Genomic DNA, 72,089 nt, shown 5'->3' with positions numbered 1-72,089 from the left:
TTTATGCAAAACCAAAAGTACAATTAACTTCAATTTAATTTCATCAACAGCAGAGTTTATTTATTCAAATTTATGCAAAACCAAAAGTACAATTAACTTCAATTTAATTTCATCAACAGCAGAGTTTATTTATTCAAATTTATGCAAACCAAAAGTACAATTAACTTCAATTTAATTTTATCAACAGCAGAGTTTATTTATTCAAATTTATGCAAACCACAGTAAAGTTAACTTCAATTTAACTTTATTAGAAATTTCAATTTAAGAGACAGAACTAAAAAATAAGAGATTAATAACAATACTCACAATTTAGCACATAGAAAAGTTTTGCTTGAGCTGCCACAAATCTAATAACTTTAATCTAAGGCGGCAATTTAGAAAGTTAACAAATTAATAAAAAACCCCTAATTAGAGAAAACTCTTTTGCTGAATTTAATTTATAGCCAGAGGCGTTACAGTTTTTAATTTTCTTTTAATATTTTGTAAAAGATATTAGATAAACATTTTGGTTAAAAATATAAGTTTCAAAGTATTAAAACTTCTTTCGACGTCAAAATCGTCTGTTTAAGACAAAAGTTTTGCAATAAACATTGTTTATCGTACATTATTTGAGTTATTTAGGTTTTTGGTTATAATATTATTGTATTAATTCGTAAAGGTAATTAAATAAAAATCTTAGTTTAAAAATATTAGTTTTAAAGTATTAAAACTTTATTTGACGTCAAAATCGGCTGTTTAAGATAAATATACTTACAATAAACATTGTTTATCGTACATTATTTAAGTTAATTCGATTTTTGGTTATAATATCCTTCATATACTTCGTACAACTAATTTAATAAACGTCTTTTATTAGTAATCTATTTCTAAATGCATAAGAAGCACTTTAGATGTCATAATAGGCTGTTTTAAACAAAATAAATGTATTAAACCCTTTTTTATCGTACACTATTTGAATTATTTTGATTATTGGGGTTAAAATTCTTGTAATAAATCATATATCTAATTAAATAAACCTTTTCGGTTAGAAATATTAGTTTAAATGTATTAAAACTCCGTTTAACGTCAAAATCGGCAGTTTAAGACGGAAAAATTAAAATAAACATTGTTTATTGTACATTTTTTGAGTTATTTAGAAATATAGCTAAAATATTCTTGTAATATTTTGTACAGCTAATTCAATAAACGTCTTTAGTTAATAATCTAACTTTAAACATACTAAAAGTACTAAGATGCTATAATACGCTGTTTTAAACAAAATACTTGTAATAAACACTTTTTTATCGTGCACTATTTGAATTATTTTGATTCATAGTATTAATAATCTTGTAATATATCATACAGCTAGTTATATGAACCTCTTCGGTCAGGAATATTTGTTTTAAAGTATTAAAACTCCTTTTGACGTCAAAATCGGCTGTTTGAAACGAAATACCTGCAATGAACATTGTTTATCGTACATTATTTGAATTTTTCGATTTTTGGTTATAATATTCTTGTAATGTTGGTACAGCTAATTTAATAAACGTCTTTGGTTAGTAATCTAACTTTAAAGACATTAAAAGTACTAGAGACAATATAATAGGCTGTTTCAAACATGATAGTTCTATTAAACCTTTTTTTATCGTACACTATTTGAATTATTTTTTATATAGGTATTAATATTCTTGTAATATATCATATAGATGTTAATATGAACCTCTTCGGGTAAGAAAATTAGTTTTAAAGTATTGAAACTCCTTTTAACGTCAAAATCTGCTTCTTAAGACAAAATACTTGCAAAAGACATTGTTTATCGTACATTGTTTGAGTTATTTCGATTTTTATTTATAAAACTCCGTATATTTCGTACAGGTAATTTAAATAACGTCTTTAATTAGTCTTTAAATAAACGTTCTTAGTTAGTAATGTATTTTTAAAGACATTAAATGTACTATAGACGTTTTAATAGTCTGTTAAAAAAAAAACGTGTATTAAACCCTTTTTATCGTACACTATTTGATTTATTTTGATTATTGGAATTAACTTTCTTCTAATATATTATACATCTAATTTGAAAAACCTCTTCGGTTAGGAATATTAGTTTTAATGTATTAAAACTCCTTTTGATGTCAAAATCGGCAGTTTAAGACGAAATACTTGCAATAAAATTGTTTATCGTACATTATTTGAGTTATTTTGATTTTTAGTTATTATATTTTTGTAATATTAGTAATAATAAACGTCTTTGGTTAGAAATCTAACTCCAAACATATTAAAAGTACTCTAGATGTTATACTAGGCTGTTTTAAACAAAATATTTGCAAAAAAACCTTTTTTTCTGTACACTAGTTGAATTATTTTTAGTATTGATATTAACATTCTTGTAATATATCATACAGCTAGTTATATGAACCTCTTCGGTTAGAAATATTAGTTTTAAAGTATTGAAACTCCTTTTAACGTCAAAATCTGCTTCTTAAGACGAAATACTTACAAAAAACATTGTTTATCGTACATTATTTATGTCTTTAGTTAGTAATCTAATTTTAAACACATTAAAAGTACTATAGACGTTTGATAGGCTGTTTTAAACAAAATACTTGTATTAAATCATTTTTTATCGTGCACTATTTAATTATTTTGATTAAGGTATTAATATTCTCGTAATATATCATACATATAATTTAATAGACCCCTTCGGTTAGGAATATTAGTTTTAAAGTATTTTAACTCCTTTTGACGACAACATCGGTTGATTAAGACGAAATACTTGCAATAAACATTGTTTATCGTATATTATTTGAGTTATTTCGATTTTCTCTTATTTTTTATTCTTGTAATTTTTCGTAAAGCAAATTTAATTATTGTCTTTGGTTAGTAATCTAATTTTAAACATATTAAAAATACTATAGACGTTATACTAGGCTGTTTTTAACAAAATACTTGTAATAAACCCTTTTTTATCGTACAATATTTGAATTTAATTAAGTATTGGTATTAATACTCTTGAAATAAATGAGACAGCTTATTAAATACACCTCGTCGGTTAAAAATATTAGTTTTAAAGTATTAAAACTCCTTTTGACGTCAAGATCGGCTGTTTTAAACAAAATACTTGTAATAAACATTGTTTTTCGTACATTATTTGAGTTATTTCAATTTTTGGTTCTAATATTCTTGTAATATTTCGTAAAGGTAATTTAATAAACATTTTCGGTTGAAAATATTACTTTTAATGTATTAGAACTCCTTTTGACGTCAAATTGGCTGATTAAGACGGTATACTTGCAGTAAAAATTGTTTATCGTACATTAAATGAGTTTTATTGATTATTGGTTCTAAAATTATTGTAGTATTTCGTAAAGGTAATGTAATAAACGTCTTTTGTTGAAAGTATTAGTTTTAAACTATTTTAACCTTATTTGTCGTCTAAGTCGGCTGTTTGAGACGAAATACTTGTTTTAAACTCTTTTTTATCGTACATTAATTTAGTTTTTTTCGATATTAATCATAATTCTCTCGTAATACTCGTACAGCCAATTCATTTACCGTCTTTCGTTAGTAATCTAACTTAAAACATATTAAAAGTACTATAGACGTTATATAAGGTTGTTTTAAACAAAATTCTTGTAATAAACCTTTTTTTATCGTACAATAGTTGAATCATTTTGAGTATAGATATTATTAGTGATGTAATATATCAGACAGCTAATTAAATATAACTCTTCGGTAAGTAATATGAGTTTAAAGTATTAAGACTACTTTTGACGTCAAAATCGGCCGTTTAATACGTATTACTTGCAACAAACATTGTTTAGCGTACATTTATTTAGTTTTTTCGGTTTTCCGTTTTAATATTCTCGTAATATTTCTTAAAGCTAATTTAAAAACGTCTTTTGTTAGTAATCTAAATTTAAACATTTTAAAAGTACTAAAGACGTTTTTAAAGGCTGTTTTAAACAAAATACTTGTAATAAATCCTTTTTTATCGTACACTATTTGATTATTTAGATTATTGGTATAATTAATATTGTTATATATTATACATATTTTTAAATAAACCTCTTCGGTTAGGAATATTAGTTTTAAAGTATTAAGACTCCTTTTAACGTCAAAACCGGCTGTTTAAGACGAAATACTTACATTAACATTGTTTATCGTACATTATTTGAGTTATTTTGATTTAAATTTATAATATTGTTGTAATATTTCATAAAGGTAATTTAATAAACGTCTTTAATTAGTATTCTAACTTTAATCATATTAAAAGTGCTGTAGACGTGATAAAAGGCTGTTTAAAACAAAATACTTGTATGAAATCATTTTTCATTGTACAATACTAAAATTGGTTTTTGTATTGATATTAATAATGTTGTAATAAATCAGACATAATTGTAATATATCAGACAGCTAATTAAATACACCTCTCGGTGAATATTAGTTCTTAAGTATTAAAACTATTTTTGACGTCAAAATCGTCTTTTTACGACGAAATACTTGCAATAAATATTGTTTATCGTACATTTTTTGAGTAATATTGATTTTTTGTTATAATATTCTTGTAATATTTTGTAATATAATATAATAAACGTCTACGGTTAAAAATATTATTTTAAAGTATTAAAACTCCTTTTGATGTCAAAATCGGCAGTTTAAGACGGATAATTTGCAAAAAACATTGTTTATCGTACATTATTTAAGATATTTGGATTTTTAGTTATAATATTATTAAAATATTTCGAAAACGTATCTTGATAAACGTTTAAGTTTAAAAATATTAGTTTTAAAATATTAAAACTTCATTTGACGTCAAAATTAGCTATTTAACGCTAATTACTTGAATAAAACAATGTTAATCGTACATTATTCGCTTTATTTTAAAATGTGGTTATAATATTCTTGTAATATTTTGTACAGCTGTATCATTAAACGTCTTTGGTTAGTAATTTAACTTTAAACATTTTAAAAGTATTATAGACGTCATAAAGAGCTGTTTTAAACAAAATACTTGTAATAAACTCTTTGTTATCGTTCACTATTTGAATTTATTCAAGTATTGGTATTAATATTTTTGTAATATATCAAATATCTAATTAAATAAACCTCTTCGGTTAGGAAAATTAGTTTTAAAGTATTAAAACTCCCATTGATGTCGAATTCGGCTGTTCAAGTAGAAATCTTTTCAATAAACATTGTTTATCGAACATTATTTAAGTTATTTTGATTTCTGGTTATAATATTCTTTTAATATTTTGTAAAGGTATCTTAATAAAGTTTTTAGTTAAAAATATTAGTTTTAAAGTATTGAACTTCAATTGACGTCAAAATTAGCTATTTAACGCTAAATACAGGCAAAAAACATTGTTTATCGTACATTACTTGAGTCATTTCGAATTGTGGTTATAATATTCGAGTAATATTTCTTACAGCTATTTCATTAAACGTTAGTAATCTAACTTTAAACCTATTAAAAGTACTATAGACGTTATAATGGGCTGCTTTAAACAAAATACTTGTAATAAACCCTTTTTTATCGTACTCTAGATGAATTATTTTGAGTTTTAGTATTAATATTCTTTAAATGTATTACATAGCTGATAATATGAATGTCTTCGGTTAGTAATATTAGTTTTAAATTATTAAAACTCCTTTTGACGTCAAAATCGGCTTTTTATGATGAAATACTTGCAATAAACCTTTTTTATCGTAAATTATTAAAAGACGTTTATTAAATTAGCTGTACAAAATATTACAAGGATAATATAACCAAAAATCGAAAAAACTAAAATAATGTCAGATAAACAATGTTTATTGCACGTATTTCATCTTTAACAGCCAATTTTGACGTCAAATGAGATTATAATACTTTAAAACTTATATTGTTAACTAAAGACTTTTATTAAATTACATTTACGAATTACTACAATAAAATTACAACCAAAAATCAAAATAACTCATGATAAGTTAACTAATGTTTGTTGAAAGTATTACGTCTTTAACAGATGATTTGACGTCAAAAGGAGTTTTAATACTTTAAAACTAATATTCCTGACTGAAGAGGTTCATATAATTAGCTGTATGATATATTACAAGAATAATAATACTAATAATCAAAATATTTCAAATAGTGTAAGATAAAAACAGGTTTAATACAAGTATTTTGTTTAAAACAGCCTTTTATAACTCAAAAAATGTACGTTAAACAATATTTATTCAAAGTATTTCGTCTTAAACAGCCGATTATGACATTAAAAGTAGTTTTAATACTTTAAAACTATTATTTTCAACCGAAAACGTTTATTAAACTACATTAACGAAATATTACAAGAATATTATAGCTAAAAATCGAAATTACTCTAATAATGTACGATAGACAATGTTTATTGCAGGTATTTCGTCTTAAACAGCCGAATTTGACGTCTAATGTAGTTTTAATACTTTAAAACTTATATTCCTGACTGAAGAGGTTCATATAGTTAGGTGTATGATATATTAAAGAATAATAATACTAATAATCAAAATAATTCGAACAGTGTAAGCTAAAAAGGGTTTAGTACAAGTATTTTGATTGAAACAGCCTATTATAGCGTCTAGAATACTTTTAATATCTTTAGAAATAGATTACTAACCGAAGACGTTTATTAATTAGCTGTAAAAAATATTACAAGGATATTATAACCAAAAATCAAAATAACTCAAATAATGTCAGATAAACAATGTTTATTGCAAGTATTTCGTCTTAAACAGCCGATTTTGACGTCAAAAAAGGTTTTAATACTTTAAAACTAAATTTTTTAACAAAGACTTTTATTAAATTATCGTTACAAATTACTACAATAATATTACAACCAAAAATCAAAAAAACTCAAATAATGTACGACAAACAATGTTTATTGCAAGTATTTCGTCTTTAACAGCCGATTTTGATGTCAAAAAGAGTTTTAGTACTTTAAGACTAATATCTTTTACCAAAAACATTTACTTAATTACCTTTACGAAATATTACATCAATATTATAACCAAAAATAGAAATAGTTCAAATAATGTACGATAAACAATGTTTCTTACAGGTATTTCGTCTTAAACAGCCAATTTTGACGTCAAATGGAGTTTTGATATTTTAAAACTAATATTCCTATTCGGTAGAGGTTTATTTAATTAGATGTATGATATATTACATAAATATTAATCCCAATAATCAAAATAATTCAAATAGTGTACGATAAAAAAGGGTTTAATACAGGTTTTTTGTTTAAAACAGACTATTATAACGTTTATTGTACTTTTAATGTCTTTAGAAACAGATTATTAACCAAAGACGTTTATAAAATTAGCTGTAACAAATATACAAGGATATTAGAACTAAAAATCGAAATAACTCAAACAATGTACGAAAAACAATGTTTTTTGCAATTATTTTGTCTTAGAAAGCCGATTTTGACTTTAAAAGGAGTTTTAATACTTTTAAACTAGTTTTCCCACCCGAAGAGGTTCATACTATCATCTTTATGATACATTACAAGAATATTAATACCAATATTAAGAATAATTCAAATAGTGTACGTTAAAAAGGGCTTTATACAACTATTATGTTTAAATCAGCCTATTATAATGTCTATATTACTTTTAATGCCTTTAAATTTAGATTACTAACCAAAGATGTTTATTAAATAAGCCGTACCAAAATTACAATAATATTATAACAAAAATCGAAAGAATCAAATATTGCACGATAAACAATGTTTATTGCAAGTATTTCGTCTTAAACAACCGATTTTGACGTCAAAGGGAGTTTCAATACTTTAAAACTAATATTTTTAACTGAAAACGTTTATAAAATTACTTTTACGAAATATTACAAGAATAATAAAACCAAAAATTTAAATAACTCAAATGCTGTACTTTAAACAATGTTTATTACAAGTAATTAGTGTTAAACAGCTAATTTTGACGTCAAATGAAGTTTTAATACTTTAAAACTAATATTTTTGACCGAAAACGTTTATCAAATTACTTTTACAAAATGTTACAAGAATATTATAACTATAAAACTAAATAAATTAAATATTGTACAATAAACAATGTTTATTGCAAGTATTTCGTCTTAAACAGTCGATTTTGACGTCAGAAGGAGTTTTATTACTTAAAAACTAATATTATTAATCGAAGAGGTTTAAATAATCAGCTGTATGATATATTACAAGAATTTAAATACCAATACTTAAAATAATTCAACCAGTGTACGATAAAAAATGATTTATTATGAGTATTTTGTTTAAAACAGTCTATTATAATGTCTATAGTACTTTTAATATGTTTAAAGTTAGATTACTACCAAAAGACGTTTGTTAAATTAGCTGTATGAAATATTACAAGAATATTATAACCAAAAATCGAAATAACTCAAATAATGTACGATAAATATTCTTTAATGAAAGTAGTTCGTCTTAAACTGCCGATTTTGACGTCAAATGGAGTTGTAATACTTTAAAACGAATGTTTCTATTCGAAATCGGTTATTAAATTATTTTTATGAAATATTACAAGAATATTAAAAACAAAAATTAAAATAAATCAGATAATGTACGTTAAACTATGTTTATAGCAAGTATTTCGTCTTAAACAGCAGATTTTGACGCCAAGGAGTTTTAATACATTAAAACTTATACTTTCAACGTCAAACGTTTATTAAATTACCTTTACAAAATATTACATGAATATTATAACCAAAATTTGAAATAACTCAAATAATATACAATAAACAAGATATATTGAAAGTATTTTGTCTTAAACAGCCGTCTTTGACGTCAAAATGAGTTCTAATATTTTAAAACTAATATTCCTAACCGAAGAGGTTCATATTATCAGCTATATGATATATCAAGAGAAGTTTATTACCAGTAATCAAAATAATTCAATTTGTGTACGATAAACAGTGTTTATTGCAAGTATTTCGTCATAAAAAGCCGATTATGACGTCAAAAAGAGTTTTAATTCTTAAAAACTAATATTCCTTACCGAAGAGGTGTATTTAATTAGCTGTCTGATATATTACAAGAATATTAATACCAATACTCAAAATTATTTAAGTATTGTACAATGAAAAATGGTTTATTACAAGTATTTTGTTTAAAACAGCCAATTATAACGTCTATAGTACAATTAATATGATTAGAGTTAGATTACTAACTAAAGACGTTTATTTTATTTGCAGTATAAAATATTGCAAGAATATTTTAACCAAAAATCGAAATAACTAAAGTAATGTACGATAAACAATGTTGATTGCAAGTATTTCGTCTTAAAAAGCCAATTTTGAAGTCAAAAGGAGTTTTAATACTTTAAAACTAATGTCTTTAACCGAAAACGTTTATTAAATTACCTTTACGAAATATTACTAGAATATTATAACCAAAAACTAAAATAAATGAAATAATATACGATAAACAATGTTTATTGCAAGTATTTCGTCTTTAACAGCCGATTTTAACGTCAAAAGGAGTTTTAATACTTTAAAACTAATATTACTAACCGAAGACGTTCATATTATCAGCTATATAATATATTACAGGAATATTAATACCAAAAATCAAAATAATTCATCTAGTGTACAATAAAAAAAGGTTTAATACAAGTATTATGTTTAAAACAGACTATTATAACGTCTATAGTACTTTTAATATGTTTTAAGTTAGATTACTAACCAAAGACGTTTGATGATATAGCTGTGAGAAATATTACAAGAATATTGTACCCACAATTCGATATAACTCAAATAATGTACGATAAACAATGTTTTTTCTAAGTATTCTGTGTTAAACAGCTGATTTTGACGTCAATTGAGGTTTAAACACTTTAAAACTAATATTTTTAAACATAAACGTTTATTAAGATACCTTTACAAAATATTTCAAGAATATTATAACCAAACGCGAAATAACTCAGGTTTTGTATAATAAACAATGTTTACTGCAAGTATTTCGTCTTAAACTGCCAATTTTGACGTCAAAATTAGTTATAATACTTTAAATCTAATATTTTGAATTGAAAATGTTTATAAAATTACCTTTACGAAATATTACAAGAATAATAAAACCAAAAAATTGAAATAACTCAAATACTGTACTTTAAACAATGTTTATTGCAATTATTACGTTTTAAAAAGCCAATTTTGACGTCAAAAGGAGTTTTAATACTTTAAAACTAATATTCCTAACTGAAGAGGTTCATATAATCAGCTGTATGATATATTACAAGAATATTAATACCAATTATCGAAATAATTTAAATAGTTTACGATAAAAAAAGGTTTGATACAAGTATTTTCTTCAAAACTGCCTAGTGTAATGTCGATAGTACTTCAAATGTGTTAAGAGTTAGATTACTAACCAAAGACGTTAAATAAATTAGCTAAACGAAATATTACTAGAATATTATAACAAAAAATCAAAATAATGTCCGATAAAAAATGTTTATTATAAGTTTTTCGTCTTTAACAGCCGATTTTGACATCAAATGAGATTTTAAAACTTTATAACTAATAACCGAAGACGTTTATTAAATTACCTTTACGAAATATCACAAGAATATTAATACCAATAATCGAAATAACTAAAATAGTGTACAATAAAGTTTGTTTATTGTAAGTATTTCGTCTTAAACAAACGATTTCGACGTCAAAAGGAGTTTTATTACTTTAAAACTAGTATTGTAAACCAAAAACGCTTATTAAATTACCTTTAAGAATTATTAAAAGAATATTAAAACCCAAAATCGAATTAACTTAAATAATGTACGTTGAACAATGTTTTTTGCAAGTTTATCGTCTTAAATAGCCGATTTTGCGGTCAAAAGAAGTTTTAATATATTATAAGTTTTAAAAATAAGTAATAAGGAGTAATATACATATACATAGTAATACACATATAATTATAAGTAATAAGGAGTTTTAATACATTATAAGTTTTAATACATTAAAACTTATATTACTAACCGAATAGGTTTATTGTATTAGCTGTCTGATATATTACAAGAAGATTAATACCAATATTCAAAATAATTCAACTTGTGTACGATAAAATAGGGTTTATTACAAGTGTTTTGTTTAAAACAGCCTATTATAACGTCTATAGTACTTCAAATGTGTTTAAAGTTAGATTACTAACCAAAAACGAATATTTAATTACCTCCAAGAAATATTTCAAGAAAATTATAACCAAAAATTGAAAAAACTAAGATAATGTCTGTTTAACAATTATATTGCAAGAATTCATCTTAAACAGCCGTTTTTGACGTCAAAAGGAGTTTTATCACTTTAAAACTAATATTCTTAACCGTAGACGTTTATTTAATCAGCTGTATGTTATCTTACAAGAATATTAATATTAATAATCGAAATAGTTCAAACAAAGTACGATAAAATAGGGTTTTTACAAGTATTTTCTTTAAAACTGCCTATTATAACGTCTATAGTTATTTTTTAACTATACGAAATATTACGAGAATATTATAACTAAAAATCAAAAAAACTCAAATAGTGTACGATAAACAATATTTATTGCAAGTATTTTGTCATAAAGAGCCGATTTTGACGTAAAAGGATTTTTAATACATTAAAACTAATATTCCTAACAGAAGAGGTTCATATAATCAGCTGTATGATATATTATAAGAATATTAATACTTATAATCAAAATAATTCAAATACTGTATTATAAAAAAGGGTTTATTACAATTATTTCGTTTAAACAGCTTATTATAACGTCTATAGTACTTTTTAAATGTATTAAGTTAGATTACTAACCAAGGACGTTTATTAAATTAGCTAAACGAAATATTACAAGAATATAATAATCAAAAATCGAAATAACTCAACCAATGTACGACAGACAATTTTAATTGCAAGTTTTTTTGTCTTAAACTGCCGATTTTGACGTCAAATAAGGCTTTAATACTTTAAAACTAATATTTTTAAGCAAAGACTTTTAGTAAATTACCTTTACGAAATACTACTAGTATTTTAAAACTAAAAATTAAAATAACTCAAATGATGTACGATAAAAAATGTTTATTGCTAGTATTTCGTCTTAAACAGCCGATTTTGACGTAAAAAGGAGTTTTAATAGTTTAAAACTAATACTTTCGACCAAAGTCGTTTATTAAATTACCTTTACGAAATATTACAAAAATATTAAAACCAAAAAACGAAAGAACTTAAATAAAGTACGTTAAACAATGTTTATTGCAAGTATTTCGTCTTAAACAGCCGATTTTGACGTCAAAAGGAGTTTTAAAACGTGAAAACTAATATTGTCAACTGAAAACGTTTATTAAATTACCTTTAAGAAATATTACAAGAATATTATAACCAAAAATTAAAATAACTCATATAATGTCCGATAAACATAGTATATTGCAAGTATTTCGTCTTAAACAGCCGATTTTGACGTCAAAAGGAGTTTAAATACTTAAAAACTATCATTACTAACCGTATAAGGTTATTTAATTAGCTGTCTGATATATTACATAAATATTAATACTTAATAATCAACATAATCAAATAGTGTACGACAAAAAGTAAGAAAATTTGTTTAATACAGCATCTTATAACGTCTATAGTAATTTTAATGTGTTCCAAGTTCGATAACTAACCAAAGACGTTTATTAAATTAACTATACGAAATATTACGAGCATATTATAACCAAAAATCAAAATAACTCTAATAATGTGTGATAAACAATGTTTATTGCAAGTATTTCGTCTTAAACAGCTGAATTTGATCTCAAAAGGAATTTTAATACTTTAAAACTATTAGTTTTAATCAAAAACTTTTATTAAATTACCTTTAAGAAATATTACAAGAATATTATAACTATAAATCGAAATTACTCAAGTAATGTACGCTAAACAATGTTTATTGCAAGTATTTCGTCTTTAAAAGCCGAATTTGACGTCAAATGGAGTTTTAATAGTTTAAAACTAAAATTTTTAAAGCGAAAACGTTTATTGAAATACCTTTACGAAATATTACAATCATATTATTACCAAAAATCAAAAAAAAGTCAAATAATGTACGATAAACTATGTTTATTGCAAGTATTTCGTCTTAAGGAGCCGAATTTGAGGTCAAAAGGAGTTTTTAAACTTTAAACCTAATGTGTTTAACCGAAAAGGTTTATTAAATTTCCTTTACAAAATATAACAAGAATATTATAACTATAAATTAAAATAACTTAAATATTGTACTTTAAACAATGTTTATTGCAAGTATTACGTCTTAAAGAGCCGATTTTGACGTCAAAAGGAGTTTTAATACTTTAAAACTAATATTCCTAACTGAAGAGGTTCATATAATCAGCTGTATGATACATTACAAGAATATTAATATCAATTATCGAAATAATTTAAATACTGTACGATAAAAAAGGTTTTGATACAAGTATTTTCTTCAAAATTGCATAGTGTAATGTCTATAGTACTTTAAATGTGTTAAGAGTTAGATTACTAATCAAAGACGTTAAATAAATTAGCTATACGAAATATTAGTAGAGTATTATAATCAAAAATCAAAATAATGTCCGATAAAAAATGTTTATTTTAAGTTTTTCGTCTTTAACAGCCGATTTTGACAAAATCGGCAGTTAAAGACGAAATACTTGCAGTAAACATTGTTTATTATACAATACCTGAGTTATTTCGATTTTGGTTATAATATTCTTGTAATATTTTGTAAAGGTATCTTAATAAACGTTTATGTTTAAAAAAATTAGTTTTAAAGTGTTTAAACTTCAATTGACGTCAAAATCAGCTGTTTGACACTGATTACTTGCAAAAACATTGTTTATCGTACATTATTTGAGTTATATCGAATTATGGTTACAATATTCTTATAATATTTCTCACAGCTATATCATCAAACGTCTTTGGTTAGTAATCTAACTCTAAACATATTAAAAGTACTATAGACGTTATAATAGTCTGTTTTAAACAAAATACTTGTATTAAACCTTTTTTTAAGGTACACTACATGAATTATTTTGATTTTTGGTATAAATATTCCTGTAATATATTATATAGCTGATAATATGAATGTCTTCGGTTAGTAATATTAGTTTTAAAGTATTGAAACTCCTTTTGACGTCAAAATCGGCTGTTAAAGACGAAATTCTTGCAATAAACATTATTTATCGTATATTATTACATTTATTTCGATTTTTGGTTAAAATACTCTTGCAATGTTTTAAACTGCAGTAAAATAAACGTCTTTAGTTAGTAATCTAACTCTAATTATATTAAAAGTACTATACACGTTAGAATAGGCCTTTTCAAACAAAGTACTTGAAATAAACTCTTTTTTATTGTACACTAGTTAAATTATTTTGAATATTGGTATTAATATTCTTGTAATAAATTAAACAGCTAATTAAATACATTTCTTCGGTTAGGAATATTAGTTTTAAAGTATTTAAACCTATTTTGACGTAAAATCGAATGATCAAGACAATATACTTGCAATAAACATTGTTCATCGTACATTATTTGAGTTATTTTGATTTTTGGTTATAATATTTTTGTAATATTTCCTATAGCTTATTAACTAAACGTCATTCGTTAGTAAACTAACTTTAAACACATTAAAAGTACTATAGACGTTATAATAGGCTGTTTTAAACAAATAACTGGTATTAAATCCTTTTTTATCGTACACTATTTGATTATTTTGATTACTGGTATTAATATTCTTGAAATGTATCATTCTTAAAATTCAATAAACCTCTTCGGTTAGGAAAATTAATTTTAATGTATTAAAACTCCTTTCGAAGTCAAAATCGGCTGTTTAAGACAAAAAACTTTCAATAAACATTGATTATTGTACATTATTTGAGTTATTTTGATTTTCATTTAATATATTATTGTAATATTTCGTACAGCTAATTTAATAAACGTCTTTGGTTAGTAATCTAACTTAAAACATATTAAAAGTACTATAGACGTTAAACTACGCTGTTTTAAACAAAATATTAGTAATAAATCTATTTTTTTTCGTATACTATTTGAATTTAATAGAGTATTAATATTAATATTCTTGTAATATATCGAACAGCTAATTAAATATACCTTTCGGTAAGGAATATTAGTTTTAAAGTGTTACGACTACTTTTAACGTCAAAATCGGCTGTTTAATACGAAATACTTGCAACAAACATTGTTTATCGTGCATATATTCAGTTATTTCGATTTTTCGTTTTAATATTTTTGTAATATTTCTTATAGCTAATTTAATAAACGTCTTTGGTTAGTAATCTAACTTTAAACACATTATAAGTACTATAGACGTTATAATAGGCTGTTTTACACAAAATACTTGTATTAAATCGTTTTTTATCGTACACAATTTAATTATTTCGAGTATTGGTATAAATATTGTTTTAATATATTATAAATTTAGATAACAAACCTCTTCGGTTAGAAATATTAGTTTTAAAGTATTCAAACTCCTTTTGACGTAAAAATCAGCAGTTTAAGACGAAATACTAGCAATAAACATTGTTTATCATTTAATAATTGAGTTATTTTGATTTTTTGTTATAATATTTTTGTATTATTTCATATAGGTAATTTGATAAATGTCTTTGGTTAAAAATATGAGTTTTAAGGTATTTAAAATCCTTTTGACGTCAAAATCAGCTGATTAAGACATAATACTTGTAATAAACATTTTTTATCGTACATTATTTGATTTATCTAGATTTATGTTTATAATACAGTTGTAATATTTTGTAAAGGTAATTTAATAAACGTCTTTAGTAAGTAATCTAACTTTAATCATATCAAAAGTACTGTATACCTTATAAAAGGCTGTTTTAAACAAAACACTTGTAATAAACCATTTTTCATTTCATTTAAATTATTTTGAGTATTGGTATTAATATTCTTGTAATATATCAGACAGGTAATTAAATACACCTCTTCGGTTAGGAATATTAGTTCTAAAGAATTAAAACTCTTTTTGACGTCAAAATCGGCTTTTTATGACGAAATACTTGCAATAAACACTGTTTATCGTACACAAATTGAATTATTTTGATTATTCGGAATAAATTTCTCTTAATATATCATATAGCTGATAATATGAACCTCTTCGGTTAGGAATATTAGTTTTAAAATATTAAAACTCATTTTCACGTCAAAGTCGGCTGTTTAAGACAAAATACTTTCAATATATATTGTTTATTGTATATTATTTGAGTTATTTCAAATTTTGGTTATAATATTCATGTAATATTTTGTTAAGGTAATTTAATAAACGTTTTAGGTTAAAAGTATAAGTTTAAATGTATTAAAATCCTTTGCGTCAAAATCTGCTGTTTAAGACGAAATACTTGCTATAATCATAGTTTAACGTACATCATCTGATTTATTTTAATTTTTGTTTTTAATTAACTTGTAATATTTCATAAGAATAATTTAATAACCGATTTCGGATAGAAATATTAGTTTTAAAGTATTACAACTCCATTTGACTTCAAAATTGGTCGTTTAAGACGGAATACTTGCAATAAACATTGTTTATAGTACATTATAGGAGTTATTTTAATTTTTTGTATAACTTTCTTGTAATAATTCTTATAGCTAATTTAATAAACTTCTTTGGTTAGTAATCTAATTTTAAACACGTTAAAACTCCCCTTGACATCAAAAAAGGCTGTTTCAAACAAAATTCTTGTATAAAATCCTTTTTTATCGTACAGTATTCGATTATTTTGATTATTAGTAGTAATATTCTAGTAATATATCATACATATAATAAATCAACCTTTCGATTAGGAAAATTAGTTTTAATGTATTAAAATTCTTTTTGTCGTCAAAATCGGCAGTTTAAGACGAACTACTTTCATTAAACAATGTTTATCGTACATTATTTTAGTTATTTCGATTTTTGGTTATAAAATTCTTGTAATATTTCATACAGCTAAGTTAATAAAAGTCTTTTGGTAGTAATCTAACTTTAAACATATTAAAAGTACTATACACATTTTATTAGACTGTTTTAAACAAAATACTTATAATAAATCATTTTTTATCGTACACTGGTTGAAATTTTAAGTATTGGTATTTAAATTCTTGTAATATATCATACAGCTGATTATTTAAACCTCTTCGAATTATAATATTAGTTTTTAAGTAATAAAACTCCTTCTGACGTCAAAAGTGGCTGTTTATAACGAAATTTTGCAATAAACATTGTTTATCGGAAATTATTTGAGTTTCACAATTTTCGGATAAATTATTCTTGTAATATTTATTAAAGGTAATTTAATAAACGTTTTTGGTTAAAAATATTAGTTTTAAAGTATTAAAGTATTAAAACTCCTTTTGACGTCAAAATCGGCTGTTTAAGACGAAATACTTGCAGTAAACATTGTTTATCGTACATTATTTAATTTATTTAGTTTTATAGTTATAATATTCTTGTAACATTTTGTAAAAGTAACTTGATAAATGTTTTCGGTCAAAAATATTAGTTTTAAAGTATTAAAACTTCATTTGACGTCAAAATTAGCTGTTTAACACTTAATACTTGTAATAAACATTGTTTAAAGTACAGCATTTGAGTTATATCAATTTTTGGTTTTATTTTTCTTGTAATATTTCGTAAAAGTAATTTTATAAACGTTTTCAGTTAAGAATATTAGTTTTTAAGTATTGAAACTCCCTTTAACGTCAAAATCGGTTGTTTAAGACGAAATACTTGCAATAAACATTTTTTATCGTGCAATATTTGATTGTATCGATTTTTTGTTATAATACTATTGTTATTTTGGTACAGCTAATTTAATAAACATCTTTGGTTAGTAATCTAACTTTAAAGGCATTAAAAGTAATATAGACATTATAATAGGCTTTTTTAAACATAATAGTTGTATAAAACCCTTTTTTACCGTACACTATTTGAATTATTCTTAATATTGGTATTAATATTCTTGTAATATATCATATAGACGATAGTATGAACCTCTTCGTATGGAAAAATTAGTTTAAAAGTATTAAAACTCCTTTTAACGTCAAAATCGGCTTTTTAAGACAAAGTAATTGCAAAAAACATTGTTTTTCGTACATTGTTTGAGTTATTTCGATTTTTAGTTATAATATCCTTGTATATTTGTTACAGCTAATTTTATTAACGTCTTTGGTTAACAATCTGTTTCTTAAGACATTAAAAGTACTATAAACGTTACAATAGTCTGTTTAAAACAAAAAACGTGTATTAAACCCTTTTTTATCGTAGACTATTTGAATTATTTTGATTATTGGGATTAATATTCTTGTAATATATCATACATCTAATTAAATAAACCTCTTCGGTTAGGAATATTAGTTTTAAAATATCAAAACTCCATTTGACGTCAAAATTGGCTGTTTAAGACGAAATACCTGTAATAAACATTGTTTATCGTACATTATTTGAACTATTTCTATTTTTGGTTATAATATTAATGTACTAATTCGTAAAGGTATTTAAGTAAATGTTTTTGGTAAAAGATATTAGTCTTAAAGTACTAAAACTCTCTTTGACATCAAAATCGGCTGTTTAAGACAAAATACTTGCAATAAACATTGTTTGTCGTACATTATTTGAGTTTTTTTGATTTTTGGTTGTATTATTATTGTAATAATTTGTAAAGATAATTTAATAAAAGTCTTTGTTATAAAATTTAGTTTTAAAGTATTAAAACCTTTTTTAACGTCAAAATCGGCTGTTTAAGACGAAATACTTGCAATAAACATTGTTTATCTGACATTATTTGAGTTATTTTGATTTTTGGTTATTATATCCTTGTAATAATAAACGTCTTTGGTTAGTAATCTATTTCTAAAGACATTAAAAGAATTTTAGACGCTATAATAGGCTGTTTCAATCAAAATACTTGTACTAAACCCTTTTTAGCTTACACTGTTCGAATTATTTTGATTATTAGTATTATTATTCTTTAATATATCATACAGCTAACTATATGAACCTCTTCAGTCAGGAATATAAGTTTTAAAGTATTAAAACTACATTAAACGTCAAAATCGGCTGTTTAAGACGAAATACCTGCAATAAACATTGTTTATCGTACATTATTAGAGTTATTTCGATTTTTAGCTATAATATTCATGAAATATTTCGTTAATGTAGTTTAATAAACTTTTTCGGTTGAAAATAATAGTTTTAAAGTATCAAAACTACTTTTAATGTCAAAATCGGCTGTTTAAGACGAAATACTTGAAATAAATATTGTTTAACGTACATTATTTGAGTTATAAAAGGCTGTTTTACACAAAATACTTGTATTAAACCTGTTTTTATCTTACACTATTTGAAACATTTTGATTATTAGTATTATTATTCTCGTATTATATCATACAGCTAATTATATGAACTTCTTCAGTCAGGAATATTAGTTTTAAAGTATTAAAACTCCTTTTGACGTTATATCGGCTGTTAAAGACGAAATACTTTCAATAAACATTAGTTAACTTAACATGAGTTATTTTGATTTTTGTTTGTAATTTTATTGTAGTAATTCGTAAATGTAATTTAATAAAAGTCTTTAGTTAACAATAAAAGTTTTAAAGTATTATAATCTCATTTGACGTCAAAATTGGCTGTTAAAGATGAAATACGTGCAATAAACATTGTTTATCTGACATTATTTTAGTTTTTTCGATTTTTGGTTATATTATCCTTGTAATATTTCGTACAGCTAATTTAATAAACGTCTTTGGTTAGTAATCTATTTCTAAAGATATAAGAAGTACTATAGACGCTATAATAGGCTGTTTTAAACGAAATACTTTTATTAAACCCTATTTTATGTTACACTATTAGAATTATTTTGATTATTAGTATTATTATTCTTGTAATGAATAATATAGCTAATCATATAAACCTCTTCAGTCAGGAATACTAGTTTTAAAGTATTAAATCTCCTTTAAACTTTAAAATCGGCTTTTTAAGACGAAAAACCTGCAATAAACATTGTTTATCGTACATTTTTTGAGTTATTTTAATTATTGGTTTTATTATTATTGTAATATTTCGTAAAAATTATTTTATATTTGATTTCGGTTGAAAATATTAGTTTTAAAATATTAAAACTCCTTTTGATGTCAAAATCGCCTGTTTAAGACGAAGTATTTGCAATAAACATTGTTTATCGTACATTATATGAGTTATTTTAATTTTAGGTATAACTTTCTTGTAATAATTCTGATAGCTATTTTAATAAACTTCTTCGGTTAGTAATCTAACTTTAAACACATTAAAACTTCTTTTGACGTCAAATAGGCTGTTTTAAGCAAAATACTTGAATAAAATTCTTTTTTATCGTACACTATTCAATTATTTTGATTATTGGTAGTAATATTCTAGTAATATATCATATATATAATTAAATAAACCTTTCGATTAGGAATATTAGTTTTAATGTATTAAAACTCTTTTTGACGTCAAAATCGGCAGTTTAAGACGAACTACTTGCAATAAACAATGTTTATCGTACATTATTTGAGTTATTGCGATTTTTGGATATAATAATCTTGTAATATTTCATACAGCTAAGTTAATAAACGTCTTTGGTTAGTAATCTAACTTTGAACATATTAAAAGTACTATAGACATTATAATAGGCTGTTTTAAACAAAATTCTTGTAATAAACCATTTTTTATCGTATACTGGTATAATTATTTTAATTATTGGTATTATTATTTTTGTAATATATCATACAGCTGATTATTTAAAACTCTTCAGTTAGGAATATTAGTTTTTAAGTAATATAACTCCTTCTAACGTCAAAATCGGCTTTTTAAGACGAAATACTTGCAGTTAACATTGTTCATCATATATTATTTAAGTTATTTTAATTTTTAGTTAAAATATTCTTCTAATATTTCGTAAATGTAATTCAATAAACGTTCTCTGTTAAATATAATAGTTATAAGGTATTAAAACTCCTTTTGACATTAAAATTTTCTGTTTAAGACGAAATACTTGCAAAAAACATTGTTTATCGTACATTATTCGATTTATTTAGATTTATGGTTATAATATTCTTCTAACATTATGTAAAGGTAACTTGAAAAACGTTTTCGGTTAAAAATATTATTTTCAAAGTATTAAAACTTCATTTGAAGTCAAAATTAGCTGTTTAACACTTAATACTTGTAATAAACATTGTTTTAAATACAGCATTTGAGTTATTTCAATTTTTGGTTTTATTATTCTTGTAATATTTCAAAAAAGTAATTTTATAAACGTTTTCAGTTAAAAATATTAGTTTTAAAGTATTAAAATTCCTTTTGACGTCAAAATCGGTTGTTTAAGACGAAATACTGGCAATAAACATTGTTTATCGTGCAATATTTGATTGTTTTGATTTTTTGTTATAATATTATTGTAATTTTGGTACAGCTAAATTAATAATAATCTTTGGTTAGTAATCTACCTTTAAAGTCATTAGAAGTACTATAGACATTAGAATAGGCTGTTTTAAACATAATAGTTGTATTAAACCCCTTTTTTATCGTACACTAATTGAATTATTGTTAATATTGGTTTAAATATTATTTTAATATATCATATAGATGATAATATGAACCTCTTTGGTTAGGAATATTAGTTTTAAAATATCAAAACTCCATTTGACGTCAAAATCGGCTGTTTAAGACCAAATACTTTTAATAAACATTGTTTACTTTACATTATTGAGTTATTTTGATTTTTGGTTGTAATATTATTGAAGTAATTCGTAAATGTAATTTAATAAAAGTCTTTGGTAAACAATATAAGTTTTAAAGTATCAAATCTCATTTGACGTCAAAATCGGCTGTAAAAGATGAAATACGTGAAATAAACATTGTTAATCTGACATTATTTTAGTTTTTTCGATTTTTGGTTATAATATCATTGTAATATTTTGTACAGCTAATTTTATAAACGTCTTTGGTTAGTAATCTATTTCTAAAGATATTAGAAGTACTATAGACGCTATAATAGGCTGTTTTAAACAAAATACTTCTATTAAACCCTTTTTTATCTTACACTATTAGTATTATTTTGATTATTAGTATTATTATTCTTGTAATATATCATATAGCTAATTATATAAACCTCTTTAAGCAGGAATACTAGTTTTAAAGTATTAAAACTTCTTCAAACTTTAAAATCGGCTTTTTAAGACGAAATACGTGCAATAATCATTGTTTATCGTACATTATTTGAGTTATTTCAATATTTGGTTTTATTATTCTTGTAATATTTCTTAGAAGTAATTTTATATTTTTTTTCGGTTGAAAATATTAGATTCAAAGTATTATAACTCTATTGATGTCAAAATCGACTGTTTAAGACGAAGTACTTGCAATAAACATTGTTTATTGTACATTATATGAGTTATTATAATTTTTTGGTTTTAATATTCTTTTAATATTTTATAAAAGTTATTAACTAAACATTTTGGTTAAAAATATTAGTTTTAAAGTATTAAAACTTCTTTCGACGTCAAAATCGTCTGTTTAAGACAAAAGTCTTGCAATAAACATTGTTTATCGTACATTATTTGAGTTATTTTAGTTTTTGGTTATAATATTATTGTATTAATTCGTAAAGGTAATTAATAAAAAATCTTAGTTTAAAAATATTAGTTTTAAAGTATTAAAACTTTATTTGACGTCAAAATCGGCTGTTTAAGATAAATATACTTGCAATAAACATTGTTTATCGTACATTATTTAAGTTAATTTGATTTTTGGTTATAATATCCTTCATATACTTAGTACAGCTAATTTAATAAACGTCTTTTATTAGTAATCTATTTCTAAAGGCATAAGAAGTTTGATGTTATAAAGAAGACTTTAGATGTTATAATAGGCTGTTTTAAACAAAATACATGTATTAAACCCTTTTTTAGCGTACTTTATTTAATTTATTTTGATTATTACGATTAAAAATCTTGTAATAAATCATACATCTAATTAAATAAATCTCTTCGGTTAGAAATATTAGTTTAAATGTATTAAAACTCTGTTTAACGTCAAAATCGGCAGTTTAAGACGGAAAAATTGAAATAAACATTGTTTATTGTACATTTTTTGAGTTATATAGAATTATAACTAAAATATTTTTGTAATATTTTGTACAGCTAATTCAATAAACGACTTTAGTTAATAATCTAACTTTAAACATACTAAAAGTACTAAGATGCTATAATACGCTGTTTTAAACAAAATACTTGTAATAAACACTTTTTTATCGTGCACTAGTTGAATTATTTTGATTATTTGTATTAATATTCTTGTAATATATCATACAGCTAATTATAAGAACCTCTTCGGTCAGGAATATTTGTTTTAAAGTATTAAAACTCCTTTTGACGTCAAAATCAACTGTTTAAAACGAAATACCTGCAATGAACATTGTTTATCGTACATTATTTGAAATTTTCGATTTTTGGTTAAAATATTCTTGTAATGTTTGTACAGCTAATTTAATAAACGTCTTTGGTTAGTAATCTAACTTTAAAGAAATTAAAAGTACTAGAGACAATATAATAGGCTATTTTAAACATAATAGTTGTATGAAACCCTTTTTTATCGTACACTATTTGAATTATTTTTAATATAGGTATTAATATTCTTGTTATATATCATACAGATGTTAATATGAAACTCTTCGGTTAGAAATATTAGTTTTAAAGTATTAAAACTCCTTTTAACGTCAAAATCAGCTTTTTAAGACGAAATACTTACAAAAAACATTGTTTATCGTACATTATTTATGTCTTTAGTTAGTAATCTAATTTTAAACACATTAAAAGTACTATAGACGTTTTATAGGCTGTTTTAAACAAAATACTTGTATTAAATCCTTTTTTATCGTGCACTATTTGATTATTTTGATTACTGGTATTAATATTCTTGTGATATATCATACATAGAATTTAATAGACCCCTTCGGTTAGGAATATTAGTTTTAATGTATTTTAACTCTTTTTCACGTCAACATCAGTTGATTAAGACAAAATACTTGGAATAAACATTGTTTATCGTACATTATTTGAGTTATTTCAATTTTCTATTACAATATTCTTGTAATTTTTCGTAAAGCAAATTTAATTAATCTAATTTTAAACGTATTAAAAATACTAGAGACGATATACTAGGCTGTTTTAAACAAAATACTTGTTATAAACCCTTTTTTTTGTCGTACACTATTTGAATTCAATTGAGTATAGGTATTACTACTTTTGAAATATATGAGACAGCTTATTAAATACACCTCTTCGGTTAAAAATATCAGTTTTAAAGTATTAAAACTCCTTTGGACGTCAAAATCGGCTGTTTTAAACAAAATATTTGCAATAAACATTGTTTAACGTACATTATTTGAGTTATTTCAATTTTTGGTTTTAATATTTTTGTAATATTTCGTAAAGTAAATTGAATAAACATTTTCGGTTAAAAACATTACTTTTAATGTTTTAAAACTCCTTTTGACGTCAAAATTGGCTAATTAAGACGGTATACTTGCAGTAAAAATTGTTAATCGTACATTATTTGAGTTTTATCGATTTTTGGTTATAAAATTATTGTAGTATTTCGCAAAGGTAATTTAATAAACGTCTTTGGTTAAAAATATTAGTTTTAAAGTATTTTAGCCTTATTTGTCGTCTAAGTCGGCTGTTTAAGACGAAATACTTGTATAAAACCCTTTTTTATCGTACATTATTTTAGTTTTTTTCGACATTTAGTTATAATTCTCTCGTAATAGTCGTACAGCCAATTCATTTACCCTCTTTTGTTAGTAATCCAACTTAAAGCATATCAAAAGTACTATAGACGTAATCAAAGGCTGTTTTAAAGAAAATTCTTGTAATAAACATTTTTTTATCGTACACTAGTTGAATCATTTTGAGTATAGGTTTTAATATTGATGTAATATATCAGACAGCTAGTTGAATAAACCTCTTCGTTAAGGAATATGAGTTTACAGTATTAAGACTACTTTTGACGTCAAAATCGGCTGTCTTATACGTAATACTTGCAACAAACATTGTTTATCGTACATTTATTTAGTTTTTTCGGTTTTCCGTTTTAATATTCTTGTAATTTTTCTTATAGCTAATTTAATAAACGTCTTTGGTTAGTAATCTAAATTTAAACACATTAAAAGTACTAAAGACGTTATAAAAGGCTGTTTTAATCAAAATACTTGTATTAAATCCTTTTTTATCGTACACTAGTTGAATTATTTTGAGTATAGGTATTTGTATACTTGTAATAAATCAGACAGCTAATTAAATATACCTCTTCGATAAGGAATTTGAGTTTTAAAGTATTAAGACTACTTTTGACGTCAAAATCGGCTGTTTAGTACGAAATACTTGCAACAAACATTGTTAATCGTTCATTTATTGAGTTATTTCAATTTTTTGTTTTAGTATTTTCTTAATATTTCTTATAGCTAATTTAATTATTGTTTTTGGTTAGTAATCTAACTTTAAACACATTAAAAGTACTATAGACGTTATAATAGGCTGTTTTAAACAAAATACTTGTATTAAATCGTTTTTTATCGTACACTATTTAATTATTTTGATTATTGGTATAAATATTATTGTAACATATTATATATATAATTAAATGAGCCTATTCGGTTAAGAATATTAGTTTTAAAGTATTAAAATTCCTCTGACGTCAAAATCGGCTTTTTAAGACGTAATACTTACAATAAACATTGTTTTACTATACAATACCTGAGTTATTTCGATTTATGGTTATAATATTCTCGTAACATTTGTAAAGGTATCTTAATAAACATTTACGATAAAAAGTATTAGTTTTAAAGTATTAAACTTTAATTGTCGTCAAAATCAGCTGTTTAACACTAAATACTTGCAATATACATTGTTTATCGTACATTATTTGAGTTTAATCGAATTATGGTTTTAATATTCTTGTAATATTTCTTACAGCTATATCATCAAACGTCTTTGGTTAGTAATCTAACTTTAAACATAATAAAAGTACTATAGACGTTATAATAGGCTATCTTAAACGAAATACTTGTATTAATTCTTTTTTATCGTACACTAGATGAATTATTTAGATTTTTTGTGTTGTGTTATTGTAATATATTATATAGCTGATAATATGAATTTCTTCGGTTAGTAATATTAGTTTTAAAGTATTAAAACTCCTTTTGACGTCAAAATCGGCTGTTAAAGACGAAATACTTGCAATAAACAAATTTTATCGTATATTATATCATTTATTTTAATTTTTGGTTATAATATTCTAGTAATATTTCGTAAAGGTAATTTAATATACGTTTTCGGTTAAAGACATTAGTTTTAAAGTATTAAAACTCCTTTCTACGTCAAAATCGGCTTTTTAAGACGAAATACTCGCAATAAACATTGTTTATCGTACATTACTTTAGTTATTTCGATTTTTGGTTATAATATTCTTGCAATATTTCATACTGCAAATAGAATAAACGTCGTCAGTTATTATTTTAACTCTAATCATACTAAAAGTACTATAGACGTTAGAAGAGACCTTTTTAAACAAAATACTTGTAATAAACCATTTTTTATCGTACACTAGTTGAATTATTTTGAGTATTGGTTTTGATATTCTTCTAATAAATTAAACAGCTAAAAAAATACACTTCTTCGGTTAGGAATAATATAAAAAGTATTAAAAATTTTTTGACTTCAAAATCGGCTGTTCATGATAAAATACTTCAATAAACTTTGTATATCGTACATCATTTGAGTTATTTTGATTTTTAGTTATGATATTCATGTAATATTTCGTAAAGCTAATTTAATAAATGTCTTTGGTTAGTAATCTAACTTTAAACATATTAAAAGTACTAAAGACGTTATAATTGACTGTTTTAAACAAAATACTTTTAATAAACCCTTTTTTTATCGTACACTAGTCGATTTATTTTAAGTATTGGTATTAATTTTCTTGTAATATATCAGACAACTGATTATATGAACCTCTTCGGTTAGGAATATTAGTTTGAAGGTATTAAAACTCCTTTTGACATCAAAATCGGCTGTTTGATACAAAAAACCTGCAACAAACATTGCTTTACGTATATTATTGAGTTATTTCAATTTTTGTTCTATATTCTTGTAATATTTCGTATGGTATATGTAAACTTTTCGGTTAAAAATATTAGTTTCAAAGTTTTAAAAAACTTTTTGACGTCAAAATTGGCTGTTTAAGACAAAACACTTGAAATAAACATTGCTTAACGTACATTAATTTAGTTGTTTAGATTTTTGGTCATAATAATCTTTTAATATTTCGTAAAATTGATTTAATAAATGTCTTCGAGTAAAAAATATTAGTCTAGAGAATTAAAACTCCTTTTAACGTCATTATCAGCTGTTTAAAAACGGAAAACTTGCAATAAACATTGTTAATTGTACATTATTTGAGTTATTTTAATTTTTGATTAAAAAATTCTTTTGGTATTCTGTAAAGGTAGTTTAATAAAAGTCTTTGGTTAAAAATATTAGTTTTAAAGAATTTAAACCTTATTCGACGTCAAAATCGACTGATCAAGACGAAATACTTGCAATAAACATTGTTCATCGTACATTAACTGAGTTATTTTGATTTTAGGTTATAATATTTTTGTAATATTTCCTATAGCTTATTAAAAAAAACGTCTTTCGTTAGTAATCTAACTATAAACATATTAAAAGTACTATAGACATTAAACTAGGCTGTTTTAAATAAAATACTAGTAATAAATCTTTTTTTTATCGTATACTATGTGAATTTAGTTGAGTATTAATATTAATATTCTTGTTATATATCAAAAAGCTAATTAAATATACTTCTTCGATAAGGAATATGAGTTTTAAAGTGTAACGACTATTTTTGACGTCAAAATCGGCTGTTTAATACGAAATACTTGCAAAAAACATTGTTTATCGTGCATTTATTGAGTTATTTCGATTTTTCGTTTTAATATTTTTGTAATATTTCTCATAGCTAATTTAATAAACGTCTTTAGTTAGTAATCTAACTTTAAACACATTAAAAGTACTGTAGACGTTATAATAGGCTGTATTAAACAAAATACTTTTATTAAATTGTTTTTTATCGTACAGTATTTAACTATTTTGCTTATTGGTATAATTATTATTGTAATATATTATACATATAATTAAATAAACCTCTTCGGCTAGAAATATTAGTTTTAAAGTATTAAAACTCCTTTTCACGTATGAATCGGCTGTTTAAGACGTAATACTTGCAATAAACAGTGTTTAAAGTACAGCATTTGAGTTATTTAAATTTTTGGTTTTATTATTCTTGTAATATTTCGTAAAAGTAATCTAATAAAAGTTTTTAGTTAAAAATATTAGATTTTAAGTATTATAACTCTTTTTGAAGTCAAAATCGTCAGTTTAAGACGAAATACTTTCAATAAACATTGTTTATTATTCAATAATTGAGTTATTTTGATATTTGGCTATAATATTTTGTATTATTTTATATAGGTAATTAATAAATGTTTTTGGTGAAAAATATAAGTTTTAAGGTATTAAAAATCCTTTTGACGTCAAAATCAGCTGTTTAAGACATAAAACTTAGAATGAACTTTGTTTATCATACATTATTTATTTATCAAGATTATAATTATAATACAGTTGTAATATTTTGTAAAGGTAATTTAATAAACGTCTTTAGTTAGTAATCTAACTTTAATCATATTAAAAATACTGTATACCTTATAAAAGGCTGTTTTAAAAAAAATACTTGTAATAAACCATTTTACATTGTACAATACTTAAATTATTTTGAGTATTGGTATTAATATTCTTGTAATATATCAAACAGCTAATTAAATACACCTCTTAGGTTAGAAATATTAGTTCTAAAGTTTAAAAATCTCATTTGACGTCAAAATCGGCTGTATAAGACGAAAAACTTGCAATAAACATTTTTTATCGTACATTAATTGAGTTATTTCAATTTTTGGTTCTAATATTACTTAATATTTCGTATAGCTAGTTTAATTAACGTCTTTGGTTAGTAATGTAACTTAAAATATAATTAAAGTACTAAAGACGTTATAATATGCAGTTTTAAAAAAGTACTAGTATTTAACCCTTTTTTATCCTACACTATTTGAGTTATTTTGATTATTGGTATTAATATTCTTGTAATATTATGTATAGCTAATTTAATAAATGTTTTTAGTTAGTAATCTAACTTTAAACATAATTAAAATACTATAGACGTTATAATAGGCAGTTTTAAAGAAAATACTAGTATTTAACCATATAACTCCTTATTACTTATATTTATATGTGTATTATTATGTATATTACTATGTATATGTATATTACTCCTAATTACTTATTTTTAAAACTTATAATATATTAAAACTCCTTTTGACCGCAATATCGGATGTTTGAGACGATAAACTTGCAAAAAACATTGTTTAACGTACATTATTTAAGTTATTTCGATTTTGGGTTTTAATATTGTTGTAATATTTTTAAAGGTAATTTAATAAGCGTTTTCGATTTACAATACTAGTTTTAAAGTATTAAAACTCCTTTTGACGTCGAAATCGGTTGTTTAAGACGAAATACTTGCAATAAACATTGTTTAACGTACACTATTTGAGTTATTTTGATTTTTGGTTATAATATTCTAGTAATATTTCGTATAGCTAAATTATTTAACGTCTTTGGTTAGTGATCTAACTCTTAACACATTTAAAGTACTATAGACATTACACTAGGCAGTTTTGAAGTAAATACTTGTAATTAACACTTTTTTATCGTGCACTATTTGAATTATTTTGATTATTAGTATTAATATTCTTGTAATATATCATACAGCTAATTATATGAACCTCTTCGGTCAGGAATATTTGTTTTAAAGTATTAAAACTCCTATTAACGTCAAAATTGGCTGTTTAAAACGAAATACCTGCAATGAACATTGTTTATCGTACATTATTTGAAATTTTCGATTTTTGGTTATAATTTTCTTGTAATGTTGGTACAGCTAATTTAATAAACGTCTTTGGTTAGTAATCTAACTTTAAAGACATTAAAAGTACTAGAGACCAGACTACTAGAGAGTAATAGGCTATTTTAAACATGATAGTTCTATTAAACCCTTTTTTATCGTACACTATTTGAATTATTTTTAATATAGGTATTAATATTCTTGTAATATGTCATATAGATGTTAATATGAACCTCTTCGGGTAGGAAAATTAGTTTTAAAGTATTGAAACTCCTTTTAACGTCAAAATCTGCTTCTTAAGACAAAATACTTGCAAAAGACATTGTTTATCGTACATTGTTTGAGTTATTTCGATTTTTATTTATAATACTCCGTATATTTCGTACAGGTAATTTAATAAACGTCTTTAGTTAGTAATGTATTTTTAAAGACATTAAAAGTACTATAGACGTTTTAATAGTCTGTTAAAAAAAAACGTGTATTAAACCCTTTTTATCGCACTATTTGAATTATTTTGATTATTGGAATTAACTTTTTTCTAATACATTATACATCTAATTTAAAAAACCTCTTCGGTTAGGAATATTAGTTTTAATGTATTAAAACTCCTTTTGACGTCAAAATCAGCAGTTTAAGACGAAATACTTGCAATAAAATTGTTTATCGTACATTATTTGAGTTATTTTGATTTTTAGTTATTATATTTTTGTAATATTAGTAATAATAAACGTCTTTGGTTAGAAATCTAACTCCTAACATATTAAAAGTACTCTAGACGTTATATTAGGCTGTTTTAAACAAAATATTTGCAAAAAACCCTTTTTTTCTGTACACTAGTTGAATTATTTTTATTATTGATATTAACATTCTTGTAATATATCATACAGCTAGTTATATGAACCTCTTTGGTTAGAAATATTAGTTTTAAAGTATTAAAACTATTTTTAACGTCAAAATAAGCTTCTTAAGACGAAATACTTACAAAAAACATTTTTAATCGTACATTATTTATGTCTTTAGTTAGTAATCTAATTTTAAACACATTAAAAGTACTATAGACGTTTGATAGGCTGTTTTAAACAAAATACTAGTATAAAATCATTTTTTATCGCGCACTATTTGATTATTTTGATTACTGGTATTAATATTCTCGTAATATATCATTCATATAATTTAATAGACCCCTTCGGTTAGGAATATTAGTTTTAAAGTATTTTAACTCCTTTTGACGACAACATCGGTTGATTAAGACAAAATACTTGCAATAAACATTGTTTATCGTATATTATTTGAGTTACCTCGATTTTCTCTTATTTTTTATTCTAGTAATTTTTCGTAAAGCAAATTTAATTATGGTCTATGGTGAGTAATCTAATTTTAAACATATTAAAAATACTATAGACGTTATACTAGGCTGTTTTAAACAAAATACTTGTAATAAACCCTTTTTTATCGTACACTATTTGAATTTTATTAAGTATTGGTATTAATACTCTTGAAATATATGAGACAGCTTATTAAATACACCTCGTCGGTTAAAAATATTAGTTTTAAAGTATTAAAACTCCTTTTAACGTCAAGATCGGCTGTTTTAAACAAAATACTTGCAATAAACATTGTTTTCCGTACATTATTTGAGTTATTTCAATTTTTGGTTCTAATATTCTTGTAATATTTTGTAAAGGTAATTTAATAAACATTTTCGGTTGAAAATATTACTTTTAATGTATTAAAACTCCTTTTGACGTCAAATTGGCTGATTAAGACGGTATACTTGCAGTAAAAATTGTTTATCGTACATTAATTGAGTTTTATTGATTATTGTTTATAAAATTATTGTAGTATTTCGTAAAGGTAATTTAATAAACGTCTTTTGTTGAAAGTATTAGTTTTAAAGTATTTAAACCTTATTTGTCGTCTAAGTCGGCTGTTTAAGACGAAATACTTGTTTTAAACCCTTTTTTATCGTACATTATTTTAGTTTTTTAAGATATTTAGTCATAATTCTCTCGTAATACTCGTACAGCCAATTCATTTACCGTCTTTCGTTAGTAATCTAACTTAAAACATATTAAAAGTACTATAGACGTTATAAAAGGCTGTTTTAAACAAAATTCTTGTAAAAAACCTTTTTTTATCGTACAATAGTTAAATCAATTTTAGTATAGTTATTAATATTGTTGAAATATATCAGACAGCTAATTAAATATACCTATTCGGTAAGCAATATGAGTTAAAAGTATTAAGACTACTTTTGACGTCAAAATCGGCTGTTTAATACGTAATACTTGCAACAAACATTGTTTAGCGTACATTTATTTAGTTTTTTCGGTTTTCCGTTTTAATATTCTCGTAATATTTCTTAAAGCTAATTTAAAAACGTCTTTGGTTAGTAATCTAAATTTAAACACTTTAAAAGTACTAAAGACGTTATAAAAGGCTGTTTTAAACAAAATACTTGTAATAAATCCTTTTTAATCGTACACTATTTGATTATTTAGATTATTGGTATTATTAATATTGTTATATATTATACATATTTTTAAATAAACCTCTTCGGTTAGGAATATTAGTTTTAAAGTATTAAAACTCCTTTTAACGTCAAAACCGGCTGTTTAAGTAAAATACTTACATTAACATTGTTTATCGTACATTATTTGAGTTATTTTGATTTAAATTTATAATATTGTTGTAATATTTCGTAATAAACGTCTTTAATTAGTATTCTAACTTTAATCATATTAAAAGTGCTGTAGACGTAATAAAAGGCTGTTTTAAACAAAATACTTGTATTAAATCATTTTTCATTGTACAATACTTAATTTATTTTTTGTATTGATATTAATAATGTTGTAATATATAAGACATAATTGTAATATATCAGACAGCTAATTAAATAACCTCTCGGTGAATATTAGTTCTTAAGTATTAAAACTATTTTTGACGTCAAAATCGTCTTTTTATGACGAAATACTTGCAATAAATATTGTTTATCGTACATTTTTTGAGTTATATTGATTTTTTGTTATAATATTCTTGTAATATTTTGTAAAAGTAATATAATAAACGTCTACGGTTAAAAATATTATTTTAAAGTATTAAAACTCCTTTTGATGTCAAAATCGGCTAATTAAGACGGATAATTTGCAAAAAACATTGTTTATCGTACATTATTTAAGATATTTGGATTTTTGGTTATAATATTATTGTAATATTTCGAAAACGTATCTTGATAAACGTTTAAGTTTAAAAATAATAGTTTTAAAATATTAAAACTTCATTTGACGTCAAAATTAGCTATTTAACGCTAATTACTTGAATAAAACAATGTTAATCGTACATTATTTGCTTTATTTCAAAATGTGGTTATAATATTCTTGTAATACTTTGTACAGCTATATCATTAAACGTCTTTGGTTAGTAATTTAACTTTAAACATTTTAAAAGTATTATAGGCGTCATAATAAGCAGTTTTAAACAAAATACTTGTAATAAACTCTTTGTTATCGTACAATATTTGAATTTATTCAAGTATTGGTATTAATATTTTTGTAATATATCAAACATCTAATTAAATACACCTCTTCGGTTAGGAAAATTAGTTTTAAAGTATTAAAACTCCTATTGACGTCGAATTCGGCTGTTCAAGTGGAAATATTTACAATAAACATTGTTTATCGATCATTATTTAAGTTATTTTGATTTCTGGTTATAATATTATTTTAATATTTTGTAAAGGTATCTTAATAAACGTTTTCAGTTAAAAATATTAGTTTTAAAGTATTGAACTTCAATTGACGTCAAAATTAGCTATTTAACGCTAAATACATGCAAAAAAAATTGTTTATCGTACATTACTTGAGTTATTTCAAATTGTGGTTATAATATTCTAGTAATATTTCTTACAGCGATTTCATTAAACGTCTTTGGTGAGTAATCTAACTTTAAACCTATTAAAAGTACTATAGACGTTATAATGGGCTGCTTAAAACAAAATACTTGTAATAAACCCTTTTTTATCGTACTCTAGATGAATTATTTAGATTTTTAGTATTAATATTCTTGGAATGTATTACATAGCTGATAATATGAACGTCTTCGGTTAGTAATATTAGTTTTAAAGTATTAAAACTCCTTTTGACGTCAAAATCGGCTTTTTATGAATAAATACTTAAACCTTTTTTATCGTAAATTATTAAAAGACGTTTATTAAATTAGCTTTACAAAATATTACAACGATAATATAACCAAAAATCGAAAAGACTAAAATAATGTCAGATAAACAATGTTTATTGCACATATTTCATCTTTAACAGCCAATTTTGACGTTAAATGAGATTATAATACTTTAAAACTTATATTGTTAACTAAAGACTTTTATTAAATTACATTTACGAATTACTACAATAAAATTACAGCCAAAAATCAAAATAACTCATGATAAGTTAACTAATGTTTGTTGAAAGTATTTGGTCTTTAACAGATGATTTGACGTCAAAAGGAGTTTTAATACTTTAAAACTAATATTCCTGACTGAAGAGGTTCATATAATTAGCTGTATGATATATTACAAGAATAATAATACTAATAATCAAAATATTTCAAATAGTGTAAGATAAAAACAGGTTTAATACAAGTATTTTGTTTAAAACAGCCTTTTATAACTCAAACATACGTTTTACAATATTTATTCAAAGTATTTCGTCTTAAACAGCCGATTTTGACATTAAAAGTAGTTTTGATACTTTAAAACTATTATTTTCAACCGAAAACGTTTATTAAACTACATTAACGAAATATTACAAGAATATTATAGCTAAAAATCAAAATTACTCTAATAATGTACGATAAACAATGTTTATTGCAGGTATTTCGTCTTAAACAGCGGAATTTGACGTCTAATGTAGTTTTAATACTTTAAAACTTATATCCCTGACTGAAGAGGTTCATAAAGTTAGGTGTATGATATATTAAAGAATAATGATACTAATAATCAAAATAATTCGAACAGTGTAAGCTAAAAAGGGTTTAGTACAAGTATTTTGATTGAAACAGCCTATTATAGCGTCTAGAATACTTTTAATGTCTTTAGAAATAGATTACTAACCGAAGACGTTTATTAATTAGCTGTATAAATATTACAAGGATATTATAACCAAAAATCAAAATAACTCAAATAATGTCAGATAAACAATGTTTATTGCAAGTATTTCGTCTTAAACAGCCGATTTTAACGTCAAAAAAGGTTTTAATACTTTAAAACTAAATTTTTTAACAATGACTTTTATTAAATTATCTTTACAAATTACTACATTAATATTACAACCAAAAATAAAAAAAACTCAAATAATGTACGACAAACAATAATTATTGCAAGTATTTCGTCTTAAACAGCCGATTTTGATGTCAAAATAGTTTTAGTACTTTAAGACTAATATCTTTTACCAAAAACATTTACTTAATTACCTTTACGAAATACTACATCAATATTATAACCAAAAATAGAAATAGTTCAAATAATGTACGATAAACAATGTTTATTACAGGTATTTAATCTTAAACAGCCTATTTTGCTGCAAATGGAGTTTTGATATTTTAAAACTAATATTCCTAACCGAAGAGGTTTATTTAATTAGATGTATGATATATTACATAAATATTAATTCCAATAATCAAAATAATTCAAATAGTGTACGATAAAAAAGGGTTTAATACACGTTTTTTGTTTAAAATGACTAATATAACGTTTATAGTACTTTTAATGTCTTTAGAAACAGATTATTAACCAAAGACGTTTATAAAATTAGCTGTAACAAATATACAAGGATATTAGAACTAAAAATCGAAATAACTCAAACAATGTACGAAAAACAATGTTTTTTGCAATTATTTTGTCTTGAAAAGCCGATTTTGACTTTAAAAGGAGTTTTAATACTTTTAAACTAATTTTCCCACCCGAAGAGGTTCATACTATCATCTATATGATATATTACAAGAATATTAATACCAATATTAAGAATAATTCAAATAGTGTACGTTAAAAATGGGTTTTATACAACTATTATGTTTAAAACAGCCTATTATAATGTCTATATTACTTTTAAAGCCTTTAAATTTAGATTACTAACCAAAGATGTTTATTAAATTAGCTGTACCAAAACTACAATAATATTATAACAAAAATCGAAACAATCAAATATTGCACATAAACAATGTTTATTGCAAGTATTTCGTCTTAAACAACCGATTTTGACGTCAAAGGGAGTTTCAATACTTTAAAACTAATATTTTTAACTGAAAACGTTTATAAAATTACTTTTACGAAATATTACAAGACTAATAAAACCAAAAATTAAAATAAATCAAATGCTGAACTTTAAACAATGTTTATTACAAGTAATTAGAGTTAAACAGCTAATTTTGACATCAAATGAAGTTTTAATACTTTAAAACTAATATTTTTGACCGAAAACGTTTATCAAGTTACTTTTACAAAGTGTTACAAGAATATTATAACTATAAAACTAAATAAATTAAATATTGTACGATAAACAATGTTTATTGCAAGTATTTCGTCTTAAACAGCCGATTTTGACGTCAGAAGGAGTTTTATTACTTAAAAACTAATATTATTAATCGAAGAGGTTTAAATAATCAGCTGTATGATATATTACAAGAATTTAAATACCAATACTTAAAATAATTCAACCAGTGTACGATAAAAAATGATTTATTATAAGTATTTTGTTTAAAACAGTCTATTATAATGTCTATAGTACTTTTAATAGGTTTAAAGTTAGATTACTACCAAAAGACGATTATTAACTTAGCTGTATGAAATATTACAAGAATATTATAACCAAAAATTGAAATAACTCAAATAATGTACGATAAACATTGTTTAATGAAAGTAGTTCGTCTTAAACTGCCAGTTTTGCACCAAATGGAGTTTTAATACTTTAAAACGAATATTTCTATCCAAAATCGGTTATTAAATTATTTCTATTCAATATTACAAGAATATTAAAAACGAAAATTAAAATAAATCAGATAATGTACGTTAAACTATGTTTATAGCAAGTATTTGGTCTTAAACAGCAGATTTTGACGCCAAGGAGTTTTAATACATCAAAACTTATACTTCCAACCTCAAACGTTTATTAAATTACCTTTACAAAATATTACATGAATATTATAACCAAAATTTGAAATAACTCAAATAATATACAAAAAACAAAATATATTGAAAGTATTTTGTCTTAAACAGCCGACTTTGACGTCAAAATGAGTTCTAATATTTTAAAACTAATATTCCTAACCGAAGAGGTTCATATTATCAGCTATATGATTTGTTAAGAGATTTTTATTACCAGTAATCAAAATAATTCAATTTGTGTACGATAAACAGTGTTTATTGTAAGTATTTCGTCATAAAAAGCCGATTTTGACGTCAAAAAGAGTTTTAATTCTTAAGAACTAATATTTCTAACCGAAGAGGTGTATTTAATTAGCTGTCTAATATATTACAAGAATATTAATACCAATACTCAAAATTATTTAAGTATTGTACAATGAAAAATGGTTTATTACAAGTATTTTGTTTAAAACAGCCAATTATAACGTCTATAGTACTATTAATATGATTAGAGTTAGATTACTAACTAAAGACGTTTATTTTATTTGCAGTATAAAATATTGCAAGAATATTATAAAAGAAAATCAAAATAACTAAAGTAATGTACGATAAACAAAGTTTATTGCAAGTATTTCGTCTTAAAAAGCCAATTTTGAAGTCAAAAAGAGTTTTAATACTTTAAAACTAATGTTTTTAACCGAAAACGTTTATTAAATTACCTTTACGAAATATTACTAGAATATTATAACCAAAAAATAAAATAAATGAAACAATATACGATAAACAATGTTTATTGCAAGTATTTCGTCTTTAACAGCCGATTTTAACGTCAAAAGGAGTTTTAATACTATAAAACTAATATTACTAACCGAAGACGTTTATATTATCAGCTATATAATATATTACAGGAATATTAATACCAAAAATCAAAATAATTCATCTTGTGTACAATAAAAAAAGGTTTAATACAAGTATTTTGTTTAAAACAGACTATTATAACGTCTATAGTACTTTTAATATGTTTAAAGTTAGATTACTAACCAAAGACGTTTGATGATATAGCTGTGAGAAATATTACAAGAATATTGTAACCACAATTCGATATAACTCAAATAATGTACGATAAACAATGTTTTTTCTAAGTATTCTGTGTTAAACAGCTGATTTTAACGTCAATTGAAGTTTAAACACTTTAAAACTAATATTTTTAAACATAAACGTTTATTAAGATACCTTTACAAAATATTTCAAGAATATTATAACCAAAATCGAAATAACTCAGGTATTGTATAATAAACAATGTTTACTGCGAGTATTTCGTCTTAAACTGCCAATTTTGACGTCAAAAAGAGTTATAATACTTTAAATCTAATATTTTGAATTGAAAATGTTTATAAAATTACCTTTACGAAATATTACAAGAATAATAAAACCAAAAAATTGAAATAACTCAAATACTGTACTTTAAACAATGTTTATTGCAAGTATTACGTTCTAAAAAGCCGAATTTGACGTCAAAAGGAGTTTTAATACCTTAAAACTAATATTCCTAACTGAAGAGGTTCATATAATCAGCTGTATGATATATTACAAGAATATTAATACCAATTATCGAAATAATTTAAATAGTGTACGATAAAAAAGGGTCTGATACAAGTATTTTCTTTAAAACTGCCTAGTGTAATGTCTATAGTACTTTAAATGTGTTAAGAGTTAGAGTACTAACCAAAGACGTTAAATAAATTAGCTATACGATATATTACTAGAATACTATAACCAAAAATCAAAATAATGTCCGATAAAAAATGTTTATTATAAGTTTTTCGTCTTTAACAGCCGATTTTGACATCAAATGAGATTTTAAAACTTTATAACTAATAACCGAAGACGTTTATTAAAATACCTTAACGAAATATTACAAGAATATTATTACCAATAATCGAAATAACTCAAATAGTGTACGTTAAAGTATGTTTATTGTAAGTATTTCGTCTTAAACAACCGATTTCGACGTCAAAAGGAGTTTTATTACTTTAAAACTAGTATTGTAAACCGAAAACGCTTATTAAATTACCTTTAAGAAATATTACAAGAATATTAAAACCCAAAATCGAATTAACTTAAATAATGTACGTTAAACAATGTTTTTTGCAAGTTTATCGTCTTAAACAGCCGATTTTGCGGTCAAAAGAAGTTTTAATATATTATAAGTTTTAAAAATAAGTAATAAGGAGTAATATACATATACATAGTAAATCACATATAAATATAAGTAATAAGGAGTTTTAATACATTATAAGTTTTAATACATTAAATTTGAATTCAGCTGAATTTTAATACTTCAAAACTATTAGATTTAATCAAAGACTTTTATTAAATTACCTTCAAGAAATATTACAAGAATAATATAACCACAAATCGAAATAACTCAAGTAATGTACGATAAACAATGTTTATTGCAAGTATTTCGTCTTTAAAAGCCGAATTTGACGTCAAATGGAGTTTTAATAGTTTAAAACTAAAATTTTAAAGCGAAAACGTTTATTGAATTACCTTTACGAAATATTACATGATTTAGTTTTTTCGATTTTTGGTTATAATATCATTGTAATATTTTGTACAGCTAATTTTATAAACGTCCTTGGTTAGTAATCTATTTCTAAAGATATTAGAAGTACTATAGACGCTATAATAGGCTGTTTTAAACAAAATACTTCTATTAAACCCTTTTTTATCTTACACTATTAGTATTATTTTGATTATTAGTATTATTATTCTTGTAATATATCATATAGCTAATTATATAAACCTCTTTAAGCAGGAATACTAGTTTTAAAGTATTAAAACTTCTTTGAACTTTAAAATCGGCTTTTTAAGACGAAATACGTGCAATAAACACTGTTTATCGTACATTACTTAAGTTATTTCAATATTTGGTTTTATTATTCTTGTAATATTATGTAAAAGTAATTTTATATTTGTTTTTGGTTGAAAATATTAGATTCAAAGTATTAAAACTCTATTGATGTCAAAATCGCCTGTTTAAGACTAAATACTTGCAATAAACATTGTTTAACGTACATTATTTGAGTTATTTCGTTTTTGGTTTTAATATTCTTTTCATATTTTGTAAAAGTTATTAACTAAACATTTTGGTTAAAAATATTAGTTTTAAAGTATTAAAACTTCTTTCGACGTCAAAATCGTCTATTTAAGACAAAAGTCTTGCAATAAACATTGTTTATCGTACATTATTTGAGTTATTTTGGTTTTTGGTTATAATCTTATTGTATTAATTCGTAAAGGTAATTAATAAAAAATCTTAGTTAAAAATATTAGTTTTAAAGTATTAAAACTTTATTTGACGTCAAAATCGGCTGTTTAAGATAAATATACTTGCAATAAACATTGTTTATCGTACATTATTTAAGTTAATTCGATTTTTGGTTATAATATCCTTCATATACTTCGTACAGCTAATTTAATAAACGTCTTTTATTAGTAATCTATTTCTAAAGGCATAAGAAGTACTTTAGATGTTATAATAGGCTGTTTCAAACAAAATACATGTATTAAACCCTTTTTTAACGTACTTAATTTAATTTATTTTGATTATTACGATTAAAAATCTTGTAACAAATCATACATCTAATTAAATAAACCTCTTCGGTTAGAAATATTAGTTTAAATGTATTAAAACTCTGTTTGACGTCAAAATCGGCAGTTTAAGACGGAAAAATTGAAATAAACATTGTTTATTGTACATTTTTTGAGTTATATAGAATTATAGCTAAAATATTCTTGTAATATTTTGTACAGCTAATTCAATAAACGTCTTTTGTTAATAATCTAACTTTAAACATACTAAAAGTACTAAGATGCTATAATACGCTGTTTTAAACAAAATACTTGTAATAAACACTTTTTTATCGTGCACTATTTGAATTATTTTGATTATTAGTATTAATATTCTTGTAATATATCATACAGCTAATTATAAGAACCTCTTCGGTCAGAAATATTTGTTTTAAAGTATTAAAACTCCTTTTGACGTCAAAATCAACTGTTTAAAACAAAATACCTGCATTGAACATTGTTTATCGTACATTATTTGAAATTTTCGATTTTTGGTTAAAAACTTCTTGTAATGTTTGTACAGCTAATTTAATAAACGTCTTTGGTTAGTAATCTAACTTTAAAGAAATTAAAAGTACTAGAGACAATATAATAGGCTATTTTAAACATAATAGTTGTATTAAACCCTTTTTTATCGTACACTATTTGAATTATTTTTAATATAGGTATTAATATTCTTGTAATATATCATACAGATGTTAATATGAACCTCTTCGGTTAGAAATATTAGTTTTAAAGTATTAAAACTCCTTTTAACGTCAAAATCAGCTGTTTAAGACGAAATACTTACAAAAAACATTGTTTATCGTACATTATTTATGTCTTTAGTTAGTAATCTAATTTTAAACACATTAAAAGTACTATAGACGTTTGATAGGCTGTTTTAAACAAAATACTTGTATTAAATCCTTTTTTATCATGCACTATTTGATTATTTTGAATACTGGTATTAATATTCTTGTAATATATCTGCATATAATTTAATAGACCCCTCCGGTTAGGAATATTAGTTTTAATGTATTTTAACTCTTTTTGACGTCAACATCAGTTGATTAAGACGAAATACTTGGAATAAACATTGTTTATCGTACATTATTTGAGTTATTTCGATTTTCTATTATAATATTCTTGTAATTTTTCGTAAAGCAAATTTAATTATTGTCTTTGATTAGTAATCTAATTTTAAACGTATTAAAAGTACTATAGACGTTATACTAGGCTGTTTTGAACAAAATACTTGTTATAAACCCTTTTTTTTATCGTACACTATTTGAATTCATTTGAGTATAGGTATTAATACTTTTGAAATATATGAGACAGCTTATTAAATACACCTCTTCGGTTAAAAATATCAGTTTTAAAGTATTAAAACTCTTTTTGACGTCAAATTCGGCTGTTTTAAACAAAATATTTGCAATAAACATTGTTTAACGTACATTATTTGAGTTATTTCAATTTTTGGTTCTAATATTTTTGTAATATTTTGTAAAGGTAATTAAATAAACATTTTCGGTTCAAAACATCACTTTTAATGTTTTAAAACTCCTTTTGACGTCAAAATTGGTTGATTAAGACGGTATACTTGCAGTAAAAATTGTTTATCGTACATTATTTGAGTTTTATCGATTTTTGGTTATAAAATTATTGTAGTATTCTGAAAGATAATTTAATAAACGTCTTTGGTTAAAAGTATTAGTTTTAAAGTATTTTAGCCTTATTTGTCGTATAAGTCGGCTGTTTTAGACGAAATACTTGTATAAAACCCTTTTTTATCGTACATTATTTTAGTTTTTTTCGACATTTAGTCATAATTCACTCGTAATACTCGTACAGCCAATTCATTTACCGTCTTTCGTTAGTAATCTAACTTAAAGCATATCAAAAGTACTATAGACGTAATCGAAGGCTGTTTTAAAGAAAATTCTTGTAATAAACCTTTTTTTATCGTACACCAGTTGAATCATTTTAAGTATAGGTTTTAATATTGATGTAATATATCAGACAGCTAGTTAAATATACCTCTTCGGTAAGGAATATGAGTTTACAGTATTAAGACTACTTTTGACGTCAAAATCGGCTGTTTTATACGTAATACTTGCAACAAACATTGTTTATCGTACATTTATTTAGTTTTTTCGGTTTTCCGTTTTAATATTCTCGTAATTTTTCTTATAGCTAATTTAATAAACGTCTTTGGTTAGTAATCTAAATTTAAACACATTAAAAGTACTAAAGACGTTATAAAAGGCTGTTTTAATCAAAATACTTGTATTAAATCCTTTTTTATCGTACACTAGTTGAATTATTTTGGGTATAGGTATTTGTATTCTTGTAATATATCAGACAGCTAATTAAATATACCTCTTCGATAAGGAATTTGAGTTTTAAAGTATTAAGACTACTTTTGACGTCAAAATCGGCTGTTTAGTACGAAATACTTGCAACAAACATTGTTAATCGTTCATTTATTGAGTTATTTCAATTTTCGTTTTAATATTTTCTTAATATTTCTTATAGCTAATTTAATTATTGTCTTTGGTTAGTAATCTAACTTTAAACACATTAAAAGTACTATAGTCGTTATAATAGGCTGTTTTAAACAAATTACTTGTATTAAATCGTTTTTTATCGTACACTATTTAATTATTTTGATTATTGGTATAAATATTATTGTAACATCTTATATATATAATTAAATGAACCTATTCGGTTAAGAATATTAGTTTTAAAGTATTAAAATTCCTCTGACGTCAAAATCGGCTATTTAAGACGTAATACTTGCAATAAACATTGTTTATTATACAATACCTGAGTTATTTCGATTTATGGTTATAATATTCTCGTAATATTTTGTAAAGGTATCTTAATAAACATATCGATAAAAAGTATTAGTTTTAAAGTATTAAACTTTAATTGACGTCAAAATCAGCTGTTTAACACTAAATACTTGCAATATACATTGTTTATCGTACATTATTTGAGTTATATCGAATTATGGTTTTAATATTCTTGTAATATTTCTTACAGCTATATTATCAAACGTCTTTGGTTAGTAATCTAACTTTAAACATAATAAAAGTACTATAGACGTTATAATAGGCTGTCTTAAACAAAATACTTGTATTAATCCTTTTTTATCGTACACTAGATGAATTATTTAGATTTTTGGTGTTAATATTCTTGTAATATATTATATAGCTGATAATATGAATTTCTTCGGTTAGTAATATTAGTTTTAAAGTATTAAAACTCCTTTTGACGTCAAAATCGGCTTTTTAAGACGAAATACTTGCAATAAACAAATTTTATCGTACATTACTTTAGTTATTTCGATTTTTGGTTATAAAATTCTTGCAATATTTCATACTGCAAATAGAATAAACGTCTTCAGTTATTAATCTAACTCTAATCATACTAAAAGTACTATAGACGTTAGAATAGACCTTTTTAAACAAAATACTTGTAATAAACCCTTTTTTATCGTACACTAGTTGAATTATTCTGAGTATTGGTATTAATATTCTTCTAATAAAATAAACAGCTAAATAAATACACTTCTTCGGTTAGGAATAATAGTTTTAAAGTATTAAAAATTTTTTTGACTTCAAAATCGGCTGTTCAAGATAAAATACTTCAATAAACTTTGTATATCGTACATCATTTGAGTTATTTTGATTTTTGGTTATGATATTCATGTAATATATCGTAAAGCTAATTTAATAAATGTCTTTGGTTAGTAATTTAACTTTAAACATATTAAAAGTACTATAAACGTTATAATTTGCTGTTTTAAACAAAATACTGTTAATAAACCCTTTTTTTATCGTACACTAGTCGAATTATTTTAAGTGTTGGTATTAATCTTCTTGTAATATATCAGACAGCTGATTATATGAACCTCTTCGGTTAGGAATATTAGTTTGAAGGTATTAAAACTCCTTTTGACATCAAAATCGGCTGTTTGATACAAAAAACCTGCAACAAACATTGCTTTACGTACATTATTGAGTTATTTCAATTTTTCGTTATATATTCTTGTAATATTTCGTATAGTATCTGTAAACTTTTCGGTTAAAAATATTAGTTTTAAAGTATTAAAAAACTTTTCGACGTCAAAATCGGCTGTTTAAGACGAAACACTTGAAATAAACATTGCTTAACGTACATTATTTTAGTTGTTTGAATTTTTCGTCATAATAATCTTGTAATATTTCGTACAGTTGATTTAATAAATGTCTTCGGTTAAAAATATTAGTCTAGAGAATTAAAACTCCTTTTAACGTCAATATCAGCTGTTTAAAAACGGAAAACTTGTAATAAACATTGTTAATTGTACATTATTTGAGTTATTTTATTTTTTGATTAAAAAATTCTTTTGGTATTCTGTAAAGGTAGTTTAATAAAAGTCTTTGGTTAAAAATATTAGTTTTAAAGAATTTAAACCTTATTCGACGTCAAAATCGGCTGATCAAGACGAAATACTTGCAATAAACATTGTTCATCGTACATTAACTGAGTTATTTTGATTTTAGGTTATAATATTTTTGTAATATTTCCTATAGCTTATTAAAAAAACGTCTTTCGATAGTAATCTAACTATAAACATATTAAAAGTACTATAGACGATAAACTAGGCTGTTTTAAATAAAATACTAGTAATAAATCTTTTTATTTATCGTATACTATTTGAATTTAATTGAGTATTAATATTAATATTCTTGTTATATATCAAACAGCTAATTACATATACTTCTTCGATAAGGAATATGAGTTTTAAAGTGTAACGACTAATTTTGACGTCAAAATCGGCTGTTTTATACGAAATACTTGCAACAAACATTGTTTATCGTGCATTTATTGAGTTATTTCGATATTTCGTTTTAATATTTTTGGAATATTTCTTAGAGCTAATTTAATAAACGTCTTTAGTTAGTAATCTAACTTTAAACACATTAAAAGTACTATAGTCGTTATAATAGGCTGTTTTAAACAAAATACTTTTATTAAATTGATTTTTATCGTACAGTATTTAATTATTTTGATTATTGGTATAATTATTATTGTAATATATTATACATATAATTAAAGAAACCTCTTCGGTTAGAAATATTAGTTTTAAAGTACTAAAACTCCTTTTCACGTCAGAATCTGCTGTTTAAGACGTAATACTTGCAATAAACAGTGTTTAAAGTACAGCATTTGAGTTATTTCAATTTTTGGTTTTATTATTCTTGTAATATTTCGTAAAAGTAATCTAATAAAAGTTTTTAGTTTAAAATATTAGATTTTAGGTATTATAACTCTTTTTGAAGTCAAAATCGTCAGTTTAAGGCGAAATACTTGCAATAAACATTGTTTATCATTCAATAATTGAGTTATTTTGATTTTTGGCTATAATATTTTGTATTATTTTATAAAGGTAATTAATAAATGTTTTTGGTGAAAAATATAAGTTTTAAGGTGTTCAAAATCCTTTTGACGTCAAAATCAGCTGTAAAAGACATAAAACTTGCAATAAACTTTGTTTATCATACATTATTTATTTATCAAGATTATAATTATAATACAGTTGTAATATTTTGTAAAGGTAATTTAATAAACGTCTTTAGTAAGTAATCTAACTTTAATCATATTTAAAATACTGTATACCTTATAAAAGGCTTTTTTAAACAAAATACTTGTAATAAACCATTTTTCATTGTACAATACTTAGATTATTTTGAGTATTGGTATTAATATTCTTGTAATATATCAAACAGCTAATTAAATACACCTCTTAGGTTAGAAATATTAGTTCTAAAGTATTAAAACTCTTTTTGACGTCAAAATCGGCTTTTTATGACGAAATACTTGCAATAAACATTGTTTATCGTGCAATATTTGATTGTTTCGATTTTTTGTTATAATATTATTGTAATTTTGGTACAGCTAATTTAATAAACATCTTTAGTTAGTAATCTAATGTTAAAGGCATTAGAAGTACTATAGAGATTATAATAGGCTGTTTTAAACATAATAGTTGTATTAAACCTCTTTTTTATCGTACACTATTTGAATTATTTTTAATATTGGTATAAATATTCTTTTAATATATTATATAGATGATAATATTAACCTCTTCGGCTAGGAATATTAGTTTTAAAATATCAAAACTCTATTTGACGTCAAAATCGGCTGTTTAAGACAGATTACCTGTAAAAAACATTGTTTATCGTACATTATTTGAACTATTTCTATTTTTGGATGAAATTTTCTTGTATAATTTTGTAAAGGTAATTTAAGAAACATCTTTGGTTAAACATATTAGTTTTAATGTATTAAAACTCCTTTTGACTTTAAAATCGTACATTTTTTGTCGTACATTATTAGAGTTATTTCGATTTTTAGCTATAATATTCTTGTAATATTTCGTTAATGTAATTTAATAAACGTTTACGGTGGAAAATAATAGTTTTAAAGTATTAAAACTACTTTTAATGTCAAAATCGGCTGTTTAAGACAAAATACTTGGAATAAACATTGTTTAACGTACAATATTTGAGTTATAATAGGCTGTTTTAAACAAAATACTTGTATTAAAACCGTTTTTATCTTACACTTTTTAAAATATTTTGATTATTAGTATTATTGTTCTTGTAATATATCATACAACTAATTATATGAACCTCTTCAGTCAGGAATATTAGTTTTAAAGTGTTAAAACTCATTTTGACGTCAAATCGGCTGTTAAAGACCAAATACTTTCAATAAACATTGTTTTCCTTACATTATTGGGTTAATTTGATTTTTGTTTGTAATATTATTGTAGTAATTCGTAAATGTAATTTAATAAAAGTATTTAGTTAACAATATAAGTTTTAAAGTTACATAATCTCATTTGACGTCAAAATCGGCTGTTAAAGATGAAATACGTGCAATAAACATTGTCTATAGTACATTATTTTAGTTTTTTCGATTTTTGGTTATAATATCCTTGTAATATTTCGTACAGTTGATTTAATAAATGTCTTCGGTTAAAAATATTAGTCTAGAGAATTAAAACTCCTTTTAACGTCAATATCAGCTGTTTAAAAACGGAAAACTTGTAATAAACATTGTTAATTGTACATTATTTGAGTTATTTTATTTTTTGATTAAAAAATTCTTTTGGTATTCTGTAAAGGTAGTTTAATAAAAGTCTTTGGTTAAAAATATTAGTTTTAAAGAATTTAAACCTTATTCGACGTCAAAATCGGCTGATCAAGACGAAATACTTGCAATAAACATTGTTCATCGTACATTAACTGAGTTATTTTGATTTTAGGTTATAATATTTTTGTAATATTTCCTATAGCTTATTAAAAAAACGTCTTTCGTTAGTAATCTAACTATAAACATATTAAAAGTACTATAGACGTTAAACTAGGCTGTTTTAAATAAAATACTAGTAATAAATCTTTTTATTTATCGTATACTATTTGAATTTAATTGAGTATTAATATTAATATTCTTGTTATATATCAAACAGCTAATTACATATACTTCTTCGATAAGGAATATGAGTTTTAAAGTGTAACGACTAATTTTGACGTCAAAATCGGCTGTTTAATACGAAATACTTGCAATAAACATTGTTTATCGTGCATTTATTGAGTTTTTTCGATTTTTCGTTTTAATATTTTTGTAATATTTCTTATAGCTAATTTAATAAACGTCTTTACTTAGTAATCTAACTTTAAACACATTAAAAGTACTATAGTCGTTATAATAGGCTGTTTTAAACAAAATACTTTTATTAAATTGTTTTTTATCGTACAGTATTTAATTATTTTGATTATTGGTATAATTATTATTGTAATATATTATACATATAATTAAAGAAACCTCTTCGGTTAGAAATATTAGTTTTAAAGTAATAAAACTCCTTTTCACGTCAGAATCTGCTGTTTAAGACGTAATACTTGCAATAAACAGTGTTTAAAGTACAGCATTTGAGTTATTTCAATTTTTGGCTTTATTATTCTTGTAATATTTCGTAAAAGTAATCTAATAAAAGTTTTTAGTTAAAAATATTAGATTTTAGGTATTATAACTCTTTTTGAAGTCAAAATCGTCAGTTTAAGACGAAATACTTGCAATAAACATTGTTTATCATTCAATAATTGAGTTATTTTGATTTTTGGCTATAATATTTTGTATTATTTTATAAAGGTAATTAATAAATGTTTTTGGTGAAAAATATAAGTTTTAAGGTATTAAAAATCCTTTTGACGTCAAAATCAGCTGTTTAAGACATAAAACTTGCAATAAACTTTGTTTATCATACATTATTTATTTATCAAGATTATAATTATAATACAGTTGTAATATTTTGTAAAGGTAATTTAATAAACGTCTTTAGTAAGTAATCTAACTTTAATCATATTTAAAATACTGTATACCTTATAAAAGGCTGTTTTAAACAAAATACTTGTAATAAACCATTTTTCATTGTACAATACTTAGATTATTTTGAGTATTGGTATTAATATTCTTGTAATATATCAAACAGCTAATTAAATACACCTCTTAGGTTAGAAATATTAGTTCTAAAGTATTAAAACTCTTTTTGACGTCAAAATCGGCTTTTTATGACGAAATACTTGCAATAAACATTGTTTATCGTGCAATATTTGATTGTTTCGATTTTTTGTTATAATATTATTGTAATTTTGGTACACCTAATTTAATAAACATCTTTAGTTAGTAATCTAATGTTAAAGGCATTAGAAGTACTATAGACATTATAATAGGCTGTTTTAAACATAATAGTTGTATTAAACCTCTTTTTTATCGTACACTATTTGAATTATTTTTAATATTGGTATAAATATTCTTTTAATATATTATATAGATGATAATATTAACCTCTTCGGCTAGGAATATTAGTTTTAAAATATCAAAACTCTATTTGACGTCAAAATCGGCTGTTTAAGACAGATTACCTGTAAAAAACATTGTTTATCGTACATTATTTAACTATTTCTATTTTTGGTTCAAATTTTCTTGTATAATTTTGTAAAGGTAATTTAAGAAACATCTTTGGTTAAACATATTAGTTTTAATGTATTAAAACTCCTTTTGACTTTAAAATCGTACATTTTTTGTCGTACATTATTAGAGTTATTTCGATTTTTAGCTATAATATTCTTGTAATATTTCGTTAATGTAATTTAATAAACGTTTACGGTGGAAAATAATAGTTTTAAAGTATTAAAACTACTTTTAATGTCAAAATCGGCTGTTTAAGACAAAATACTTGGAATAAACATTGTTTAACGTACAATATTTGAGTTATAATAGGCTGTTTTAAACAAAATACTTGTATTAAAACCGTTTTTATCTTACACTATTTAAAATATTTTGATTATTAGTATTATTGTTCTTGTAATATATCATACAGCTAATTATATGAACCTCTTCAGTCAGGAATATTAGTTTTAAAGTATTAAAACTCATTTTGACGTCAAATCGGCTGTTAAAGACCAAATACTTTCAATAAACATTGTTTTCCTTACATTATTGAGTTAATTTGATTTTTGTTAGTAATTTTATTGTAGTAACTCGTAAATGTAATTTAATAAAAGTATTTAGTTAACAATATAAGTTTTAAAGTATTATAATCTCATTTGACGTCAAAATCGGCTGTTAAAGATGAAATACGTGCAATAAACATTGTTTATAGTACATTATTTTAGTTTTTTCGATTTTTGGTTATAATATCCTTGTAATATTTCGTACAGCTAATTTAATAAACGTCTTTGGTTAGAAATCTATTTCTGAAGATATTAGAAGTACTATAGACGCTATAATAAGCTGTTTTAAACAAAATACTTCTATTAAACCCTTTTTTATCTTACACTATTAGAATTATTTTGATTATTAGTATTATTATTCTTGTAATATATCATATAGCTAATTATATGAACATTTTCAGTCAGGAATACTAGTTTTAAAGTATTAAAACTCCTTTAAACTTTGAAATCGGCTTTTTAAGACGAAATACCTGTAATAAACATTGTTTATCGTACATTATTTGAGTTATTTCAATTTTTGGTTTTATTATTCTTTTAATATTTCGTAAAAGTAATTTTATATATGTTTTCGGTTGAAAATATTAGCTTTAAAGTATTAAAACTCCTTTTGATGTCAAAATCGCCTGTTTAAGACGAAATACCTGCAATGAACATTGTTTATCGTACATTATTTGTTGTTGGTACAGCTAATTTAATAAACGTCTTTGGTTAGTAATCTAACTTTAAAGAAATTAAAAGTACTAGAGACATTATAATAGGCTATTTTAAACATAAAAGTTATATGAAACTCTTTTTTGTCGTACACTATTTGAATTATTTTTATATAGGTATTAATATTTTTGTAATATATCATATAGATGATAATATGAACCTCTTCAGATAGGAAAATTAGTTTTAAAGTATTAAAACTCATTTAACGTCAAAATATGCTTCTTAAGACAAAATACTTGTAAAAGACATTGTTTATCGTACATTGTTTGAGTTATTTCGATTTTTCGTTATATTATTCTTGTAATATATCATACAGCTAATTTATAAAACGTTTTGAATTAGTAGTATAACTTTAAACATATTAAAAGTATTATAGTCGTTATTATAGGATGTTTTAAACAAAATACTTGTAGTAAACTCTTTTTTATCCTAATTTGTTTGAACTATTTCGATTTTTATTTATAATATCCTCGAATATTTCGTACAGGTAATTTAATAAACGTCTTTGGTTAGTAATCTATTTTTAAAGACATTAAAAGTACTTTAGACGTTTTAATAGTCTGTTAAAAAAAAACGTGAATTAATTAACCCTTTTTTATTGTACACTATTGGAATTATTTGATTATTTGAATTAATATTCTTCTAATATATTATACATCTAATTTAATAAACCACTTCGGTTAGGAATATTAGTTTTAATGTATTAAAACTTCTTTTTACGTCAAAATCGGCAGTTTAAGACGAAATACTTGCAATAAACATTGTTTATCGTACATTATTTGAGTTATTTTGATTTTTAATTTTTATATTTTTGTAATTATGGTAATAATAAACGTCTTTGGTTAGTAATGTAACTTCAAACATATTAAAAGTACTCTAGACGTTATATTAGGCTGTTTTAAACAAAATACTTGCAATAAACCCTTTTTTTCTGTACACTAGTTGAATTATTTTTAGTATTGATATTAACATTCTTGTAATATATCATACAACTAATTATATGAACCTCTTCGGTTAGAAATATTAGTTTTAAAGTATTAAAACTCCTTTTAACGTCAAAATCAGCTGTTTAAGACTAAATACTTACTAAAAAAATTGTTTATCGTACATTATTTATGTCTTTAGTTAGTAATCTAATTTTAAACATATTAAAAGTACTATAGACGTTATACTAGGCTGTTTTAAACAAAATACTTGTAATAAACCCTTTTTTGTCGTACACTATTTGAATTTAATTGAGTAATGGTATTAATACTCTTGGAATATATGAGACAGCTTATTAAATACACCTCTTCGTTTAAAAATACTAGTTTTAAAGTATTAAAACTCTTTTTGACGTCAAAATCAGCTGTTTTAAACAAAATACTTGCAATAAACATTGTTTAACGTATATTATTTGAGTTATTTCAATTTTTGGTTCTAATATTCTTGTAATATAACGTAAAGGTAATTTAATAACCATTTTCGGTTGAAAATATTAGTTTTAATGTATTAAAATTCCTTTTGACGTAAAATTGGCTGATTAAGACGGTATACTTGCAGTAAATATTGTTTATCGTACATTATTTGAGTTTTTTAGATTTTTGATTATAAAATTATTGTAGTATTTCGTAAAGGTAATTTAATAAACGTCTTTGGTTAAAAATATTAGTTTTAAAGTATTTTAACCTTTTTTGTCGTCTAAATCGGCTGTTTAAGACGAAATACTTGTATTAAACCCTTTTTTATTGTACATTATTTTAGTTTTTTTCGATATTTAGTCATAGTTCTTTCGTAATACTCGTACAGCTAATTCATTTACCGTCTTTCGTTAGTAGTCTAACTTAAAACATATTAAAAGTACTGTAGACGTTACTAAAGGCTGTTTTAAACAAAATTCTTGTAATAAACTTTTTTTTTAACGTACACTAGTTAAATAAATTTTAGTATAGTTATTAATATTGTTGAAATATATCAGACAGCTAATTAAATATACCTCTTCAATAAGGAATATGAGTTTTAAGTATTAAGACTACTTTTGACGTCAAAATCGGCTGTTTAATACGTAATACTTGCAACAAACATTGTTTATCGTACATTTAATTATTTTTTTCGGTTTTCGGTTTTAATATTCTCGTAATATTTCTTATAGCTAATTTAATAAACATCTTTGGTTAGTAATCTAAATTTAAACACATTAAAAGTACTAAAGACGTTATAATAGGCTGTTTTAAACAAAATACTTGTATTAAATTGGTTTTTATCGTACACTATTTGATTATTTAGATTATTAATATAATTAATTTTGTAATATATTATACATAATTTTAAATAAACCTCTTCGGTTAGAAATATTAGTTTTAAAGTATTAAAACTCCTTTTAATGTCAAAATCGGATGTTTAAGACGAAATACTTACAATAAACATTGTTTATCGTACATTATTTGAGTTATTTAGATTTTGGTTATAATATTTTTGTAATATTTCGAAAACGTATCTTGATATACGTTTAAGTTTAAAAATATTAGTTTTAAAATATTAAAACTTCATTTAACGTCAAAATTAGCTATTTAATACTAATTACTTGAATAAAACATTGTTAATCGTACATTTTTTGCTTTATTTCAAAACGTGATTATAATATTTTGTACAGCTATATCATTAAACGTCTTTGGTTAGTTATTTAACTTTAAACATTTTAAAAGTATTATAGACGTCATAATAGGCTGTTTTAAACAAAATACCTGTAATAAACTCTTTGTTATCGTACACCATTTGAATTTATTTAAGTATTGATATTAATATTCTTGTAATATATCAAACATCTAAATAAATACACCTCTCCGGTTGGGAATAGTAGTTTTAAAGTATTAAAACTCCTATTGACGTCGAAATCGGTTGTTTAGTGGAATCCTTTACAATAAACATTGTTCATCGTACATTTTTTAAGTTATTTTGATTACTGGTTAAAATATTCTTGTAATAGTTCGTAAAGGTATCTTAATAAACGTTTTCAGTTAAAAATATTAGTTTTAAAGTATTAAACTTCAATTGACGTCAAAATTAGCTGTTTAACGCTAAATTCTCGCAAAAAACATTGTTTATCGTACATTATTTGAGTTATTTCGAATTGTGGTTATAATATTCTAGTAATATTTTTTACAGCTATTTCATTAAACGTCTTTGGTTAGTAATCTAACTTTCAACCTATTAAAAATACTATAGACGTTATAATAAGCTGCTTTAAACAAAATACTTGTATTAAACAGTTTTTTATCGTATATTATATGAATTATTTTGATTTTTAGTATTAATATTCGTGGAATGTATTATATAGCTGATAATATGAACGTCTTCGGTTAGTAATATTAGTTTTAAAGTATTGAAACTCCTTTTGACGTCAAAATCGGCTTTTTATGAATAAATACTTGCAATAAACATTTTTTATCGAACATTATTTGAGTTTTTACGATTTTTGGTAATAATATTCTTGTAATATTCCGTAAAGGTAATTCAATAAACGTTTTCGCTTTAAAAATTATAGTTTTAAACTATTAAAACTCCATTTGACGTTAAATTCGGCTTTTTAAGACGAAATACTTGCAATAAACATTGTTCATCGTACATCACCTGAGTTATTTCGATTTTTGGTTATAATATTCTTGTAATTTTTATTAAAGGTAATTTAATAAAAGTCTTTGATTAAAACTAATAGTTTTAAAGTATTAAAAATCCTTTTGACATCAAATTCAGCTGTTAAAGACATAATACTTGAAATCAACATTGTTTATCGTACATTATTTGAGTTATTTTGATTTTTAATTATAATATTCTCGTAATATTTCGTATAGTTAATTTAATAAACGTCTCTTGTTAGTAATCTAACTTTGAACACATTAAAATTACTATAGACGTTATAATAGGCTGTATTAAACAATTTTTTTTATTTTTTGTCGTAAACTGTTTGATTATTTTGATTATTAAGTATTAATATTTATGTAATGTATCAGACAGCTAATTAAATAACCTTATTCGGTTAGTAATGATAGTTTTAAAGTATTAAAACTCCTTTTGACGTCAAAATTGGCTGTTGAAGACGAAATATTTGCAATAAACTATGTTTATCGGACATTATTTGAGTTATTTCATTTTTTGGTTTTAATATTCTTGTAATATTTCTTAAAAGTAATTTAATAAACGTTTTGAGTTGACAATATTATTTTTCACGTTTTAAAACTCCTTTTGACGTCAAAATCGGCTGTTTATGACGAGATACTTGCAATAAACATTGTTTAACGTACTTTATTTAAGTTCTTTCGTCTTTTGGTTTAAATATTCTTGTAATATTTCGAAAAGGTAATTTTATAAACGACTTCGGTAAAAAATATTAGTTTTAACTATTAAAATCTTTTTTACGTCAAATTCGGCTGTTTAAGACGAAATACTTGCAATAAACATTGTCTATCGTACATTATCTGTGGTATTTCGATTTTTGGTTGTAATATTCTTGTAATATTTCGTGTAGCAAATTTAATAAACGTCCATGGTTAAGTAATCTAACTTTATACATTTTAAAAGTACTATAGACGTTATAATAGGCTATTTAAACGAAATAATTGTAATAAACCCTTTTTTATAATACAGTATTTGATAATTTGATTATTAGTATTGATATTCTTATAATATATCATACAGCTGATTATATGAACCTCTTCTGTTAGGAATATTAGTTTTAATGTATTAAAAATCCTTTTACGTCAAAATCGGCTCTTTAAGACTAAATACTTGCAATAAACATTGTTTACCGTACATTATTTGAGTTATTTAGATTTTTGGTTATAATATTCTCGTAATATTTCGTATAGTTAATTTAATAAACGTCTCTTGTTAGTAATCTAACTTTGAACACATTAAAATTATTATAGACGTTATAATAGGCTGTAATAAACAATTTTTTTTATTTTTGTCGTACACTATTTGATTATTTTGGTTATTAAGAATTAATATTTATGTAATATATCAGACAGCTAATTAAATAACCTTTTTCGGTTATTAATGATAGTTTTAAAGTATTAAAACTCCTTTTGACGTCAAAATCGGCTGTTTAAGACGAAATACTTGCAATAAACTATGTTTATCGGACATTATTTGAGTTATTTTAATTTTTGGTTATAATATTCTTGTAATATTTCTTAAAGGTAATTTAATAAACGTTTTCAATTGACAATATTAATTTTCACGTTTTAAAACTTCTTTTGACGTCGAAATCGGCTGTTTATGACAAAATACTTGCAATAAACATTGTTTAACGTACTTTATTTAAGTTCTTTCGTTTTTAGGGTTTAATATTCTTGTAATATTTCGTAAAGGTAATTTAATAAACGACTTTAGTAAAAAATTTTAGTTTTAACTATTAAAATCCTTTTTACGTCAAAATCGGCTGTTTAAGACGAAATACTTGCAATAAATATTGTTTATCGTACATTATTTGAGTTATTTTGATTTTTGGTTTTATTATTCTCGTAATATTTCGAATAGTTAATTAAATAAACGTCTTTGGTGAGTAATTCAACTTTAAACATATATAAAGTACTAAATACGTTATAATAGGCAGTTTAAAAGAAAAGACTAGTATTAAACCCTTTTTTATCGTACACTACTTGTTTTATTCTGATTATTGCTATTAGTAATCTTGAAATATATCATACGGCTAATTAAACAAACCTCTTTGGTTAGGAATATTAGTTTTAAAGTATTAAAACTTCTTTTGACGTCAAAATCAGCTGTTCAAGAGGAAATACTTACAATAAACATTGTTTATCGGACATTATTGAGTTATTTCCATTTTGGTTATAATGTTCTTGTAATAATTCTTAAAGGTAATTAATAAACGTTTTTGGTTGACAATATTAGTTTTAACGTATTTAAACTCCTTTTGTCGTCAAATTAGGCTGTTTAATACAAAGTACTTGCAATAAACTATGTTTCACGGACATTATTTGAGTTGTTTCAGTTTTTGGTTATAATTTTCTTGTAATATTGCTTAAAGGTAATTTAATAAACGTTTTCAGTTGACAATATTAGTTTTCACGTTTTAAAACTCCTTTTGTCGCAAAATCGGCTGTTTAAGACGTAATACTTGCAATAAACATTGTTTAACGTACTGTATTTAAGTTTTTTCGTTATATGCTTTTAATATTCTTGTAATATTTCAGAAAGGTAATTAAATTAATGACTTCGGTAAAAAATATTAGTTTTAAACTATTAAAACTCGTTTTATGTCAAAATCGGCTGTTTAAGACGAAATACTACATTAAACATTTTTTATCGTACATTTTTTGAGTTTTTGTAATTTTTAGTTATAAAATTCTTGTAGTATTTTGTAAGGGTAATATACTAAAAGTCTTTGCTTAAAAATATTAGTTTTAAAGTATAAAAATTCCTTTTGACGTCAAATTAGGCTGCTTAAGACGAAATACTTGCATAAACCTTTTTTTATCGTACTTTATTTGAGTTATTTCGCTTTTGGTTATAATATTTTTGTTATATTACGTAAAGGTAATTTTATAACCGTATACGGTTAGCAATATTAGTTTTATAGTATAAAAACTTCTTTTGACGTCAAATTCGGCTGTTTAAGACGAAATAATTGCGAAAAACATTGTTTATAGTACATTATTTTAGTTATTTCGATTTTTCGTTAGAAAATTCTTGTAAAATATCATACAGCTAATTTAATAAACGTTTTTAATTAGTAGTATAACTTTAAACATATCAAAAGTATTATAGACGTTATAATAGGCTGTTTTAAACAAAATACTTGTATTAAACCCTTTTTTATCGTATAGTATATGAATTATTTTAATTATTGGTATTAACATTCTTAGAAAATATCGTACAGCTGATTATATGAACCTCTTCTGATAGGAATATTAGTTTTAATGTATTAAAACTCCTTTTACGTCAAATTCGGCTGTTTTAAGCCTAAATACTTGCAATAAACATCGTTACTCTACATTATTTAAGTTATTTCAATTTTTGGTTATAATACTCTTGTAATATTTCTTAAATGTATTTTAATAAACGTATACGATTGACAATAATAGTTTTAAAATATTAAAACTTCTTTTGACGTCAAATTCGGCTGTTTAAGACGAAATAATTGCGAAAGCATTGTTTATCGTATATTATTTGAGTTATTTCGATTTTTCGTTTTAATATTCTTGTAATATAACATACAGCTAATTTAATATACGTTTTTTATTAGTATTATAACTTTAATTTTATTGATTAAAATTTATATTTTTTTATGTATTTATATTTTTAATATATTAAATATATATATTTATATATTTAAATTAATTTAAACATATTAAAAGTATAAAAGACAATACAATAGGCTGTTTTAAACAAAATACTTGTAAAAAAAACTTTTTTGTCGTACAAATTTTGAATTATTTTGATTATTGGTATTAATATTCTTGTAATATATCATACAGCTAATTATAGAAACCTCTTTGGTTGACAATATTAGTTTTTTAAGTATTAAAATTACTTTTTACGTCAAAATCGGCTGTTAAAGACGAAATAGTTGTAATAAACATTGTTTATTGCACATTATTTGAGTTATATCGATTTTTGGTTTTAATATTCTTGTAATATTTCGTTTAGCTAATTTAATAAACGTCTATGGTTAGAAATCTAACTTTAAACATATTGAAAGTACTATATACTTTATAATAAGCAGTATTAAACAAAATACTTGTAATAAACCATTTTTTTTTCGTACTTTGTTTGAACTATTTTGATTATTGGTTTTAATATTCTTGTAATCAATCATATATCTAATTAAAGAAACCTCTTCGGTTAGGAATGTTAGTTTTAATGTATTAAACATCCTTTTGACGTCAAAATCGGCAGTAAAACGAAATACTTGCAATAAACATTGTTTATCGTATATTATTTGAGTTAATTCGATTTTTGGTTATTATATTCTTGTAAAATTTGGTATAGCTAATTTAATAAACGTCCTTAGGTAAAAATCTAACTTTAAAAAAAATACTTGTATTAAACCCTTTTTATAGTACAGTATATGAATTATTTTGATTATTGGTAGTAATATTTTTGTAATATATCATACAGCTGATTATATGAACCTCTTCTGTTAGGAATATTAGTTTTAATGTATTAAAAATCTTTTTACGTTAAAATCGGCTGTTTAAGACGAAATACTTGCAATAAACATTGTTTATCGGACATTATTTTAGTTATTTACTTTTTGGTTATAATATTCTTGTAATATTTCTTGAAGGTAATTTAATAATTGTTTTCGGTTGACAATATTAGTTTTAACGTACTAAAACTCCTTTTGACGTCAAATTCGGCTGTTTAAAACGAAATACTTGCAATAAACTTTGTTTATCGTACATTTTTTGAGTTTTTTTTTAATTATAATATTTTTGTAATATTTCTTAAAGGTAATTTAATAAACTTTTTCGGTTGACAAGATTAGTTTTAACGTATTTAAACTGCTTTAACCCTTTTTTATCCTACAGTATTTGAATTATTTTGATTATTGGTATTAATATTCTTGTAATATATCATACAGCTGATTATATGAACCTCTTTCGTAAGGAATATTAGTTTTAATGTATTAAAACTCCTTTTACGTCAAAATCGGTTGTTTAAGACGAAGTAATTGCGATAAACATTGTTTATCCTACATTATTTGAGTTATTTCAATTTTTGGTTATAATACTCTCGTAATATATCTCAAAGGTAATATAATAAACGTTTTCGGTTGACAATATTAGTTTTAAATTATTAAAACTCCTTTTGACGACAAATTCGGCTCTTTAAGACAAAATACTTGCAATAAATAATGATTATCGTACATTATTTGAGTTATTTTGATTTTTGGTTTTATTATTCTCGTAATATTTCGTATAGTTAATTTGATAAACGTCTTTTGTTAGTAATCTATCATCAAACACATTAAAATATCTATAGACGTTATAATAGGCAGTTTTGAAGAAAATATTGTATAAACCATTTTTTTTTCGTAACATATTTGAATTATTTTGATTATTAATATTCTTGTAATTTATCATACAGTTGATTAAATGAATCTCTTCGGTTAAAAATATTCGTTTTAAAGTAATAAAAATCTTTTTGACGTCAAAAACAGCTGTTTAAGACGAAATACTTGCAATAAACAATGTTTATCGGACATTATTTGAGTTATTTCATTTTTGGTTATAATATTTTTGTAATATTTCTTAAAAGTAATTTAATAAACGTTTTAGGTTGACAATATTAGTTTTTACGTATCAAAACTCCTTTTGACATCAAAATCGGCTGTTGAAGACAAAATACTCAAAAATAAACTTTGTTTGGCGTACATTATTTGAGTTATTTCGATTTATGGTTTTTCTATTCTAATAATAATTTGTATAGTTAATTTAATGAACGTCTTTGAATAAAATTCTAACTTTAAACATATTAAAATTACTATAGACGTTATAATAGGCTGTTTTAAACAAAATACTTGTATTAAACCCTTTTTTATCGTACACTATTTAAATTACTTTGATTAATGGAATTAATATTCTCGTAATATATCATACAGCTAATTATATGAACCTTTTTGGTTAGGAATATTAGTTTTAAAGTATTAAAAATCCTTTTGACGTCAAAATCGGCTGTTTAAGTCGAAATACTTGCAATAAACATTATTTAACGTATATTTCTTAATCTATTTCGATTTTAGGTTTTATTATTCTTGTAATATTTCTTAAAGATAATTTAACAAACGTTTTCGGATAAAAATATTAGTTATAAAGTATCGAAACTTCTTTAGACGTCAAAATCGGCTGTTTAAGTCGAAAAACTGCAATAAACATTTTTTATCGTACATTATTTGAGATATTTTTATTTTTGGTTATAAAATTCTTGTAATATTTTGTAATAATTATTTACTAAAAGTCTTTGGTTGAATATATTAGTTTTAAAGTATTATAACCTTAATTGACGTCAAAATCGGCTGTTTAAGACGAAATACTTGCAATAAACATTGTTCATCGTACATTATTTGAGTAATTTCGATTTATGGTTATAATATTTTTGTAATATTTTGTATAGCTAATTTAATAAAAGTTTTTGTTTAGTAATCTTATTTTAAATACATTAAAAGTACTATAGACGTTATAATAGGCTGTTCTAAACAAAATACTTGTATTAAAAGCTTTTTTATCGTACACTATTTGAATTATTTTGATTATTGGTATCAATTTTCTTGTAATATACCAGACACCTGATTATATAAACCTTATCGGTTAATATATTAGTTTTAAAGTATTAAACTTTTTTTGACGTCAAAATTGTCTGTATAAGACAAAATACTAATATTAAAGATTGTTTATCGAACATTATTTGAGTTATTTCGATTTTTGGTTATAACATTCTTATAATACTTTGTACAGCTAGATTAATTAACGTCTTTGGTTAGTAATCTAAGTTTAAACATATTAAAAGTACTATAGGCGTTATAATAGGCTGTTTTTAACAAAATACTTATAATAAACCCTCTTTATCCTTCACTAGTTGATTATTTAGAATATTGGTATTAATATTCATGTAATATATCAGACAGCTAATTAAATAAACCTATTCGGTTATTAATATTAGTTTTAATCTATTAAAACTCCTTTTGACGACAAAATCGGCTGTTTAAAACGAAATACTTGTATTAAACATTGTTTATCGTACATTTTTTGAAATATTTCAAATTTTGGTTATAAAATTATTTTGATATTTCTTAAAGGTGTTTAATAAGCGTTTTTTTTTTGACAATACTAGTTTTAAAGTATAAGAATCTCATTTGACGTCAAAATCGGCTGTTTAAGACGAAAAACTTGCAATTAACATTTTTTATCGTACATTAATTGAGTTATTTCAATTTTTGGTTATAATATTTCTTAATATTTCGTATAGCTAGTTTAATTAACGTATTTGGTTAGTAATGTAACTTAAAATATAATTAAAGTTCTAAAGACGTTATAATAGGCAGTTTTAAAAAAGTACTAGTATTTAACCCTATTTTATCCTACACTATTTGAATTATTTTGACTATTGGTATTTATATTCTTGTAATGTATCTTATAGCTAATTATATGAACCTCTTCGGTTACGAATATTAATTTTTAAGTATTAAAACTCCTTTTGACGTCAAAATCGGCTGTTTAATTTGAAATATTTGCAATAAACATTATTTAACGTATATTATTTAATTTATTTAGATTTTAGGTTTTAATATTCTTGTAATATTTCTTAAAGGTAATTTAATAAACGTTTTCGGTTAAAAAAATTAGTTATAAAGTATTTAAACTCCTTTCGACGTCAAAATTGGCTGTTTAAGTCGAAAAACTGCAATAAACATTTCTTATCGTACATTATTTGAGTAATTTTAATTTTTGGTTATAAAATTCTTGTAGTAGTTCGTAAAGGTAATTTACTAATAGTCTTTCGTTAAAAATATAAGTTTTAAAGAATTATAACCTTAATTGACGTCAAAGTTGGCTGGTTAAGACGAAATACTTGTATTAAACATTGTTTATCGTATATTATTTGAGCTATTTTGATTTTTCTTATAATATTCTTGTAGTGTTTCGTAAAGGTAATTTAATAAACTTCTTCGATTAAAAATGTTAGTTTTAAAGCGTTAAAATCACATTTAATGTCAAAATCGGCTGTTTAAGACGAAAAACTTGCAATAAACATTGTTTATTGTACATTATTTGAGTTATTTTAATTTTTCGTTATAGAATATTGTAATATTTCGTATAGCTAATTAAATAAACGTCTTTGGTTAGTAATCTAACTGGAAACACATTAAAATTACTATAGACGTTACAATAGGCAGTTTTGAAGAAAATACTTGTACTAAACCATTTTTTATCGTACTCTATTTGAATTATTTTGATAATTGGTATTAATATTCTTGTAATATATCATAAATATACTTATAGATCCTCTTCGGTTAGGAATATAAGTTTTAATAAATTAAAACTCCTGTTGTCGTCAATATTGGCAGTTTGAGACGAAATATTTGTAATAAACATTGTTTATCGTACATTTATTGAGTTATTTCAATTTTAGGTTATAATATTCTTGTAATATTTCGTATAGCTAACTTAATAAATGTTTTTGGTTAGTAATCTAACTTTAAACATATTTAAAGTACTATAGACGTTATAATAGGCAGTTTTAAAGAAAATACAAGTATTTAATTATTTTTTATCGTACATTATTTAAATTGTTTTAATTATTAGTATTAATATTTATGTAATATATCATGCAGCTTATTAAACAAACGTTCAGTTAGGAATATTAGTTTTAAAGCACTAAAACTCCATTTGACGTCAAAATAGGCTATTTTACACGAAATACTTGCTATAAACATTGTTTATCGGACATTATTTGAATTATTTCAATTTTTGGTTATAATATTCTTGAAATATTTCGAAAAAGGTAATTTAAGAAACGATTTCGGTTGACAATATTACTTTTATAGTTTTAAAACTCCTTTTGACTTCATAATCGGCGTTTTAAGACGAAATACTAGCAATAAACTTTTTTTAATGTACATTATTTTAGTTTTTTCGATGTTTTGTTTAATTATTCTTGTAATATTTTGTAAAGGTAAAATAATAGACGTTTTAAGTTAGAAATATTAGTTTTAAAGTATTAAAACTCCTTTTTACGTCAAAATCGGCTGTTTAAGACGATATACTAGCAATAAACATTTTTTATCGTACATTATTTGAGTTTTTTAAATTTTTAACGAAAAACTTTCACTAAACATTGTTCTCGTTTATTATTTGAGTTTATTCGATATTTGGTTATTATATCTCTGTATTTTTTTTATAGCTAATATAAATAAACGTCTTTGGTTAATAATCTAACTTTAAACACATTTGAAGTACTATAGACGTTATAATAGGCTGTTTTAAACAAAACACTTGTATTAATCCCTATTTTATAGTACACAAGTTGAATTATTTTGAATATTGGTATTAATATTCTTGTAATATATCAGACAGCTAATACAATAAACATATTCGGTTAGTAATATTAGTTTTAATGATTTAAAACTTATAATGTATTAAAACTCCTTATTACTTATATTTATATATGTATTACTATGTATATTACCATGTATATGTATATTACTCCTTATTACTTATTTTTAAAACTTATAATATATTAAAACTCCTTTTGACCGCAAAATCGGCTGTTTGAGACGATAAACTTGCGAAAAACATTGTTTAACGTACATTATTTAAGTTATTTCGATTTTGGGTTTTAATATTGTTGTAATATTTCTTAAAGGTAATTTAATAAGCTTTTTCGGTTTACAATACTAGTTCAAAAGTATTAAAACTCCTTTTGACGTCGAAATCGGCTGTTTAAGACGAAATACTTGCAATAAACATTGTTTAACGTACACTATTTGAGTTATTTTGATTTTTAGTTATAATATTCTAGTTATATTTCGTATAGCTAATTTATTTAACGTCTTTGGTTAGTAATCTAACTCTTAACACATTTAAAGTACTATAGACATTACACTAGGCAGTTTTGAAGAAAATACTTGTATCAAACCCTTTTTTATATCACACTATTTAAATTATTTCGATAATTGGTATTAATATTCTCGTAATATATAATACAGCTGATTAAATGAACCTCTTCAGTAAGGAATATTAGTTTTAAAGTATCAAAACTCCTTTTGACGTCAAAATCGGATTTTTAAGACGTAATTCTTGCAATAAACATTGTTTAAAGTACAGTATTTAAGTTATTTCAATTTTTGGTTTTATAATTCTTGTAATATTTCGTAAAGGTAATTTTATAAATATTTTCACTTCAAAATATTAGATTTAAAGTATTATAACTCTTTTTGACGTCAAAATCGGCAATTTAAGACGAAATACTTGCAGTAAACATTGTTTATTATACAATACCTGAGTTATTTCGATTTTTGGTTATAATATTGTTGTAATATTTTGTAAAGGTATCTTAATAAACGTATATGGTTAAAAATCATAGTTTTAAAGTATTTAAACTTCAATTGACGTCAAAATCAGCTGTTTAACACTGAATACTTGCAAAAAACATTGTTTATCGTACATTATTTGAGTAATATCGAATTGTGGTTACAATATTCTTGTAATATTTATCACAGCTATATCATCAAACGTCTTTGGTTAGTAATCTAACTTTAAACATATTAAAATTACTATAGACGTTATAATAGTCTGTTTTAAACAAAATACTTGTATTAAACCTTTTTTTATCGTACACTAGATGAATTATTTTGATTTTTGGTATTAATATTCTGGTAATATATTATATAGCTTATGATATTAACGTCTTCGGTTATTTATATTAGTTTTAAAGTATTAAAACTCCTTTTGACTTCAAAATCGGCTTTTTAAGACGAAATACTTGCAATAAACATTGTTTATCGTACATTACTTCAGTTATTTCGATTTTTGGTTAAAATATTCTTGCAATATTTTATACTGCAAATAAAATAAACGTCTTTAGTTAGTATTCTAACTTTAATCATATTAAAAGTACTATACACGTTAGAATAGACCTTTTTAAATAAAATACTTGAAATAAACTCTTTTTTATCGTATACTAGGTGAATTATTTTGATTTTTGGTTTTAATATTCTTGTAATAAATTAAACAGCTAGTTAAATACACTTTTTCGGTTAGGAATATTAGTTTTAAAGTATTTAAACCTTATTTGACTTAAAATCGAATAATCAAGACATATACTTGCAATAAACATTGTTCATCGTACATTATTTGAGTTATTTTGATTTTTGGTTATAATATTTTTGTAATATAGCTTATTAAATAAACGTCTTTCGTTAGTAAACTAACTTTAAACACATTAAAAGTACTCTAGACGTTATAATAGGCTGTTTTAAACAAATAACTGGTATTAAATCCTTTTTTATCGTACACTATTTGATTATTTTGATTACTAGTATTAATATTCTTGAAAGATATCATACATATAATTCAATAAATGTCTTCGGTTAGAAAAATTAGTTTTAATGTATTAAAACTCCTTTCGAAGTCAAAATCAATTGATTAAGACGAAATACTTGTAATAAACATTGATTATCGTACATTATTTGAGTTATTTTGATTTTCATTTAAAATATTCTTGTAATATTTCGTACAGCTAATTTAATAAACGTCTTTGGTTATTAATCTAACTTTAAAAATGTTAAAAGTACTATAGACGTTAAACTATGCTGTTTTAAACAAAATACTAGTAATAAATCTTTTTTTTATCGTATACTAATTGAATTTAATAGAGTATTTATATTAATATTCTTGTTATATATCAAACAGCTAATTACATATACCTCTTAGGTAAGGTATATCAGTTTGAAAGTGTTAAGACTACTTTTGACGTCAAAATCGGCTGTTTAATACGAAATACTTGCAACAAACATTGTTTATCGTGCATATATTCAGTTATTTCGATTTTTCGTTTTAATATTCTTGTAATATTTCTTATAGCTAATTTAATAAACGTATTTGGTTAGTAATCTAACTTTAAACACATTAAAATTACTATAGACGTTATAATAGGCTGTTTTAAACAAAATACTTGTATTAAATTGGTTTTTATCGTACACTATCAAATTATTTTGATTATTGGTATAAATATTATTTTAATATATTATACATTTATATAAATAAACCTCTTCGTTTAGAATTATTAGTTTTTAAATATTAAAACTTCTTTTGACGTCAAAATTAGCTGTTTAAGACGTAATACTTGCAATTATCATTGTTTAAAGTACAGTATTTGAGTGATTTCAAGATTTGGTTTTATTATTTTGTAATATTTCGTAAAAGTAATCTAATAAATGTTTTGGTTAAAAATATTAGATTTAAATAATTATAACTCTTTTTGAAGTCAAAATCGGCAGTTTAAGACGAAATACTTGCAATGAACATTGTTTATCATTGAATAATTGAGTTATTTCGAATTTTGGTTAAAATATTTTTGTATTATTTCATAAAGGTATTTTAATAAATGACTTTGGTTAAAAATATAAGTTTTAAGGTATTAAAAATCCTTTTGACGTCAAAATCAGTTGTTTAAGACATAATACTTGCAATAAACATTGTTTATCGTTCATTATTTGATTTATCTAGATTCATGTTTATAATATAGTTGTGATATTTTGTAAAGGTAATTTAATAAACGTCTTTAGTAAGTAATCTAACTTTAATTATATCAAAAGTACTGTATACCTTATAAAAGGCTGTTTTAAACAAAATACTTGTAATAAACCATTTTTCATTGTACAATACTTAAATTATTTTGAGTATTGGTATTAATATTCTTGTAATATATCATATAGCTAATTAAATACACCTCTTCGGTTAGGAATATTAGTTCTAAAGAATTAAAACTCTTTTTGACGTCAAAATCGGCGTTTTATGACGAAATACTTGCAATAAACACTGTTTATCGTACACAAATTGAATTATTTTGATTATTGGTAATAAAATTCTTGTAACATATCATATAGCTGATAATATGAACCTCTTCGGTTAGGAATATTAGTTTTAAAATATTAAAACTCATTTAGATGTCAAAGTCAGCTGTTTAATACGAAATACTTTTAATAAACATTGTTTATTGTATATTATTTGAGTTATTTCAAATTTTGGTTATAATATTTATGTAATATTTCGTAAAGGTAATTTAATAAACGTTTTAGGTTGAAAGTATAAGTTTTAATGTAATAAAACTCCTTCTGACGTCAAAATCGGCTGTTTAAGACGAAATACTTGCAGTAAACATTGTTTATCGTACATTATTTGATTTATTAGATTTGTAGTTATAATATTCTTGTAACATTTTGTAAAAGTAACTTGATAAACGTTTTCGGTCAAAAATTTGTATTGTTTTAAAGTATTAAAACTTCATTTGACGTTAAAATTAGCTGTTTAACACTAAATACTAGTAATAAACATTGTTTAAAGTACAGCATTTGAGTTATATCAATTTTTGGTTTTATTATTCTTGTAATAATTCGTAAAAGTAATTTTATAAACGTTTTTAGTTAAGAATATTAGTTTTAAAGTATTGAAACTTCCTTTGACGTCAAAATCGTTTGTTTAAGACGAAATACTTGCAATAAACATTGTTTATCGTGCAATATTTAATTGTTTCGATTTTTTGTTATAATATTATTATAAGTTTGGTACAGCTAATTTAATAAACATCTTTGGTAAGTAATCTAACTTTAAAGGCATTAAAAGTAATATAGACATTATACTAGGCTGTTTAAAACATAATAGTGTTATAAAACCCTTTTTTATCGTACACTATTTGAATTATTCTTAATATTGGTATTAATATTTTTGTAATATATCATATAGATGATAATATGAACCTCTTCGGGTAGGAAAATTAGTTTAAAAGTATCAAAACTTCTTTTAACGTCAAAATCGGCTTTTTAAGACAAAATAATCGCAAAAAACATTGTTTATCGTACATTGTTTGAGTTATTTCGATTTTTAGTTAGAATATCCTTGTATATTTGTTACAGCTAATTTTATAAACGTCTTTGGTTAGTAATCTGTTTCTTAAGACATTAATAGTACTATAAACGTTATAATAGTCTGTTTAAAACAAAAAACGTGTATTAAACTCTTTGTTATCGTACACTATTTAAATTATTTTGATTATTGAGTTTAATATTCTTGTAATATATCATACATCTAATTAAATAAACCTCTTCGGTTAGGAATATTAGTTTTAAAATATCAAACCTCCATTTGACGTTAAAATCGGCTGTTTAAGACGAAATACCTGTAATAAACATTGTTTATCCTACATTATTTGAACTATTTCTGTTTTCGGTTATAATATTGATGTAGTATTTCGTAAAGGTAATTTAATAAATGTTTTTGGTAAAAGATATTAGTCTTAAAGTATTAAAACTCTTTTTGACATCAAATTCGGCTGTTTAAGACGAAATACTTTCAATAAACATTGTTTGTCGTACATTATTTGAGTTATTTTAATTTTTGGTTGTAATATTATTGTAGTAATTTGTAAAGATAATTTAATGAAGTCTTTATTTAAAAATTAGTTTTAAAGTATTAAAACCTTTTTTGACGTCAAATCGGCTGTTTAAGACAAAATACTTGCAAAAAACATTGTTTTTCGTACATTATTTAAGTTATTTCGATTTTTGGTTATAATTACCTTGTAATATTTTTTACAGCTAAATAAAAACGTCTTTGGTTAGTAATTTATTTCTAAAGACATTAAAAGTGTTCAATACGCCATAAAAGGCTGTTTCAATCAAAATACTTGTACTAAACCCTTTATTAGCTTACACTGTTCGAATTATTTTGATTAGTAGTATTATTATTCTTTAATATATCATTCACCTAACTATATGAACCCTTTCATTCAGGAATATTAGTTTTAAAGTATTAAAACTACATTAGACGTCAAAATCGGCTGTTTAAGACGAAATACTTGCAATAAACATTGTTTATCGTTTATTATTAGAGTCATTTTGATTTTAAGCTATAATATTCTTGTAATATTTCGTCAATGTAATTTAATAAACGTTTTCGTTCGAAAATAATAATTTTAAAGTATTAAAACTACTTTTAATGTCAAAAACGGCTGTTTAATACGAAACACTAGGAATAAATATTGTTTAACGTACATTATTTCAGTTATAATAGGCTGTTTTAAACAAAATACTTGTATTAAACCTGTTTATATCTTACACTATTTGAAATATTTTGATTATTTTCGTAAAATATTTCGTAAAAGTAATTTTATATTTGTTTTCGGTTGAAAATATTAGTTTTAAAATATTATAACTCCTTTAGATGTCAAAATCGCCTGTTTAAGACGAAGTACTTGCAATAAACATTGTTTATCGTACATTATATGAGTTATTTTAATTTTTTGGTATAACTTTCTTGTAATAATTCTGATAGCTAATTTAATAAACTTCTTTTGTTAGTAATCTAACTTTAAACACATTAAAACTCCTTTTGACGTCAAAAAATGCTGTTTTAAGGAAAATACTTGTATAAAATCATTTTTTATCGTACACTTTTCAATTGTTTTGATTATTGGTAGTAATATTCTAGTAATATATCATACATATAATTAAATAAACCTTTCGATTAGAAATATTAGTTTTAATGAATTAAAACTCCTTTTGACGTCAAAATCGGCAGTTTAAGACGAACTACTTGCAATAAACAATGTTTATCGTACATTATTTGAGTTATTTCGATTTTTGGTTATAATATTGTTGTAATATTTCATACAGCTAAGTTAATAAACGTCTTTGGTTAGTAATCTAACTTTAAACATATTAAAAGTACTATAGACATTATAGTAGTCTGTTTTAAACAAAATTCTTGTAATAAACCATTTTTTATCGTACACTGGTTGAATTATTTTAATTATTGGTATTATTATTCTTGTAATATATCATACAGCTGATTATTTAAACCTCTTCGGTTAGGAATATTAGTTTTTAAGTAATATAACTCCTTCTGACGTCAAAATCGACTGTTTAAGACAAAATACTTGCAGTAAACATTGTTTATCATATATTTTTTGAGTTATTATAATTTTTAGTTATAATATTCTTCTAATATTTCGTAAAGGTAATTCAATAAACGTTCTCCATTAAAAATAATAGTTATAAGGTATTAAAACTCCTTATGACATTAAAATTTTCTGTTTAAGACGAAATACTTGCAATAAACATTGTTTATCGTACATTATTCGATTTTATTAGATTTATGGTTATAATATTCTTGTAACATTTTGTAAAGGTAACTTGAAAATTGTTTTCGGTTAAAAATATTATTTTTAAAGTATTAAAACTTTATTTGAAGTCAAAATTAGCTGTTTAACACTAAATACTTGTAATAAACATTGTTTAAAGTACAGCATTTAAGTTATTTTAATTTTTGGTTTTATTATTCTTGTAATATTTCGAAAAAGTAATTTTATAAACGTTTTCAGTTAAAAATATTAGTTTTAAAGTATTAAAACTCCTTTTGACGTCAAAATCGCCTGTTTAAGACGAAGTACTTGCAATAAACATTGGTTAACGTACATTATAAAAGTTATTTTAATTTTTTGGTATAACTTTCTTGTAATAATTCAGATAGCTAATTTAATAAACTTCTTTGGTTAGTAGTCTAACTTTAAACACATTAAAACTCCTTTTAACGTCAAAAAGGCTGTTTTAAGCAAAATACTTGAATAAAATCCTTTTTTATCGTACACTATTCAATTATTTTGATTATTGGTAGTAATATTCTAGTAAAATATCATACATATAGTTAAATAAACTTCTTCGGTTAGGAATATTAGTTTTAAATAAGTAAAACTCATTTTGACGTCAAAGTCGGCTGTTTAAGACAAAATAATTGCAAAAAACATTGATTATCGTACATTATTTGTGTTATTTTGATTTTCATTTAAAATATTATTGTAATATTTCGTAAAGCTAATTTAATAAACGTCTTTGGTTAGTAATCTAACTTTAAACATATTAAAAGTACTATAGACGTTAAACTAGGCTGTTTTAAACAAAATACTAGTAATAAATCTTTTTTTTATCGTATACTATTTAAATTTAATAGAGTATTAATAATATTATTGTTGTAATATATCAAACAGCTAATTATATATACCTCTTCGGTAAGGAATATTAGTTTTAAAGTGTTAAGACTACTTTTGACGTCAAAATTGGCTGTTTAATACGAAATACTTGCAACAAACATTGTTTATCGTGCATATATTCAGTTATTTCGAATTTTTGTTTTAATATTCTTGTAATACTTCTTATAGCTAATTTAATAAACGTCTTTGGTTAGTAATCTAACTTTAAACACATTAAAGTACTATAGACGATATAAA

This window comes from Thalia democratica, chromosome 3 (genome assembly GCF_965202585.1).
Source record: "Thalia democratica chromosome 3, ktThaDemo2.hap1.1, whole genome shotgun sequence".
Classification (NCBI taxonomy): Eukaryota; Metazoa; Chordata; class Thaliacea; order Salpida; family Salpidae; genus Thalia; species Thalia democratica.
This window is presented reverse-complemented; position numbering follows the sequence as displayed.